This window comes from Marmota flaviventris, chromosome 2, assembly GCF_047511675.1.
Source record: "Marmota flaviventris isolate mMarFla1 chromosome 2, mMarFla1.hap1, whole genome shotgun sequence".
NCBI classification, from domain to species: Eukaryota; Metazoa; Chordata; class Mammalia; order Rodentia; family Sciuridae; genus Marmota; species Marmota flaviventris.
Window position 1 is genome coordinate 202,484,263 of NC_092499.1, and position 69,731 is coordinate 202,553,993.

The 69,731-nt window shown below is 49.5% G+C and overlaps 3 protein-coding genes across 14 annotated transcripts in view; 2 read left to right on the forward strand and 1 right to left on the reverse strand.

The window, feature by feature from the left end:
* Positions 1-502: 502 nt before the first annotated feature.
* Dido1 (death inducer-obliterator 1) lies at positions 503-51,561 on the reverse strand. Of its 8 annotated transcripts, XM_071609076.1 has the most exons (18): positions 51,437-51,561; positions 50,906-51,061; positions 33,132-33,345; positions 32,116-32,223; positions 30,655-31,489; positions 29,461-29,782; positions 27,424-27,636; positions 26,323-26,536; positions 17,830-18,298; positions 17,526-17,685; positions 16,573-16,689; positions 16,324-16,428; positions 15,923-16,058; positions 15,159-15,687; positions 14,636-14,789; positions 13,581-13,670; positions 12,606-12,801; positions 503-5,243 (listed from the first exon to the last, which is right to left on the reverse strand). In XM_071609076.1, exons 5-18 carry the CDS (start codon positions 31,485-31,487, stop codon positions 1,999-2,001), a joined length of 6,783 nt encoding a protein of 2,260 aa, XP_071465177.1. In that variant the 5' UTR covers positions 31,488-31,489; positions 32,116-32,223; positions 33,132-33,345; positions 50,906-51,061; positions 51,437-51,561; the 3' UTR covers positions 503-1,998. The 8 variants fall into 8 exon arrangements, with proteins under 8 accessions (XP_071465177.1, XP_027810117.2, XP_071465176.1 ...); XM_027954316.2 differs by lacking the exon at positions 50,906-51,061 and having other exon boundaries at positions 51,463-51,561; XM_071609075.1 differs by lacking the exon at positions 50,906-51,061 and having other exon boundaries at positions 51,439-51,561.
* A 157-nt stretch (positions 51,562-51,718) lies between these two features.
* Positions 51,719-58,372, forward strand: Gid8 (GID complex subunit 8 homolog). Its single transcript, XM_027954328.2, has 5 exons — positions 51,719-51,901; positions 54,351-54,480; positions 55,886-56,082; positions 56,485-56,682; positions 57,480-58,372. The coding sequence occupies exons 2-5, from the start codon at positions 54,363-54,365 to the stop codon at positions 57,651-57,653; spliced, it is 687 nt and encodes a 228-aa protein (XP_027810129.1). The 5' UTR covers positions 51,719-51,901; positions 54,351-54,362; the 3' UTR covers positions 57,654-58,372.
* A 6,372-nt stretch (positions 58,373-64,744) lies between these two features.
* Slc17a9 (solute carrier family 17 member 9) overlaps positions 64,745-69,731 on the forward strand; it is a 16,334-nt gene continuing 11,347 nt past the window's right edge. For 4 of the 5 annotated variants that reach the window (XM_027954323.2, XM_027954324.2, XM_027954326.3 and 1 more), the window contains exon 1: positions 64,919-65,057. In XM_027954323.2, coding sequence (XP_027810124.1) covers positions 65,002-65,057 — 56 coding nt within the window. In that variant the 5' untranslated portion in view covers positions 64,919-65,001. Of the gene's footprint in view, positions 65,058-69,731 lie in introns of all 5 variants that reach the window. The other variant, XM_027954327.2, reaches the window with a different exon arrangement.

A 69,731-nucleotide genomic window follows, 5' to 3' on the forward strand; every position in this document is an offset into this window, starting at 1 on the left:
CCAACACAGATGCCCTGGATTGCCCCTCCTTTTTGAGTCTGTTTTCAGATTTGCTGTTAGCACAGGGTACCACCAAATGCCCCACCAAGCAGGTGCTACAGGTGCTGCCTGCACTTTGGGTCTTGCCCTGGAACGTCCCCAGGGTGCTTAGCCGAGCTGTTGGATGCCCGTGCCTGCTGAGCACGTTACCAGCAGATGACATCTGTGGGCAGGGCCATGGGCAAGCACTCAGGCCAACTGCCCAGCCAGCTGTTTTTTGGCCATTGTGGAGGCCATAGCTGCTTTAACAGGGAGCCATGGGCCAGGACTGGGCTTGGGGGGAAACTCCTACCCAAGCAGTACCCGCTCCGACAGACCACGGGCCTTAAGCCCTTGCAGAGGCCTCAACTAACTCCAGTAACTGCCTGCTTTATGAGCAGGGCCAGCAACAGGCGGAGGGAGGGCCCAGATCCGCTGAGGGGGCCTGGGGGCCAAGGCCAAGTGAAGACCCCGAGACAAGAACTTTCCGTAGATGTTTATTCTACTTCAAGTAACAAAACCTATGAAGTCCTGTGTTTTAATATACAGTGATATAACACTCTGCAATACAAAATACAATTTACAGAAATTTCTATCAAGTAAACCTAAAGAAACACACTTGATTTTTACATTTGTGTATTTAAATTAGAAAAATTTGCTTTGTATGTAAAAAAACCCCTTCACATCCTATTAGATGTTGGAACTTGACATCTACTTCAATGTAATTTAACCTACCGACACTTGGTTCATAAACATCTCAGACTGCTAAGTTCTTGATGTTTTCTCAACTTAAAAATTTGTGCTATAAAGTGAAAAATCTGTAGTGATGTACAATGGAATAAAAGACTCCAAAGAACAAATGGAAGTCTCTAATTTTATATCTGCAAAAGTAAGCTTATGAAAATATAAAAAGAATTATCAAAGTGTATCTGTACAGTCGAACAGGCTGCCAGGCTCCTCCACTGCCCACTGAGCGCTGCCCAGAAGCGCCTGACGAGCAGCACCACACTGCGTTCTGGGGCGGAAACCCTGTCTTGCTTGACGAAGAGCCATTCTTCTGCTCCCTTCATGCAAAGACCCTCCATTCCAGTAACAAACTTCCAAACTGACACCCGACTCATGGCAGCTGGGCCCCAGCGCACGTTCCTGGGATCTTGGGATATGAGAGTGCTGCTCAGAGGCAGAATTTGATACCGCATTCCTGATTGTGCATATCCAAGGGACCCCCACCCCCTTACGTATACTTAATTGGTTTATTTTTTCTTTCTTTAGGCTGGTAAAACGTAAACATTTTTCATTAAATTGTTATTTAAAATGCAACAATTTCTGCTAGGATAGATGCTGCTTTTAATTACGTTTTTTGAAAAAAAAAAACTTAAAAGGTGATATATAAAAACTGAGAAAAACTAAGAAACATGTTTGGCTTCTGGGTTTAAACTTGAAACTCAATCCCTTTATGACTAAAGAAAGATGTATTTGCAAGTTCTGGGCTTCTCGACTCCCCAGGGGAGCTGATAAGACTGTCCTCCACAACCCACCCTCAGCTGCCAGACAGCAGCGGAGGGCCCTGGGCACAGCCTGGGAAATGGAGACCGACGAGACGCCAGCTAAGGTATGGCTCTAAGGTCCACTGAAATTCCCTTAAAATTTACAAGTCGAGTTATTGGAAAAGATAACTTTATAATCTGAAAAAGCAATATGCTTTTGTAGACACCTTCCCATTTATTTAAGTTAAATGGAAATATTAAGAGTTCTTAGGTTTTTTAAAAAAGCATCAGAATTGTAAAGATGTGAAATCTTGTTAAGAAACCATTATACACAAAATTACAGTAATTTTTGAAGTCCAGAATATTCTATCCTGCATCAAGTTCATAGCTATTTCAAAAACTGTTTGATCGATACATTTTATGAACTTGGCTTTTAAAAAGGATTTCTGCCAGGCCCACATGTGCCTGTGCTGCGCAGCCTGGGGGCAGGGCCCTAGGCCTGAGCAGAAGTGCCATCTGTGTCGGGGGCCCTGGTGGCCTCGGGCTTTGCGTCCCGGGAGCTCTCTGTGCTCTTGCTGCGATCTTTGCGGTCCCGGCCTCGCTCACGCAGCTCCCGGTCTTTGTCACGGGCCCTGTCTCGGTCGCGGTCCCTGCTCCGGGACCTGTCTCGGTCCCGCCTGCGGTCCCGGTCCCGGTTGCGGCTCCTCTCCCGGCTCCGGTCCCACTCCCTGGCCCGCTCGGCCTCTCTCTCCTTGTCCCTGTTGGTGGCCCTCTCGCGGCTCTTGTCCCACTCCCGGCTGCAGTCTTTCTCCCGGTGTCTCTCCCACTCGCGGCTCCTCTCCCAGTCTCTCTCCCGACTCCAGTTTCTGCCTCGCTCCCGCTCCCGCCTGCGGTCCTCAAAGACGCGGCCCGGCCGACTCTCGTGCACTTGGGCTTCTGGCTCATCTGGTGCTTTTTCTTTGGGCCCAGATTCAAACCGCTCTCTCTGCCTCGCTTCAAAAGTCTGGTTCCTATACTCATGGCCTTGGCCCTCGCGGAACTCAGACACCCACTGGCCCTCGGCCTCAGGGCCCGGTCCTGATGCTGTACTGGAGGGCACAGCTGTGGTGGGACCTGCCTCGTCCCACCTGTCCTTCCTGAGCTGCGGGGGGTGGCTCGGGAGCTCCAGCAAGGGTCTGGGGGGTGGCTTCATCGCTTGCGGGGACGGGCCTTGGAAGTGAAACCGGGTAGGTGTCTGTTCATTTTTTTCAGTAAAGGGAGCAGAGCCCCTTGGTCCCCCAAATGGCAGAGGTGCTGGTGCCCTCTGATTTGCAAACCTGGGTGGGGAGTTCACCCTCTGCTCTTCAAACTGCTGAGGCTGAATGCCTCTGGGGCCTGGCATGAAACTCGGTGCCTGGCCTCTGGGGCCTTCAAACTGACTGGGGTGGGGGCCCCGGGCAGTTTCAAACTGGCTGGGATGGGGCCCTCTTGGGCCCACAAAGTGGCCAGGGGGTGGTCCCCTCTGACCTCCAAACTGAGCAGGTGGGGGGCCTCCTCGGGGTCCTTTCAGCTGAGTCAGTAGAGGCCGCCTCTGACCTCCAAACTGGAAAGGCGGGGCACCCCTGCCCCCCATGAACTGGGCCTGCTCGGGTCCTTCACACTGGGCAGGGGCGCCAGCTGTGTCACTGTACGGGGCCTCCTGGAACTCTCTTTTCTCCCCAGGGAGGTCTTTGCGCTCTTCAAATTGTACTGGGGCTCCTCCTCTGGGCCCACCAAGGTAGGAGGGTGGGGGGCCCCTGGTGTCCCCGTAAGGAGGTGGCCCATGCTGCCCTGAGAATAAGGAAGGGATGGGCCCCTTCTGGACTCCAAATCTGGTGGGTGGAGGTCCCCTTGGACCATCACTGTTAGGAACTACATTCTCCTCTGAAAATGGAGGGACTAGCCCCCTTGGTCCTGGGAAGCTTGGGCCATGAAGTCCTGACATCCCAAAAGTGCGAGGTGCAGGTTCGCGCTGTCCAGGAAACTGGGGCGGAGGGGCCCCTGCTTTCTGCCCAGGTGGGGGGAATAGGGCACTGGGCTGTGACTCTCTGCCTGCCTCCGAGTCACCCGCTGGGGTGTCGCTCTTCCCAGCAGGTTGGGCGTTTCTTGGGTCCTCAAAAGGGGAGGAGCCGAGAGGCTTTTCCTGAGGCGTAAACACTGGCCCTGAGAAAGGCTCTCTCCCTCCTGAGGGGTTAAAACTCTGCAGCTCGTTCTGTGGAGGGAAGCCAGGCTGAAAGGCTGTGCTCGGGGGTGTGGGCAGCAGCACTCTCCGGGCAGGTCTGGCCACGCTGTCTCCAGCTGCCTGGGGATGGACACTCTCTAGGGCCTGCTGGACAGAGTTTCCAGGGTGCTCACACCTCTGGCCATCCTGCTCAGATAACAGAGCAGCGTTTTTTTCCCCCACCGCCCATGAAGCAGCTGATGACTCCTTAGCTTCCTGGGTGGGCACAGGCACCTGGCCAGCTGGAGGCGCTTCCCTGGGGGGCAGGGTGCCCGGTGGGACTCGCAGGCCTCCCGCTGGGGCCCTGGGGAGGGCTTCACTCTCACAGTTCTCAGCAGCCAGCCGCCTGGCCTGCCGCGGATCTCGGCTCTGCCTGGCCTCTGAGCTCTGGCTTGCCCCAGAGGCTCCCTGACTCTGGTCTGGGACCTGCTGCTCCTGTGGGAACAGCTCGGCCTTGCCCAGGGAAGACTTGGGAGGTGGCGACATCAGTGCATCTGAAACAGAGAAGTGGGCCATGGAGACCCCGACGGCCGCCCTCTGCTGCCTCAGCGCCTCTTCCTGCTCCTCCAGCTGCCTCTTCTGCTCCTCAATTTGTTTGTTCAGTTCTTCCAACATCCGCTGTTGTTCAACCAAGGAGGGAGCGGGGCCGGCGGTGGAGAACTCCACAGGCCTCTCTGCAGAGCTGCTTCTCACATCCATGCACATTCTGTTGGGAAGGTCGTCAATGGTCACTTTGGCTTCTTCCAAAATTGTTTCATCTTCGGGGTCATAGGCCACCTCTTCCCTCTCTGCTGTGTCAGGAGCTTTTTCCCCGTCATGGTGACCCCCTCGCTCGGCCAGGGGGACGTCAAAGGCTCGCTCTGGGTCGTACTCTTCCTCCGGGTCATAGGGCCTGTCGTCTTCTTCCTCCTCCAAGGCCTTATCTTTTGAGAACTGACCAAACTGCTGAACAATTGGATCTAACAAAGGAGCTGCTGACACTCCGTCCTCGCCTTTGGCTCTGGGATCCTGCTGGACAGCCTGAGATGGCCCAGCAGACTCTTTCACTGGGGGCTCAAATGATTTCTTCTTTCCAAAGAGAGTCTGCAGGATGTGCTCCAGGGGCGAAGCTGTTTTTGCAGTGGATGAAGTGACAGGGGAGGCTGCCCTGGGAGCTGCCGCCGCTGCTGCAGGTGCTGAGGTGCTGCTGGTGGCTCCTGGCTTGAGGGATGACAATATTTTCAACACTGGGGGTTCAGGAAGAGGGGGTGGGGGTGGAGGGGACCCAGGGGGTGTGGTGCTGATAGCCATGTCTGCAGAGTAGAGTTGGTACTTGGGGGCTTTCTTCTCGGGTTGTGGGGCTGCAGTTACCCTGGGGTAGATGGAAACATCCATTTCTTCTTGCTGAAGTCGGGCTCGCTTCTCATCCATCTTGTCTAGCTCTCCAGCATTTGAAGGACGTTTTATTTTTTGACAGATTACTAACCCAAGGATCATATTTGGACGTGGGGACTCAAGACCTGAAAAACAAAATATTCGTATAAACTTTAGAATCTAAATCCAGCTTTCATCCTTCAATGACAAAGTGTATTAAGGTTTTTTTGGGGGGCATGTTTATTAGCTAGAAGAGCTTCTGTGACAAAATAAAACCAAGATTTTTTGATTATTATGGCAAAATACCAGCAGCTTTAGTCCCTGAACACACCAGTGTGCCTGCCTGGTCCTGACAGCTGCTGTCCTAAAGGGAAGAGCGATTAACTCACTAGTCACAAATTACAGACCCAGAGCCCAACTCCTGAGCACATTCACCCCATTTTCAGAACTCAGCTCCATTTTAAAAAGTCTGATGCTCTAGCATCCAGAGGGAGGTGGTGGAAAGGCCCCCTGCAAGCTTCTGCTGGCTGAGGCACAGGGACCCAGAGGTCCCTGGGTGAACACCAAAGCTTTGCTGTGCTTCTGCTTGCCCCTGCTGCATGTCAGAATCACCCTTTGTCTTTAGTGTATGAGGTGAACTCAAAGGCTACACATGCTAGCAGTAAATGTCAGGGGACCAATTCAACTCCATTAATAATGACCAGCGAAGCACAAGCTCTCAATGAGATCCTTAGTCTCTGGTGTCAGGTTTGCAATTAGTGAGAAAAATGAAGTTACATGAAATGGCTGATTACCTTAGAGTTAGAACAGAACCCAGTGAGCATCAGTGTGTCAAGGAGTACCTGGTGCTCAAGAGAAGCACCCAAGCAGCCAGCTCTGGGCTCCGTGGGGAGAAAACAAGTCCATGGCACAGTGTTTCTAAAAAGAGTTATTTCTTGAAAAGGGGTCATTCCAAAAATTAAGTTGTGGTAACTTAACTTAGATCAGAAATGCTAAGGGCTGGGGCTGTAGCTCAGTGGTAGATGCTTGCTTAGCATGTGTGAGGCACTGGGTTCATTTATCAGCACCATATAAGAATAAATAAAATAAAGGTATTGTGTTCATCTACAACTGAAAAAAAAAAAAAAAGAAATGCTGGGCTGAGGTTGTGGTTCAGTGGCAGAGCACTTGCTTAGCACATGCGGGGCCCTGGGTTCGATCCTCAGCACCACATAAAAATAAATAAACAAAACAAAGGTATTTGGCCATCTACAACTGAAAAAAAAAAAAAAAAAAAAAAAAGCTAATATTCTAGTAAACACCCCTCCCTGACATAAAAAGTCAAGAATAACAAAAAGAGGAACAAAAAGTCCAAGTCATAAGACAGTAACTTATGAGGGAAATAACACACAAAGGGCAAAATGTTGTTTCATAAACATATTTAAAATTAATCTATTTGTATATTTGATTTATCTATCTAATATTACTGAGGTACACGAGAGGTATTCATTGTATTTTTCTTATAATTAAAACCAGTACCAAAGATTCTTATTTTTGTGATTTTACAGACAACCATAAATCATTTCAAGTAGCTGTTTTTGAATACATAATATGCTGTTCTCATGGGAGTTAGCAGCTTTCTAAGTCCCAGGAAGGAGGTCCACCAGCAGGCTGAGCACAAGGGGATGCCTCTCCCTCCTCCCAGGCCAAGAGCCTCCTGCCTCCCTGGCTGGTGTGCAAGAGCTGGGGGCCACAACTGAAACCAGTCCTGGACCTTTCCACCATCCTTTCACCAGAGAAATGGCCCAGTGGGCATCAGAAGAGACAGGCAGAAGGGACAGAAACCGGAAAGTCAGGAAGGACACAATGAACATCACACTCAATTTTCTACAGTCAGCAAATGTGAAGGGCAATCTTCACATTTCCTATGAAAATGAAGTAAAGATACCTTAACTTGAAATAGTACTATTTTCACCATAATTGCCATTAATTTACTGAATATAACATACTGGAATCCATGGTGTTGGGACAGGTTCAACTGTTAAACTGACTATCACGGCCTTTCTGTATCTTGTTGAGGCTGGGGGTATAGCTCCGGAGTAGTGATTGCCTAGCACATGCAAGATGCTAGGTTCAATCCCCAGCACCCTGGTGTCAGGGGAGGGTTGCCTGCTGAGCACCTGCGGAGCATTTCCCTGGAGCAGCTCTGCAAGGCGGGCTCACTCTGGAACCTGACACCAAGAGCACAGGTGGGAACGGGATCTGCAAGCTGTGAGGGTGAGGGTCCTTTGTGCGGAGAAGTGGAGGAGGTCAGCTCAGTGCTGACCCCTTGTCCTCAACATGGAGGGGCTACGCTACCTCACCGTGGGAAAGTCCAAGTTCTAAAAAAGGGCCTGTAGTACAGATCAAGTCTCAGGTCAATAAAGGGTGTGTGATGGGCACATCACCACTCCGACTAAAGCCTGGAGGGCTCAACAGACTTGCACCAGATTGACCTCTGCTGCCACAGTCCTCCCAGTGAACTGAGTACTATTTGTGCTGGTCGTGCGCAGCAGGCATCTCCAGGTTGCTATTGACCAGCTACCAGTACTCTAAAACACTGTCAACTCCTGACCATCCTATTTGCCCACCATCGAGGCCAATCAAGCTTCACACAGGTCAGTGTGCACTCTCATCTCCTCCAGGAATCAATTTAAATCCAAACGGGGCTGTCCCAAGATGCTGACTCCTCTTCTGAAACAGACCACCTCACCACCTGCCTTGTGTCTGGCTGCTGCTACAGACACATGGACATCTGACATTCAGCTAGCCCTGGGAAGCAGCTCCTGCCTGGGTAAGAATGCATGCATTCACTTTGGGCCTGGAAACAGGCTCACTGATGGAGAAAAGGCACACCCCTAATTTGAATTTAACTGTGCTCTACTGATAAAGTAAAAGGGTCCCAAGTGCCTCCAGCTGTGCCCCATGCACGAGGACCAGCTCTCTTCAGCCTGCCCCACCCTAGTAGCTGCCATGTTAAGGGGTGGGGTGTGTCCAGAGAAGCAGTGGCCACCAAGATGCTTACCCACCCACCTCCCCCAGGAGGGCTATTGTGGGATATGCAATTCATACGGTAGGTAATTAATAACAAGCAGTTAGGTGGTGGGATGCTGATACCAGCTGCAGTTGAAACATGCTGTCTTCCATTTCTACAAAGGTCAAGGGTGCTAATGCACCGGGGCCAACGTTTTCTTTCACAGTGTAGCACATTGAAATCAAGCACTTTGTGTGTCTCCAGTGTATTGTCAAGGTGCAAGGGTCTAGCCTCAGATACAGTGGTATCAGACCTCACCGACAGGAGAGAAAGGCAAACCAAGGACAAGTGTGTGGTTGAAAAGTGTGTGCCAATTAATCTCCTTAGACAAGACCAAAACCAGGACCCGCCTCCAGGTGTGTCAGCAATGGGGACTGTGAGATGATGTGGCTGTGCCTCCACAGGTGCTGGGCAGCAGCACTTCTGTGACTGCCCCCACGTTGTCCCTGATGTGTCACGGGTTGGTGCTGTTTTATTATAGAAAACTACCTGAAAGCTGACTCCTGCTAACCCCACAGCTATCAAAATGACAGTCATCCTTAATCTACCTGGCACGTTCAACTATTCATTACTTACAATGAAAACCCTGTCATGGGTCTGAATCTGCCAAAACACATGTTGGAATAGCAATTGTGTGGAAGTTAATAAACGACAGTTCTCAGACATGGCTTGGATAGAGACCTGGCGGACTTCGGGGAAACACTGCACTCTTCCTGACCGAGAGTGTGCATGCACACTCAGAACCTCCCCCTCTTTTCCACTCTGAATCCCTAAAGCTGATAGGAAGCCTCTGGGCCATGCGTGTTTCAGGCAAGAGGAGGTGCTGCTGTCCATCTTCTTCCAGGTGCTTGGGTGTGGGGGCGCCCTGGAGCAGCACTAGCCCACGTGCCCTCTGCTGCTCAACTAACTGCCTGGTAAGCCCCTGGGAGCTGCCTGCATGGACAAGTAGCAAAGGTGGACCTACATCAGGTGGCCAGGAGCTACCAAACAGTTCCAAGTCAAACAAACAATGACCAGTTTCCATGAAATATTTTTATTGATTTAGAAAGAGAAAGCAGTACATTCCATTCAATACTGCACATGACTTTGATTACAATTTCTGTGCAAAGCCACTGATACAAACACATGAAAACTAAAGAACTGCTTACCTGCCAATGTTTCAAGGCATAGAACTTCCCTGCTAAATGAGACGCAGTAAATTACAAAAAAGATATGGTGGAGTTTGCTGCTCCTCCAATGCTTCCCTGTGGACAGGGAAGGTGGCTCAGGGAGGACTGTACCAGCCTATGGTGGGCTGGGCTACACAGCAGGCACCGCATCAAGACCAAGCCAGGTTCTCTGACCTGGTGGTGGCCCTGGTGAGTACCATGGGGACATCCTGGTTTCAGGCCCAGCACTGCCAGGGCCACACAGATGAGCAAGATGAACTTCCCCTGACTAGTTTTGCTCCTGTTACTGAGACCCAGACCTGCACTGTGACTCCAAGTCCTCCCAAAAAGTCCTGCAGAGCTAATGTCCAAGTGGAGAGGGCGCACAGATGGATTAAGTGTCCTGGGCATTCCAGCTGTTCTTGACACTACAAGACCACCCATATCTTTGTGGAGAGGATCATTAAAATGCACCAGGACAAAAGTGTCCTACAGAAAGCGAGCGGGCTCTGGGCATGCACTGAGCTCCCATGGTCTGTATGTGGTTAAGCCCCATGAGAGCAGCTCCATAGGGGACCAAATGCTGGATGGCGGGCCAGCCGGAGCCTTGGTACCTCTGGGGTCTCAGCTTGCTTTCCAAGTGTGAAAAGCAGAGCTTGTGAGGGACCTCCAGTGATTCTCTGTGGTGTAAACTGGGGCAGAGGGACAAGTGGGTCACTTTCCTGCAATCAACTCACTTCCCCACCCACTTCATGCCATCTGAGCATACTGGGCACAGGACCGACCATCTGCTCACACTACCCCTGCTGCAGAGAGCAGCTCAATGCTGGGGTGCCACAGTCTCCTTCAGGCCTAGGCTTCATATGCTGCACAGATCGTGGAAGGGCGGCAACCATGATACTGAGCAAGGATCTGGGGCAAGGGGGCCTGTGGAGACCCCAGCCTCAACACTTCCTAGGCAAGGGATGGCAGGAAGTGCAGGGACCACTGTTTGCCATATGGCAGATGTTCAGACGGGACTGTGGGTCTGCTGGGGAGACACTGTCACCAGATTCACATGGGGTCTGAACTTTCAAAGGCTTCTGCAGAGACTAGACTTGGTGAGGACAGGGACACTGAGGCCAGAGTCGTCCTCCTGCTAGGCCTTCCACACAGACCAGGACACACACACACACACACACACACACACACACACCTACTTCTAGAAAATGCCAAGCCAAGCCGTCTGCATAGGGCCAGGTCCAACAAGCCCAGCCCAGGCCAAGGTGCTGCTGCCCATGTGCAGACGCCACACACACGCAGACACACACGCGTGCTGACAGTGGGCCAGAGAATGGAGAGCAGATTGTCAAAGCCCGTGGGCTAAAGTCTTCACAAGTTAACAGGCAACACTTCATTGGTTACTTTTCTAAAACTCTCCTTTCTATTTCAATAGAACACAGTTGTTCTTTATTGTGGATGGACATCTGCCTATCTTTTCGAGTGTCCCCTCCAGGCAATGTCATGCAGTGGTGAGTGTGATATCCACTGAGTCACTGAGCGGAGAGGCTGGGTGCTCGGCACCCAGTCACATTCAGTGGAGGACCCCTCCTGCCCCTATGTTGTGGAAGTGCTCTCCTACAGCACTGCACCATGTGAGTGGCTGCTGCAGCTCACGATGGAGGCGCTGCTTGCTTTTCTGGTGGCCTCCCTTGACCCTTTCACTGTCTGCTATTGGACCCTCCTTTAATTCCTGTGCTTGGTAGGGACTATTGAGAGCCCCATGTATCCCAGCCCACACTAACTCCAGGTGGCTCCACATCCCTGGTAATCAGTCCTCATCTGGCACTGCCAAGCTGGAGATGAGGCAGAGTGCAAATAAAGGTGGAACCTTCATTTTTTAGCAAAGGATCCAACTCACATTTCTCTAATAAAAAAGGCTTGTGGCAGCACAGCTCTGCATCACAGAGAGTCACATGGACTCCAACTCCCACACTTGCAACTGACTGGATGCTCTCCATAGGTGTCTGAGGGTCAGCTTCTGGATCTTCACTCCCAGGAGGACTGGACACCTCTTCCCCCTGGTCACGATGGCACTGGCCAGTGCTCTTCACATGGCTGCCACCAATCACCTTCAGGGCTCTTTCTGCCACCCAGGTCATATTTCTTTACCCAAGTAGGATTTGACAGGACATGCTAAAGCACTCAGCTTTTAAAACATGCTTGGCATTAAAATGACTTCATGTACTCTGCCAGTTAAATTTTACTCTGGAATTACTGATACTAATCAATACCTTTATGGGCATATAATTCCAGAAAGCAGGTCCAGGCTGAGCCCAAGCTGGGACTAGGGGAAGCTCACTGGGAAGAGCCGTGCTTGGGCAATGACTCTGGCCCCAGGACCCAGCTACCTCGGGCACATGGGTTGAGTGTGCCACCTGGATTGAGCAGCAGGAGCACTGTTCCAAGGCCTGGATGGCACAAGGAGGCAGGGTCTAGACTGCAGCTGGAAGTGCTCGTGGCATCCAGTGGCTGCCTCTTCAACAAAGCACTCAAAGAGCCATTGAGCATGCGACAGGCACATCAGATTTTAGGTAAGACCAGCCTCAGGGACTTTGTAGTCCAAATGTGGGCACCTGGTAACACTCCCCTTCTTCAAAGGGACTAAGAAGAACTGGACACTACTGGACCAGCCCCCCTTTAGAATAAACCTCATCTTGGAACAAACCTGGAACACTTTCCAGGTTAATTTATAAATAATCCTTTAGATACCACATTTTCTAAGGAAGGAGTAAGCACAAAGCAGTTCACCAAGGATGAAAGGACTTATTCAAATTACAGGAGTATTCACTGGGAGGAATGTTCTTGCACATCAATGCTAACTGCTACACCCCAGGAATCATCCCTTTGGAGAATCCATACTGATTACTCCAGAGGTGAGCAGCAGTGACGAGCCTCCCGGGGGGGGGCGGGGGGGGAGGGCACAGGAGCGCTGCCTTTAACTCCCCCAAGGCTGGCCCTTGGTGTCACTGACCCGAGACTCCGAGACTCCAACAGGCAGTTGGAAGTGGTGGGTTTCTCCCTCTTCTTGAACCTCTGAGACAATGTCTACACTAATGGGGTCCTTCCAGGGCCATGTCTATGTCACAGAGGATGGGCTCCCAGGCCAGACAATGCTTTGTTTGCTCCTCTAACTCCTGCTCCTTGGAAGACCCAGTGTGGGGGAAGTGGCAGGTCCACCATGTCACAACTCTGTGGGACTGTGTGTTGGGGGAAAGGGTGTGTGGGGACTGGACATGCCTAATGACCTCCCAGAAGGCAGTGCTTACCTGGTCCCTCAAAAGGCAAGAGTTTGGGTGGCACTGGGTCCTTAGCACTCAGTGGGATCAAGTAGAGGTCCTTGACATGCCTGTTGTTATTTGCTACAACACCAAAGCGGCCACGGCTGCTAAAATAGGAGTAGAGAGAAATGTAGGCAACCTCTTCCTCCTCTGTTGCAGGGTGAAAGCGGATCAGACAAAGCTCCTGCAAAGCAAATAGCACAGGGCAAAACAGTCACTTGTGGCTGCCCTCAAACAAGCATGCCCTTTATATCTGAAGTCTGAGCCTAAGTCTCACAGATTCCAAAACAGAGGGTTAGGAATTCTTTTTTTCACAGTCCTGTGGTCCACATAAAGAAAATAAAGGTTCGAGTTTTAGCCTACTGGACTGAACTCTTCAGCACAAAATCCTTTAAACCACTGCACTCGGCCTTGACCTCTCAGTGAACCACTCTGGGTGCAGGTCAGTTCAGCCGTGTCCTACACAGCAGGCTTGCCCACGGATGACAGAGGTCATGCTGAACAGGGTGTAGGAGTTGCAAGAGTTGCCTAGTCATCTCCCCCTAGGAGGGTTGCCTGGATCAGAGGGTTTAGCCTTTCTGTGAGTCTGGTGACATACAGACCCACCCCCCCCGCCCCCCGAGGAAGCTGCACAGAGGACAAGAAATTGCAGATAAATCTCAGGGGCTCTCAGGAAATTGAAGCCGACTCGAGTTTAGGCTAAGTGTATGGAACAGGCCAGGCCACCTCCAGTTCCCGCCTCTTCTTCTCCTTCAGCCATGAAAACACGAGAAAACAAAATTCACACATTTCTTACTAAAATCTAAGTGCACATACAACAAATCAGAAACCCCTATTACCATACAACTTAAATACATCTTCACATAATAATATAACTATAAATTTAGACATGTTAAATAGCTAGGAAGAAAACAGACAACACCTTCTCCACCACCAGAGATCATACTATATATAAATGGATACCTTAGACACGGAAGACTTGAGCTTGCCGACATAATCCCAGACCGTCTTTGGAGCGATTCTCCCACCAATGTGAATTGTATCAGGCAAGTCCTAAACAGGAAGTGCTGGGAGTCAACAGCTAGTGCGGCTGTGGTACTCAGAGGCTAAGACAGGGGTCAAGTACCCAACCACCCAGGGTGCAAAAACAGCAGGACCAAGGACTCAAGGGAAATGCTAGTGGCTAAAAGGTGACTGAGAACCACTGATCCCACCAGTGGTATCTATCTCCGCCCAAAGAGACTTCACTGTTCCATGCTTCGAGCTTCAGCTTTTTGGTGCTGGGGGCTGCATCCAGGGTCTCACGCCTCCTAAGTGAGCTATATTCCACTCCTTTTTTATGGTGGTGGTGGTGTGTGTGTGTGGGGGGGCACCAGGGATAGAACTCAGGGGCACTCGACCACTGAGCCACATCACCGGCCCTATTTGGTATTTTTTATTTAGAGACAGGGTCTCACTGAGTTGTTTAGTGCCTCGCCATTGCTGACGCTAGCTTTAAACTCGGCAATCCTCCTGCCTCAGCCTCCCAAGCTACTGGGATTACAGGCATGTGCCACAGTGCCCGCCTCCAGTCCTTTTTGAGACAGGATCTCCATAAGTTGCCCAGGCTAGCCTTGTGATGGATTCTCCTGCCTCAGCCTCCTGAGTAGCTAGGACACAAGAGTGGTCACAATACAGGTGGTTCCAAGTTTTTATGACTCTTTCACATACAGTTAAATTATAAACACTAGTCAGGAAGACTGACTGGCGACTCCTTATTAAGGTCGTAATTGCCAACCAATGCTGTGTGTTCAACTGCACCAACAGAAGACCTACTACAGGGTCATTCATGCCACCCACCCATGCTGAGTCTGGGCACCTCATACCCTTGGCACTGCTCTGGGTTACAAGTCAACCACTTGCTCATCTCTGTCCGAGCACAGTGGTTGACCTGCTGCCCTGTCAGGACAGTCTGGTAGAAGACAGACAGACAGACACACACACACACATACACACTCTCTCTCTCTCTCGGTTCTAACCTCGCTGAGATAATCGAAACATCCAGAGACAGGATACGCCTTGGTGACAAATTTTGCCACACTCTGCATGTTAATAAATCCTTTCCAAATGGTGCTGAGCCGAGACAAAAAGAGAGTTGTGTCTCCTTCTGGAGGAGACCGTGATTCTGAGACGCTGTAAAACAAAACCATAAGGAATATGTAAATCTTTTTGCACAGTGGAACACTTTGAGAAGTAAAAGTGGACTTTCCAAGGTTGGCAGCTTACTTTGGCCGATTAACCACATTAATTGTAATGATTTAAACAGACATTTTGGCCAAAGAAAATAAGGTGAATAGACAATAAATCTGAATGATTTTAAGTTCAAATTTCACCTTTCAAGATCTGTACCTCCCAAAATGACAATCAGGCATCCTAAGAAATTGGGACATGAAGGTACAAAGCTGATTCCTGGGTAAATTTTGGAGTTTAAGTATTTGATTCCTTTTTAATGTAAAAGAAACAAGTGTCTTGGCTTGTTCAGGCCCTAGCTTGAGTACGCACCTGGTGTTTGGTGATGGTGGAACTGACAAGTACCTTGGGTCTGGAGAAGAGGATGGCTTAGCCAATATGGACTTGGGCACCGTCACAGAGGTTAAAGCAGGCTTCAGCATGTCTGGTCTGGCTTCCACTGTGTGCGTGCTGTCCAGGTGGACTGTGGTGGACGCTGTGGCCATGCATGAACCACTCAGAGCAGTCCTCGGGTCCCGACCAGACACTGTGACTGTGGTGACCACCCCACCCCCACAGGGGGCTGGGCAGGGGGACAGGTCTTCCAACAGGGAGGGCTCAGGGCGGCCCTCTCCTGGAGGCCCAGGGAGGTGCCTTCTCTCCAGGTTTGCACGAGGAGCACTTTCTGGCTCTGGCTCCAAGTTGTTTTCGGGCAGAGTCTCTGTAGTCCCTTCATCAGCTGAGTTGGGAAGCGGGTCGGGGGGAGAACTGTCATACTTGGGTTTTAAGTCTTCTTTCTTGGCAGAAGCCGACAGCTTCTGTTTTTTAGGGGCTGGTTCGTCTTCCGAGGATGGAAGCTGACCTGAGGAATGTAAGGACAGACATTCAAGAGCACAGCTTGCTCCTGGGCAGGCAACAGCTTCCTGGGAGAACAGAGATGACGAAGGTGGCTCTTCTGTGAAGGCCAGAAAAGCACTACAATCTTTCTGTTCGTACAGACTTTGGGCAAATACAACTGCCTCTAAAGAATAAGTGATTCCAAACAAAATCCAGGTTTCTCCTTTCCAAGGCTTCACCCCACCACAAGATATACTCACCAGTACAAATTTTACAGTTTAGATCAAAAAGATGGGCCCTGTGTTGACTCGTGGTGTCCTTTAGCATGCTGCTGAAGACATCGAGAAGGGGTGCTGCACTCTTCTCAGGGGCTGCCCGTACTGACTCTTGCTGTTCCTAAGAGTGAAAGAAAAAGAAAAATGAGGTCACTTCTTTTCCAATCCACCCCACAGTATCAACACACAGGGAAGAAAGGTACACCATCAAGAGCCTGCAAGAAGGGCCATTGAATGCTGAAAATGTATGCACATGTCACACACTCACTCTCTCTCTCTACACACACACACACACACACACACACACACACACGGAGGCTACAAGCCCGAGAGCACTGGAAGGGGTTAATTTCAGCCTCTGCAACACGGAAACCTCGAATGCTCACATCCGAATCTGACACAGGTGGAGAATCCTCCATGTCAGGAATGGCTTCTGGCTTGACAGTGGTCTTCTTGCTTTCATTATGCAATTTAGTTCTGGAATCCATGACCTGATGTGAAGAAGACAGAAACGAGGCCTTAAAGGTGAACCCTGTTCTCTGGGCAGAAACCACATTCTCTATAAACAGCATGTGTGTTAACTTCTGGAGAAGGGAGGCCTCCAGGGCCTCAAGCACTGCCCCGTTCACACTCACAGACTTCGCCGGCCTCTCTTTCCACATGGAAAGCTCTTTAGATACAAGTTCCTCTGGCTTCATTCGCACAAGTTTTGACAGAGAGATTTCTTCACGTAGAACACGATGGAAGAGTCCCTACAAACAAACATCTTCCATTCATATTCATTCAAAAAATGTTTTAAGCAACTGCTTACTCGAAGGTATAGAGAAGCAGCAAAGAATCACAAGACACCCTGCAGGGAGCAATAGTCACAGGAGCAGCCCTGAGCAACAGTCACAGGTACTGCACAGCTCCCTGAGGTGGAACCCCACACCAAGCTCCCCAACAGCATCTCAGAGGAAGCACCAGGCCACCCCAGCTGAGCTATGACAGCTCCTCAGGAAGACAAGTCATGTGCAGAGTCAGCAATAAAGACAGGAAAAGCATTTCTACTACTAGAGGGATGCCAACCTTGGAAGATGTACCCAGTGCATGATACTTACTCTAAAAGGCAGACAAGGGTTCAGGAGGGGCCGTGCAAGGCTGGTGGCTAATCCTTACTACCCACAGCTACTCCAAGGACTAAGGTGTGAGAACTGCAGGTGCGGTCCTCTTTGTATCTAACAAAGCCTCAGTAAATGAGGCTTGCTCAGAAAACAAGGGAGAAAAGGCTGCCCAAACCAGAAGATGGATACCCCATCTGCCAGGATATAAACCTCCAACTTTATTTTGGAACAATAGTGACAATCACATGATTTTACAGAAATGTTTTGGAGACTATAATCTAGCGGAGTGGTGATGGTGAGGGCAGCAAGTGAGATCCCAGCAGGACACCAGTTCAGACAGGGCAGGGCAGGGCCCATGAAGGGGGAGGGGATGCCAGTGTCTCAGAATGTGGCATTTGCTGTGGACTTTGAAACCTGGCTAATGGAAACTAGAGGGCATCTCCTGGTCAGGAGTGTTCCAACACCTAGGTGGAACGCACACACACCTGATTCTTAGGATCCTTGAGGTTGAACATGATGCTGCGGTATTTGCTCTTATAGCGATTATCTGTAACTTGGAACAAGTTAAACATCTCCTTCTCAATGTGGAGGGCAATTTTTCCTACTTCATTCTCTGTCATGATTAAGTCATCACTGTCATTGACTCTGAACAGAATGAAGAAAGAATGACATAAACCACTTGCATTTGTATATACTTTTTAAACAGGAGGCGATCTTGAAATGAAATGATCATGTTATAAACAAACAACCTCCCATTCAACAGATTAGACATGAAATAGAATAGCCCACCTTTTCCACAAAATCTCTTTCAAAGAACGTCTTATATTTTGCCGAATTTGTGAATTTGGCTGGGATGGGGCAGGGTTTGCAACTCCAATGCGTCCTGGGGCTGGTGAGGCTGTAGGGACAGAAGTTGCCACTGGCTTCCGGATGGCTCCCACCATAGTAGCAGAGCCGGGTGACTTCTTGGAAGCAGCTGCCACAGTAATAGGTGTTGGTCCTGCAGGCCTGGCAGCTGAAGCACCCGACTGGGCGACTGAGAGCCACGGCCTCTTGGGAATGGTGCCCTTGAAGCCCGAGGGTGACTTTTTAAAGGCTGGTTTGGCTCCTGCCACATTAGTGAAAGGAGGTGGCTTCTTTGGGACTAGACTTCTAGGCGAAGCTTGCCTGCCCACCGAGGTGCCTGGATGGGCTGTTTTCCTTGGGGCCGCCGCTGCTGCCACTGCTCTGTCCTCTGCTCTCCTGTCATCCTTCACAGCTGCAAAGCAGAGCAAAGGCACGTTGAGTGAGACAGCGGGTAGCATGTGCGCCACCTGACACTCTCCCCTGGATCAGCTTCACTTCCTGGGCCCTTCCTTGAGAAGCAAGACACAGAGAAAAGGGTCTTTTAAATCTTAAAACTCAGAAAGGCAATTAAGAGCTGCCAGGTAGTGTAGTGACCACACTTTACTAAAGAAAAATGCTTTATTATTACATTAAGCCTTTCAGTTCTACCAACATGCTTATTACTAGAGGCTCCACTTAATCACCAAGCTGTAAAACTGAAAGAACAAATTTCACATTATCAAAAACAGGTAGATTTACAGTAGTGCCTTCAGTAAGAATTCCAGCACAATTCTTTTTTTTTGGAAATTTGATCCTATCAGTAAGGTGAAAATGGACAAGTTCTTCCATGTATGTGCACCCCGTGAGGCTGGCCCCTCCTGTTAGTGTGAGGTCCTACAGAGGAATCCATTGGGTGACAAATCTGCAGCATGGGGAAGATGGATCTTATTTTCATACCAAGAATCAGGTGGTAAGAACAGGTATGCTCTCTACAGACATCCCCACGTACAACCCTTGAGTTAGTAATTCTATTTGTGATTGACAGGACAACTTAGTTGACAGCTGAAATCCCTCAACCTGCAAAGTTGGTCAAAGGTTGGTACCTAATCAACTACATTGAAACCCTGTATCAGAGCACCTCAATCAGAGCTCAGCACTGCAGCCTGGCTGGGCACACACCACGTACCAGGTAGGAGCCCAAGTGCTGAGACCCAGGAGGGAGATGCCTGGAGACACAGCCAGCGAGGACACCAGGAGCAGCGAGCCCCAAACCATTTATGGAGTCAACAGCTGCAGACATCCTGAAGCAGGACCCAGGGACTGCAGGTTAGTAACTGATTGCTCCCAGTGACCATCTAACATGGTTAGATGGGTGGGAAACTCAGGAAAGGGAAGAGGCCCCAACTACAAGCAAGGCCTGATTCAACAAACTGCTCCTGAAGCCTTTGGGCCCAGGGCTCCTGTGTGGCCCTTTCATAGACCTGGTCATAATGCCAGGAAGTTGGGATCACCAATACTGGAGCAGACCATAATGCTGCATTATGACCGATTCACCAAGAGGCACTAATGGCCTCGGGATACGTCACTTCACAGGGGGTAAAAATCTCTTTTGATTTTATAGAACCTGCAGCAGAACCACGTGGACCTCCAGCTGAGGACGGCGTGTTCATAACCGTCAGTCCCTCTGCAGGGTCCACATCCCTAGCCACTGCACCACCACACTCCTCGAAGGCAACTCCCTCCCTGACTGAGCTCAGCAGTTGCTCCCAGCTACCACGATGGGCACGTCTAGGACTGCTGCGTTCCTCTCAATCAAACAAAGGCTACAGGGGGAGCAGGATTTCTAAGTGACAGGTACTATAAAGCAATGACAAGTCTGGCAAAACAGGAAACAAGGACACACTAGGAACAAAGGAAAAACTGTTCTTCACTATCCAGAACAGTTAAAAAAAAATGACTGTTCAACTTTCCAGGTGTGGTGGCCATACCTGTACTCCGGTAAAGCACCCCTGGATTCAATTCTCAGTACCCCCTGCCCCCAAAAAGGACTGTACAACTTTTTCCACTTTAAGGCAGGCTTATCAGAACATAACGCCCCTCAAATCAGGAAGCATATGTGTGATCCTGCCAGGTTAAATAAAACCAGTGAAGGCCCGTTCTTGGGGGAAGCAGCGGGGAGGGGCAGGGAAGAAAGCGATGACAGTTCCCAGCACAGTGGGAAAGAAGCGCTGCAGCACAATATCCAAAGGACTGTGACAATGAGCAGGGGCACCAGGAATCCTCTGCTGTCTGCAGAGCTGTGCACCTGACCACCAGCCAGGACGCCTACCACCTGGCAGTCACAAAGAGAACGACCCAGCGTGGTGAAGGGTGAGCTCCCAAACCAGCTGAAAACTTTGCTGAAAAAATCTTAATATCACACTATTAAATAACTCTAAAAATCTGGCCTAAGGCATTTACAGAACCTCAACATAACCCTGATATGCTTGTGTGGAATGACCTGAAATAAATCTGCAGGGACATTTGATGGTTTACCTCGTTTCTGGTTACAAACACCTATGGGCTTCAAAACCATAAATTTTGCCTCTCCAAACCGAGCTTCACAACATGTCTGGATCAAGATCAAACCCTCTACTGCTTTAACTTTTCTCCCCACCAACCCCCTTAAGGGCAAATCTCAAAGAGAATATTTCTAGGATGTTCCTGGCACATGTGATTAAATGCTCAGGAGTGGAGTCCCACCCGAATATTATCTACTACAAAGCAGGGGACAGAACCAGTCACTTCTGCTGTTAAAAAAAAACCCTTATAACCCTTAGTATGTGAAAGGTATCAGGCAAACACAGAAACCATTAAGACATCCCCCAAATGCATATGTGAACAGCTCCAGCTCACCTGCAGGTGTCCTGCCACACCAAACCCTCTTCACTTCAGAGGGAGATGTTTAAAACCTGTCAAGTGTCCAACACAGCAAATGTTCCAGAGCCCTCTACACACTCTGTTCTCTTCAAGTGGGAGTTGCAGGGCTTAGTCAATTACTGCTGAATGGCAGTAAGAACCCCCATTTTTATTCTAGCAAAACTGTAAGATTTACAATTAATAAAATTTTTTTGGAAGAGCTGGGGATGAACCCCGGGCCTGGTGTACACCAAACTCTACCCCTGAGCCACACCCCCATTTCACTTTTAACTGTATTGTGCTGCAAGTTTACAGAAGGGAAAGGAGCATGTGTAACCAGCCAAAGGGAAAGCCCATTCTGGAAGGAAGCAACATACTTCCCAGGTCTGTCCTCCACTGTCATGGGGAGAGAGGCAGTGCCCAGTCCAAACTCATGGGCTCACACTGAGGAGCCATTCTGTCAACACTGCCTCTTTTGACTCCTAACCGTGGTCCTGCTTGGGGGGGAGGAAAACTACCACCCTGTAGCTTAGTAGCCACAAGTCTCCCCATGGGTTGAGCCTGTCCCAGGTCCAACTCTTGCTGCCAGGACGGGCCATTTATTTGTAATGGACATGTATCTGGGGTTCAGCTGACCACAGAACGTGGCAGATCACACTGTGCACTAGGCGCAGCAAACACTTCCACTCAGATGCTTTGTTGCACTGAAGGCTGATAGGGAGCTATAGCATTGCTGGTCACTGGGTGGCACTATTGGGCCTCAAAAGAGAAGGGGAGAAAATCGGGCTTTCAGTGGAGGAAACGTGTTAATGTGTGCCTTTGGAAAAAACGCGTGTAACTGTCCAAATGGAGGCTGTGGCACAAGAGGGTGCAGGAACAGACACAGGGCAGGAGACCATCTGCAGAGCCCCAGCCGCCCAGACACCCAGGGCTGGCGACGGCCCTCTTCTGGGGCTCCTCAGGGAGAGGGACAGGTGGATCACTCGCCTGAGCACCGGGCCTTCCCACCAGCTGCTGCGAGGGAGCTGTTCTCCCTCCCATCCTGTCCGCATCCTCACTGCGAGCCTGTACCTGGAAACCAGGCCTGGCCGTAAAACCCGCTCCTGGACACCACTGCCACCTCAGCTGAGAGCCACGTGGACAACGTGGTTTCCATTTCAACGGTTTCTTCACTTCAAGATCTTTCCTAGTATGAAGACTCAAGTGACAATGACAAGATAAAATGTTTTGCTTTTGCTCCTTTCAGTATGCTTAAATATTTTCAAATGAATTATCCTCTCTAAAGTACAGGATGTTACCAATTGGCTTTAATATGAGAAACAAAATGTGGATAACAAGGAGAGGCCGTACTATGGGTACCTGTCAGGGCAGATGGCCACTGTGACGGCAATGTTTCTGCAGGCCCATGCCCCCTTCACCATTTGGGCTATTAAGTTTCCCTAGGTCACCCCACCCCAACTTATGTCTAAAATTTGAATTTAATCTTAACAGAGACGTTCTAACTCTAAAGGAAACTTGCAAAAACAATTGTACACCTAGAAACAAATTACTCTTCTTTGGTTTAAGTTTCATACAGAGTCACTTAAATTATACTGAAATGTGATTCATGTTGGGTTGGCAATGAAGAATTGGTCAAGTTACACTTCAAAGTGAACCACAACTGGAGTGTGACGAAGGGGCCCCCATGGGCATTTGCTGTCAGCACCAAAGTAAGACAGCCTGTGCCTGGTTACCAACAAGGCACTCACAGGCAGCAGAGCTGGGGGAGCAGGCAGTAAGGTTAAATTTTAGCCAAATGACTGGAGCAGGCTGAAATAACCCACCTACCCTCCCCAGTACCTCTAGACCCAAAGGGTTCTACTCAATGTGTAAAACCCCCGAAGCTGATGGCACTGTGCAGACCCCAGGTGAAGTGAGCCGCCAGTTACCTGATGTTCTTCTTGCAGAGCTCGTCCAGATTTGTGCAAATCAAAGTTGCCCCAACCTTCATAAATTAAAGTAGCAAACATTCTTTACTCCTCTTTTAGAAGCTAAGAATTTAACTATGTGGGTGTTGATGGGTAACAGCAACGATATACTAAGTATGTTACTTTACATAAATATACCTGAAACGTGTGTATCGTACTGAAGTTATAGCAGCCATCTTCAGAGGTGACCTTTGCACTCTATGACATCAGCAATGCCACCAAAGGGCTTTTCCTGGAGTATTAATCTTTAGAGTATTAGAGTAGATCCACAGCTCCCAAAAGTCCCAGAGAGGTGAATTTAGCAGGACCAACCCCACTGAAAACTTCCACCCCTCACTGCCTCCCCAGGGAGGCTGAAGTATGAAGAGGAAGGGGGCAGCTGCAGGACAAACTGGACAATGCTGTAGGACAGTGCTGAGGGGCTCACCTGGCAGGTTCAAGTTTACAGAGTTGTAACCAAGGTTTTCTGAATAGGCTACTAAGTTATAACAATACTTTAAAATACCAAGATTGTCATTTTTGACAACCAAAAAAAAAAAAGGATCATTGGATGGACAATACTACAGCCAGCTATCAAGCTCAGTCTTCACCCTATGAGACTGGGTCACAGGACAGTCAGGCTCCTCCCACTCCCACTTTATTGCCACTGACAACTGTGAAGGGGACAGAAACAACTCAGGAGCTGGTAAAAGAAGACCCACCCCTAGCTTTGGATTTCTATACACCTGGGGTTCTAGAATCCCCCATGTTACAAGGAAATCTGTTCCACTTATGATTTTAATGAAATGTGCTTCTGGAGCCCAGAGCCCAAGTTACCCTGGTAAAAACCTGTGTTCTCCTGGATCCATTTCACCACACCACCTGGCCCGTCTGTGTGGCACGCACGCATCAACGAGGAAACGCTTCTACCTGGGTAAGATGCACAGCAAATCACTGGGATTTGGGTCTGCAGGGGGTTAAGGTTTTCCTTTTCAATTCTCACAGCTAGATGAAATGTTTTCCTGTCAAAATCTATTTGGATCCCCAGTCACTCAGTGAGCCATTTATCAAACCCAATATACTAACAATTGTGTCTATAAATGTAAATACCAAAATTAAATTCTAAAATTCTAATACACCAGGAATGCTGTAGAAAAAAAATGTTTGGCCCATTTCATGCCTTGACGGTAATGGGAGGTGCGCTAATGGTGGAAGTAAAAGGGAGAAACCCATGGAAGGTATGACACAACAGCACCACCATCTCTGGAGAAACAGAGTGCAAACTCTTTTCATAAACTACTACTGTACAGAAATTCTAAAAAACAATTTTAAAATACAGAGGAACTGTGCATGAATCGCGTCACCTGGAGATCATGAAGCAGCAGTAGAGCTTCCCGCACAGCGAGGCCTGCCTGCATCCACCTGGGACAGCACCAGTGCCACAAGGGCAGGAGGCTGAGGCACCTCCAGGAGCAGCTGCAGCGGTGCACGGCTCTGCCACGCAGGTCCTCTCGAGGAGCGATGGTTGAATTGACTCCAAAAAAGTGAACTGGAAGTGTTCCCAGCGTCAGCTTCGCTCAGAGCCTCCCTGCCCACCCCCAGCCCAGGAGTGTGCTCTGCAGCCAGTGGGGAGGCGTGCCCACGGCTGTGCATGGGAATCCTTCCTTCATGCCAACCAGGGACTCGGGACTCATGCCCTGCTACCACGAAGGCAAGGAAATGTTTAGGGGAGAGGCAGAGACACATTGCTGCTGCTCACCAGTGTTGGGTTCAGAGGACTTTACCATGACCCTACTCTCCTCCCAATCATTGTTGGGAAGACATTATTTCTGGAATAACAGTAAAATGATCATCAGTGACCAGCTTGGAAGGATGTTCCTCAGGCACGCTATATTCTGGATGTTCATCAGTTTTAATTTTGAGATGTCGATGTGCTGGGAAGGTTATTCAGGTAATCTGTCCCAACTTTCTGCCACTGGATCACACCCACTCCATTGAGGAGCCAATACAAAAAAGGTCAAAGAAAAACCTGAGAGGAACCAGCTCCTTGTTGATCCCGTGCTCCTGTCCCTCCCTTCCCCTTAGTGAGACAGGAGACAGCACCTTGGTTAGCAGCCCACCATCCCCCACAGTATACCTCACCCCCGCCCCCCTTGTGCAGGGTCTCCTAAAACACTTCTTTGGGGCTTCAGGGGCAGAGTTCCCCTTCTGGATGCAGATGGAGGTTAACTGAACCGAAACCAATCACCCAGCTGTCTGTGGTGTGGTTATACCCTGGGTTTTTCTTTCCTTTATTGTTTAATGTGCCTACAACCGATTTTACTGACATTTTAGCCAGTACTAAAAGTGGCTACCTTCTGCCCATTCACAGATAGGTGTTGCTCATTTTGAAGTATATTCGTTAGCTCAATAAAAGTGCTATTTAGAGCATTATCTTTGATGAGCATTTGAGAGGCATCATCTGCTAGTATAAAATCCACTGCACAATCTAAGGTGTCCTGAGGTCCATCATAATGCACCAGCTGGTGAACTCAATTTACCCGTGATTCCATTTCCTTGCCCTTTTACCTTCTCATTTTCTTAGCCACCTGAGATCTAGCACTTCCTGCAAGGTGCCCTCAACTCAGGGGGGCACTGAAAGCAGACTGAAAGGGAAAGCACCACACATCTCTGCTCTTGCAATTCAGAGATATTTCACCTTTCAGTGCTTTTACAAAGGCACAAAATGCAGAGAAGGCATGATGAAAACTGAATTGAAAAATTTTATATGGATCTAATTTATATGGATCTATATGGATCTAATTTAAATGTCTGAGACTTAGCTTTTGAGTGAGGCTGAGACAAGAATGAGTGCAAGGTGCATGATCTAATCTGAGGTTCCAAAGGTCTACTTGAAGCATCTTCATTTCAACTGATCTGAAATCTGGGGCAAACACTTGAGAGTCAAAAAGTCGCCACCCTGTGACACCAGCCCACAACTGTCCCATTGTGAGGACATTGCTCTGAGTGTGAAGGACACCACGTTCACTTACCGTGGGGTCTGCTCAGCAGCAGCAAATGGCCTTCAAAATCTGGACGTGGATTTATGATTTATACAGATATGTAGTTATGTGAACTGGACATGAGCAAAACATCTGTCTAGACAAAAACGCTAACTACTAAAAATCCTATTTAGCCTGTCCACCAGATCAACGTTTAGAGAAAGAGATGTCACAGCATACAAAACGGAAGTGATTTTATATGCAGAAGGTAATGTGGAAAAACTCAAGTTTTATGCAGGGCTCTGATAAAGCTGATGGGACAGTGGTGAACTGGGAGTCGGGGCAGTGCATTGATATACAACTTGATTTTGCTGGAGATAATACAATACTTACCAGAGCCTGATAATAAAGCAAAAAATTAAAGAACTGCACCCCCAAAGTGAGACACTGAGCAGTGAGGCTCATACAGCTCTTTGGAGAACACTGAGAGGAAGTCCCATAGGCTAGGTATGGACACCTGGTCCAGAGGTGTCCTTGACATGACGGTGAGCCGGTGCCTACCATCAGCACTAAAACACAGCTGCGGTTCCTAGTCCTGGGGGCTGGGAGGCCAGCCCCTGGGTGATACGTACATTTACACAACAGCGGTGGCGAGAGAGCAACCGTCTTCTCTGGCTTCACTGCATTGTAGTTGTGGTCACTTGCCCAGGATGGAGTGCTGCTCTCGCAGGGGGTCTCCTTCCCCAGGGCTTCGCTCCTTGAAGGAGCCACCATCATCTTCTTGGCCAGATTCTCCTTCTTCTCTGGAGCTGGTCTCTTGTGCATAGAAGAGATTTTAATCCCTGCCTGGACAATCAGTGAAACTCAAATCATTAAGGAGACCAAAAATGACACCTTTGTTTTGTTTCACTGGGCAAAGAAGGTCATATCACCATCTCCTTCTTGAGTCACCCTAAGACCCCTTGCCCACCCAGGCTTATATGCCACATTTGCTCAGTGTGGCTATGTCTATATGCCTAGCAGACCCTCAGCATCCCCACGGAGCACTTGGGTTTCGACTGTTTATGTTGACAGAAGGGTCCCTGTTGGAACTGTTGAGGCATGAAGTTCCAAAATGACAGAAGAATGAACCCCTCAAATGAGCCACTGAAATAAGCCAATACAAGGTGGAAAGAATGCAGAGAACAAATGGCATTTCTATGTTCTCTGCTACAGCCTGGAGACGGAAAACTGGCAGGGTCCCGGCACTTTCAGTTCTGACATCCTCTGGGTACAGCAGTCATTGCTTCTTTGGCAGCTCCAGGATTCAAAACTACCAGCTTTAGAAATCATCTAAAGGCTAATAAGCAAGCATTCAAAGGTAATCCCCGCTTCTTCTCAAGTCAGAGAGAATAGAAACGGAACCACTCAATGCCTTAAATGAGACACAGAACCTTGCCCAGAGCCTGCCCCATTCCTAGCCGCTGAGTTGACTCTGTACACTCTTGACTACTGGCTTTGGCAAGACTGGTTTGCATTCTGAGACCTGAGGTTCTCCACAGCAGCCAGCTGCCTGAATTTATGCTACTGTATCCATGCAAACCAGCCCTCAGCCAAGAGAGGACAACAGAAGCAAATGGGACACAATCCGCACTGCACAGATACCCACCATGCCCTATGCTCCCAAGTCCATGGGAAAGCATGTACACACACTTTTGCTTCAAGGGTTCCAAGGGTGATCTTGGTCTGCTTACCTGAAGACTACATTTTGGAAGACTGAGCTTTTCTGGCTTCATCTTGACCTTTTCCTTAGGTTTTGGTTTTTGTTCTTTACCTGAACTTAGAAATTTCATAGTAGCTGCCGCATGTTTGAGAATGCAGTCATTACTGCAATACACTGAGTCAGGCTGCGCCACATTGGAGCACCCAGGGCCGATGCATCTTGAGGCACCTGGAGCCTCTACAACCTGCAGAATGAGACAGGTGACTTCAGATGAAATACACGCCAATGCCAGCGGTTACAGCACTTTGTAATAGCATTACAAAGTGCCAAGGTCACTATTTTTAATTGAGAGATGCAAACAATATTTTTGATATGAACAAAAATTCATTTTTACTTTTATAAAGTACCAAGTGAGGCATTTGCATGTCAGCTCTTCTTCAAGCCTGTGGTGGGCAGGACTCTGTGGGACCCCTAGCACACATGCTTATCTTTAGTCTTCCTTACCCTTGAGGCTGAACAAGGAGAATGGGCCTCTCCTGAAGAGAAGACTTCAGGAGTGCTTTTGGGGTAAGCTGCTGTTTTGAGAGGGGGTTGACCCTAGGCTATGACGTGAGAGTAAGGCTGGCAAATACAGGAAACCCAACTAAACCTGAATTTAGATAAACTATAATTTCTTTAATATGCCAGGCACGACAGTCTCTGATGCCTGGAAACTGCTAGCATTAGTGCAAGAAGGAAGTGGAGCTCGTGGTGACCTATAGGATGACTTCATGCAGAAAGAGGAAATGAAGGGGCTGGGGCTGTAGCTCAGTGGCAGAGCGCTTGCCTTGCCCACGTGAGGCGCTGGGTTCGATCCTCAGCACCACATAAAAATGAATAAACAAAATAAAGACAATGCATCCGTCTAGAACTAAAAAATATTAAAAAAAAAAAAAAATCTGAAAAGAAAGAAAGAAAGAGGGACTGAAGACACCACCAGAGGCACCCATGGCTGCCCTGCTCCAAACCCCTGAAGCACACGTGACTGTCAAGACCAGATTCACCACAGGCACATCATGTTCACTTTAGAAAGATCTTACTTCTCAAATATTTAACATAATTGCTTTGTCTTCCATTCATAAGTTTCATGTCAAACATGGGCTTATTGATGATCCAACTATGTGTTAACAGTTAATGTCCTATTTTCCCGCATTTCCTCAACACTTTAGATCAGCCACACGCTGATCTAAATGGCCTAGTCCTCACATACTCTCAACTTAGAGACAACACAGTGTGAAAATATTGAGATGCTTCCACACATAGCAATCTCAACCCTCTGCAGGACCACCCAAGAGATCCAGATTTTAAAAGGTGCTGAGCTGCACCCCTCGTGGGAAACAGAATAGAGCCTTGTGAGCACAGGAGACAGCTCTCAGCAGCAGAGGCCAACAGTGTTATGGCCCCAGGGGCATCAAGCCAGGCAGACAGAGATGAACCCGAGTGTGCCACACTCACTGGGACAAAAGTGCTAAGGCGTGTCATCAAGATACATAAAGAAAGATTAATTTGGAAGGTGAAAGTACTGGGGACTGAACCCAGGGTGCTCTACCACTAAGCTACATCTCCGGAGCCCTTTTCATTTTGAGACAGGTGATGCTAAGTTCCTGGGATGATATGCATGCACCAGTGTCCAGCAAGAAAGGCTATTTTTTTTTTTTTTAATTTATATTTTAGTTTAGGTGGACACAATATCTTTATTTTACTTTATGTGGTGCTGAGGATGGAACCCAGTGCCTCATGAATGCTAGATAAGCGCTCTACCACTGAGCCACAACCCCAGCCCCAAGAAAGGTTAAATTTTAAAAAGTCAGTACCAGAAAGTAGATAGGGTATTTTTTAAAGGAAAAAAGGACATCCTTGAGACAACCCAAGGTACAAACAGAAGTAGAGTGCTTTCCTGTTAGGGCCCAGGAAGACCCTAACTTATTCCCAAGGAAAGACACCGTCCCAGTTCTCGGTGTTTCTGCCCCCAGCAAGTCTGTCATCTGTAAGGTCAAGCCCTCCTGTTTCCCTGGAGAGACATACTTACAGGCTGGAATATCTTGAGTTTTTTCTTGCCACTGGGATTTGCAGCCTTCTCAATTCTACCCTTTATGCCCTGGTCTTCACTAGACTTCTGCTCTATTGTCCCTATACTTGTGCAGTCCATGCCATCCACACTTCCAGGTCCACATCTGGCTTCTGGCTCTTCTGCGGCGTCAGAATTTGTTTCATCCTGCACTTGCAGAATGGTGCAGTTCGGGCAGATGTAATCCTCCCCATTCCTTTCAAGGAGTCGCCCTCGAGCCTCAGAAATGCCCACACAGTCGCCATGGAACCACTCCTCACATCGGTCACAGCAGATCATAAACCTGAAAGGACAGGACATGGCATCAATCACTGGAAGTCAGTGATGTACTTTCTGATATATTGCGAGGTCAAACTGGCTTTAATGTCCTATTATTTTTAAAAGAGTGCAAATAGTTTGGTTTTTTCCTTTTGTCTAGAACTTTTTTTGGGGGGTACCAGGGTTTGAACCCAAGGGCACTTAACCACTGAGCTATATCCACAGCCCTTTTTATTTTGGGTCTTGCTAAGCTACTGAGGCTGGCTTTGAACTTGTGATCCTCCTGCCTTTAACTATAGCCTTTTTTGGGGGCCGGGGGGGGGGGGGTGCGCAGGCATTTACTAGGGATCGAATTCAGGGGCACTCAGCCACTGAGCCACATCCCCAGCCCCAATTTTGTATTTTACTTAGACAAGGTCTCATTGAGTTGCTTAGCACCTTGCTTTTTCTGAGGCTGGCTTTGAACTTGTGATCCTCTTGTCTCAGCCTCCTGAGCCACTGGGATTAGAGGTGTGTGCCATCGTGCCTGGCTTGACTGTAGCTTTTAAAGAGTAAACTAGAGGCTTCAGGGTGATCTCTACATGACAGCAGCACCTTTATTCCCAACTAGGCCACAGGGACACCTTACCACCACCCAGCACAGGCCCACACTGGGTGCACTTATAGTCTCCACAGCAGCCAGGGCTGAGAGGGAGCTCTGGGTAGCCCCTCCCCACTGCCTCTGTTGGTTCTTTTCACAGTGACTTGATCAGACTCACTCATCTTTCCAACACTCTGATGTCAACACATGGCAGATCCCCTGCTGTTCCCACCCCTGGTGCGTCCTGAAGGCCCACAGCTCCTGGCCCATATGCTGTTGTCAACTCATGGCCACCCCTGCTGCGCTCTGGGACCCACCTGTTGTTGTGAGGCTGGCGACAGATGCAGTACAGTGCGTTGGGGTCATAACCCTCACACTCAGGCTTAGGCCTGCCCAGGTCTCCTGGGTCTTCATCTAGAGTCCTCTGAGCCGCTGTCCCCTCAGATTGACTCTCTCTCTCATCTTTCGCTGCCTGGGACACAGCAGTCTGACCAGTGTCAGGCTCCTGCTTGCAGGAAGGCGTGTCCTCGCCAGCACTGCCGGCCTGCACGTCCACGGTTTCTGTAGGGGCCTCCTCCCGACGTTTCTTCCGCAGGCGGTTCTGGATGCCTCTTGGAGGCCTCTCCACTGGTTCCTGTTCACGCTTTCTCCGAAGGCGATTCTGAAGTTCTTTCAAAGTGAGGCCATCGCTGTCGCTGTCCGAGGTATCATCCTCATCATCGCCTTCTTTTGCCTTTTCAGAAGAGGCAGGGCGCTTCTTTGCCCCTGTGGAACCAGGTGTAGGGCCACCCTTCACCTCAGAGCTGCTCTCGACGCTCCCTTCTGAGGTGGTCTCCACATCTGTGACTGGACAGGAGGCTGGCTCACTGGAATCCTCCAGGGACACAGGCACATTCCTTCTTCCTCGGCGACGGACTGTGGTAAGGAACTCTTCTACCCGCTCGGTGCGCTTCGGCTGCCTCCCACTGCGGCGCAGGGAGAGGTTGTGCTGCTGTGGCTGTTGCTCAGCAGGATCCACCTCGGCATCTCCTGTGCCCTCACGCTTTGCAATGGTGGTTCTCCGAAACCCCCAGGTTTTCCTGAATTCTTTGCTGGTGGGTTTGATAGCCTTCGGCGCATCTTCATTGCCTGGGTCCCCTTTATCATCCATATCTAGTGATGAGAGAGAATCATACTGTGACCAACAGCCCAGGTTCACATACAGGGGCGTGCACCAGCAGGAGCAGTGGAACAGGGCAAGTGGCTGCTCACAAAGGCAGAGCTGTACACACACTGCCTGCTTCTGACCAGTGTCCCGGGAGTCATGAGGACAACTTGGGATTTGTGAAGATTAAGCCGCAGAGCAAATGCTTAGTATAAGAAAATCTGGGTAATAGAGTGAATGTGTGACTGCTCTTTACCACTTAAGACACAGCTTCACACAGGGCAGGAAACCATGAGCAAGAAGCCCCCACAGGATACAAGGACTTGGCAGGAACAGTGAAGTCCAGAGACACTCAGCTGGTGCCCAGAAGTGTACCAGTCCCATGGCACTTTGCATGGAGTCTGGCTAGACACAGGGTACACAATACTGTGACACTTCTGTCCAGGTCTATCCTGGGCTCCTGAGCCTTAGCTTGGGTCATCCCCATGGATGCTTGCGGAATTTTTATTTTTGTTTAAAAATGACAAAACTGGAAAAACAGGGCTGGGGTGTAGTTCAGTGGTACAGCACTTGTCTAGCACAGGATGGGGGGATGACACACACATGACAACACTTAGAAAAAGACAGAATATACCTTGAGAATTATTTTCCAATTTGTCCAGGTTTTAATCACATTTAAGTTTAAATGACAACTCTGAATTTATGCCATGCTCCATCCTAGGACTGGTATAAAATGAAGACCCTAAAAAATGCAAAATATACAAAATTTGAAAATCACCAGCAACCTTTTTCTTCTTAACAGATGTAGTCCCTCAGCTATGGACACTGCCTCACAGGGACTGCACCACTCTGCAACCCTGACCCACACCACTCCTTGGTCACCCGAGGTGACCCCAACTGCCCAGGAACACAACTCTCCCATCAGGTGCCAACTGCAATTCCAAGTCAGAGCACAAACTCCTGAGGATGCCTCAGGAGGACCTGCTGAGTGGGCACCATGCTGACTGTAACTGCCTGTTCATTCTCATCACAACATTTTTTAAGAACAATTTCCTGCTTACAAAAACCAACAAGTTTGTACCAAGTTTTAACGATCAAACCTAGTGCCCTGAGCACCAATCAGCAAGCACTCTTTAAGCCACTAAACAGGCAGCCCACCACTGAGCCACACCTAGCACCCAGGGTATAGCAAACCTGATTTTTAGAAAGGCTGGGTCCTAATTTCCATAGAGTTCTTGGAATTTTTACTCAAAAAGCAGTTTGAGGGGCCAGTACCAGCCTTCCCCAAGAAGCCTTCCCCCTGGGACCCCAGGAAACTCACTTGGGGCATGAGACACTCTGGTGCCTGCCTCTAAGGGGATGGCTCTCTGCAGGAAGAATTCTCCTCTACAAAATTTGGCTCTTATCAGAGAACATACAATATAAAAGCATACTCTCACTAAGAACACAAAAGTAGAGAAACGCTGTATTAAATTCTCAACAGATGCTTAAATATTCACCTAAAAACCTTGGGATAAATTCTAGAATGTTTCAAATAAATACAAATGGTACATTACATCTCTTTACAGACAAGAGCACTTTGCAAATAAGAAATATAAACTTATTAAGTGAACATTTTGTTGGTACTGTTTAATATGGTTGATGCTTTACCTGCCCCAGTGAAGACTTTTTTTCTCTGAAATCCTGAATGTGACGCAAGTCCTGGCCAGCAAAGACACTTGGTCTAGTGGATGGCCAGGCCTCGCCAGGCCTCGCCAGGCCTCGCCAGGCCACAGCCTGGTCACTGCTCGCTCGCTCGCTCTCTATAGAGAATTCGAATTTTCAACAATCCAGACGGTCAAGAGATGGCTACCGAAGTACACTCCTAGAGGAAAGTACAGTACAGGTTATAGCTCTTCAGTAACTGTAACTAAACAACATATTAGTAATTAAGAAACAAGCAGACACCAAACTTTCCAAGTTATCTTGTTATGTGATCAAAAAGTGGAGAGGCTGAACTACAAAATTGTTAATTATTCAAGATCCCCAATATTAAAGCTGTATTATTTAATTAAAAAAGCTAAGAAAGTCAGAAGGCTAGTGTTTCTGTTTACTGAACTTCAAAGTAGAAGTCTATGGATGAGTATTAAAAACAAACATCACGCCTTCCATGTCCATTTCAGGTAACCATCACCTCAGCACTCACTCAGATGCTGTTCTAGACAGACCCTCAAGAGCTGCCTTTCCTCCCTGTGGCCCAGAGCCTGCTCTGAGAGCAGAGCCCACATCTTACCTCCTCCTCCGCCTGGATCCAACTGCCTTCCCTCTAACTGTGGTCTCCCTGGTGACCCAGAACAAAGGACAAACATTCTACCTCCTTTAAAGGGACAGTGACACTTGACCCTCTATTCACATGACACCATCACAGCCACAGTTCTCCTCCCATCCTTTAGTGTGAGAAACCCATCCTCCAAATGATGGCTTCAAGAGTTCAGAAACCACTTCTCAAGAGGAAAACATGAATATTTACAAAGGCAAAGACATCAAGATATTCTTAGGAATGAAAGACCATTTAAGAAACTTCAATTCAGGGTTGGAGTGCAGCTCAGTGGCATAGCACCTGCCTAGTACACCCGAGGCCCTGGATTCAACCCCCAGTACCATAAAAAATAAGTAAACATAAAAGTAAACAAGCTGTGAGCGGTAGCGCACACCTGTAATCTCAGCAGCCTGGGAGGCTGAGGCAGGAGGATTGCAAGTTCAAACCCAGCCTCAGCAATGGTGAGGCCCTAAGCAACTCAGTGAGACCCTGTTTCTAAATAATATACAAAATAGGGCTAGGGGTGTGGCTCAGTGGTTGAGTGCCCCTGAGTTCAACCCTCCCACCAAAAAAGTAAATAAAGGACATTTGAAAGACCTGATCACTTTATATCCAAACTGTTTTTACAATTTTACCAACACAGAGAACCAAATGTAAAAGTTCAGTTAACCTGTAAGATAGAAACAGATATATCAAGGCAAAAGTGAAAACAAAATAAAACACTTGCCTAAGGTAAAAGTTAAAAAAAGTATTAAGTTTCTATGGCGACTTATTGTGCAGTGTGTAGAGCTGTATAGCACAGCACATGGGAAATATGGCCACAAAACTGCAGGCACATACTAGTGACAACTTCCTACCAGAAAGGAGAAAACTAGGCATCTCTCCAAGTGAGAAAGGGACACTGCAGGTGAACACCGATGTAATGAATTTACAATCACCTTTCTACATTTCTAAGTACATTTTTTTTCCTCAGTTAAAAACTGCTCCATTCACACTAAACAGTAATAGGAAGATGCTATGAAATATTGGCATTAAATCTGTTTATGCCAGCCAACATTCCTCACCAGTTCTGCTAACAAGAGCCTGTTGGGAGCTACCAAGAGTGGGCCGTGTGGTTGTGCTCCAGCATAGCTCCCAAATTGCTGGGTCTCAGCTGATGACTCCAAAGAGCTTATTTATTAATGTGGGATTATTTACTGATATTTCCAAAGTTTTAGGCATTTACTGAAAAAAAAATAAATCCATTACACATTAAAACTTTATTAATGAGGGGCTGGGGTAGTGGCTCAGTGGTAGTGTGCTTGCCTAGCATGTGTGAGGCACTGGGTTTGATTCTCAGCATCCCATACAAATAAATAAAATAAAGGTCCATCAGCAACTAAAAAATATTAAAAAAAAAAAAAACCTTTATTAATGAAAAAGTAATGTTATTTCCAAAACAATCACAAAGAAATTAGTGTTGAATGGTGTTTTATGTTTTTGCAAATCTCTGGCTTTTAAGAAGATAGCTGGACTTTTAAAAAACATTCTTACAGTGCTGAGGATGGAGCCCAGGCATGCTCTCCACTGAGCTGCACCCCCAGCCCTCTTCACCTTTTGAGACAGGTCTTACTAAATTGCCTCTGCTGGCCTAGAACTGTGGTCTTCCTGCACAGCCCTCCCAGTACACACTTATATGCTCTGCATTCTATTTACTGTGCAGAGTTTTAGCTGAAATACCTGAAGAAAGCCTTGCCTTATGCAGTTTGTCATTAGAAAATGGAGAAGTGTTTTAACAATCTTTTCACTTAATTGTGGATGTTCTTTGACACTACACAAAATCTGGACAAGTAGCAGTTTCATAAAAGTAGCTGCAACCAGGAATCTGGAACCAGATCAACGAATGTTTCACTGTTTTACATTGAAAGCCGCTGGTCTGTCTTGCACTTGAGCGCATTTTTATTGGGGAGCTGTTTTCTTAGAAAACACTAGCATGAGTTTCAGGTAGAGGATATAAAAGAAATGCATTTGTTAATGTCAGCTGGCATCTCCTAGAAGTCTGTCAGGTAGGGATCATGCTCACATTGGCAAAAGTTTAGTTTTCCAGAAGACAAACTTTCTCTTAAAAGTGCAAATTTTATCTTTACCAACAAATATTGTTAACTGCTTTGAGACGCGTATCATTGGATTTGGGGAAAACACCTGCCAAAACCCCAGTGTGGCAGCTGCCTGTGTCTGCCTGGCTGGCTGAGCTCATAGTCCAGGCCCCCAAAGCTGCTCCTGGACTCAGCCCACTTGTGGGGATGCAGAGGCGCAGCAGGTGCATTTGCCCTCTTGTCACAGGCAAGGATAAACTGGTGAACGCTGGATGCTGAGTTTATGAAATCGATACTTTCACTGCTTCATCAAGGACATTCACCCTTAAAGAAAACTGGCATACTTCAAAGGTGCTGTGCATGGTAGAAACATTGGAGCTTTGCACATGGGTCCAAATGTCAACTTGGAGGAAAAGGCTCATCATTATTGTGGGAAGTTTTGACCTTAGCTCTAGGGAGGGCTGAGGACCCCCAAAGATCCGGGAACATATGTGGATGTAGCTACATGTCACTTCTATTAGTTTAAGAACACACGGGGTTATGTGCAAAGCAGTAACAGCACATTGATGATGCACAAACATTTCCTTCACAAAGGCTCAGCAATGATCTCACAACCCCTTTCAGATTCCCTGACTTGGCCAAACGCTAGCTGTCAGAGCAAATTTCTTAAGAACTAAAAACACCCTCTCAAAATTTTATTTTTATATTATTACAAAAAAATAAGCTTAAGTATTAATAGTAATGCATGACTTTAAAACCCCTGTACAGGGTTGTGGCTCAGTGACAGAGTGCTTGCCTAGCACGTCAGGGCCCTGAGTTCAATCCTCAGCACCACATAAAAGTAAACAAAGGTATTATGTCCAATTACAACTAAAAAATAAATATCTAAAAAATTTAAAAATAAACAAATAAAACCCCTGTACATCTAAATGTGCAACTGTTGCTATTCTAACTCTGCTTTAAGTGAATAAGGAAAGCAAGCCCGTTTACAAGTATCTAGTTCCACACACTTGAGAATACCTTCTTGGTGATCAATTGCTAAGACACCTTAAAATAAGATACACAACCATGATGAACTTATATTCATTCTAGACAAAAAGATAATATACAAGTATAAATTTTGCCCCGTTTGGTGGCAAAACATGTTTTTCAAACTTCATTTTCCCCTAAAACAATACTCAAATTAACAATTTTAATTTTGAAGCAATTCTATCCTGTTAGCCAGAAATCACACTCAATGCTATTAACAAAACCTCATTATTTTGTATTCTAGTCAGAACTTGTTAACTGTGGCAGATTAGGCCAAAGTTCACTTACTTATAATTTCTATTAAGGGTCTATTGTGTCAGCAATCCTTTGTAACGTGGAAGAAGAGGGATTGAGAATATATTAGCTTTAAGTTCTTTATTAAAAACAAAAAGAAAGTCACCTAAGAAAGGGCTCTTCTACAACTCAGTGTTGCTTGTGGTACTAGGGATTGATCGCAGGGGCACTTTATCGCTGAGCACATCCACAGCAGCCCCCACCCCTTTTGTGGTGCTGGGGATTGAACCCAGGGCCTTGTACATGTGAAGCAAGCACTCTACCAACTGAGCTACATCCCCAGCACCCCCAGCCCTTTTTATTCTGAGAAAGGGTCACCAAGGTACCCAGGCTGGCCTCCCCGTTGTGATCCTCCTGAGTAGCTGAGATTATAGGCCTGTGTCACTGCACCCAGCTGCAACTCAGTTTTTACTAATGGAATCGTCAACTCATACAGACATGTCTAGAAATTTCAGAAACGCAAAAGCTTCATGTCCTCTTGCCTCAGTAGCATCTGCTTACAGTCCATAGGATACCTGCCCAGAGCCTGCTCTTCGGCTTTCTTCTTCTGGGGCCCCAAGTTTGCAGCAGCAAAGGTTATGCTTGTCCATCATTTGCTCAGTCCAGGTTTGGGTCCACAAGGGAAACCAAGAGAAAAAGGCTTGAAGACTGATGCCTAGGCCAGGCCCCTGCCCCAGGATCCCCTCTTTTCTGGTTTCTGGTGCAAGCAAAGTCTTGAGACCTCAGTGGCAACTCAGGTGGGAATTTTAAGCATCCAAGTGATTGCCAGGAACCAGAAACAGCCAGTAAGCTGTCAAGGCAAAGAGAAAAATGCGAGGGTCTCACTGCTTTCTATTCATTGGAAGGCTACAGAGTCTCCTAAGTGGCCATTTGTCTGGGCTCCCCTCTTGTCTCTTCCACACTGTTCCAGAGACACCCAGTCCCAGTACCAGGTGAATGTTGCTCTTAATGAAAGGTCACAACCAAGCCTCAGGGGTCACTGCAGTATACAGGTTCTGAGGTTCATCAGGAAATCTGGTATTGATAATGCGTCTTGAGTCAACCACCCAAACTTTAATGCACACAATGGATCCTCCTGTGGGCGTTTCCAGGACAGTTCTGCAGGCTAATGCAAGGGCTCCAGAGACTCTGGATCTGTGGCTCTTGCAACTCTGATCACAGGATCTTCCTCTCCACTGGCCACTGTCCTCCCAACACTCAGGACCAGCCCTTATCCAGACCCTCCACTTTGCACGGCTCTAATAGGATCCACAGGCACACCCACAGTAAGTGCACACATGAAGGTGTGCTCCAGGCAGCAGTGTCCAGAAAAGGCCACAGCAGGAATCCTGGTCCCACCCTGGGCCTGAGACACACCTCAGACTTACTCCACACTTTTTCCAAAAAGCAAGAAATTGGTTGAGCCCATGAGCATACTTCAAAGACACTGCCTACCTTCTTGAAGGTAATGCACTTCAGATGTTTACAGCCAACTGTATTTTACACTCTTACTTCCCAACAATAACAGGATCTCCAAAAGTTAACTCTCAGGAGGTGGCTGGTGACTCCCCAAATCTAAGCCATTTGCACAATACTAAGACATTATGTGCCCTGTCTACCATCACTCACAAGAGGGTGTGGACAGTAATCCGAAGCTTAAGCTGCTGTCAACCAAACAGATTTACAAAAGCATAAATGTCACCTTTCCCATTAAAGGACTTGGGAAGCAGTTCCCCTAAAATGCTATTTATGTTAAAGACTACAAAGGCTTATCATCCTAAGTTTTAAAATGAGTTAAAAAATTAAATGTCTCTTTTCTGGCATCATCATACATAGTCTAAACAAGAACTGCTGCAGTCTTCAGGGCCTTTTTTAGGAGTATGAAGACATCCTGGGTTCATCTGAGAGTGGCTGGTGTGGGGCACAGACCTCCATGGACAAGACTTGAAGGGGCCCAGAGACATCTGTGCCCTATCCATTCTGTCAGGACTCCAAGGACAATGATAAAACTGCTGCAATATTTGAGTTTTTCAGATTCCTCTCACAGTTTCCAGTGATGGCTCACTGCAAGGGCACTGGATGGCTGCCACCTAAATTCAGGCAAGACTTCCCTCCCCACATCTGCTCTGTGAGGTGGAGCTGCATCTGAGGGAAGCATCAGTCTCAGGCCACAGCACTAGGGACCTTGGAAACTAACACCAGAAATGGACTGTGCTGAAGGCTGGACTCTTCCTTCCCCTCCATGGGGCTGCGGAAGGCCAATACCTAATTACTTGTTGCGGGATGAGGGTGGAGGCATAAGGTTGCAAAGGATTTCTGGCATGATTAGATTTCCTGTACCAACTTTACAGATCCATGAAGTGCTGAATTTGAGAGTCAAGCCTAAGAAGCAACTTCCTGTATTTACCGCACGGGTGACAGAGAACCAGAAAGGCTATTTTACTACTTGAGAAGTGCTGTAAAAGAGAAAATACTATGGGGCCTGCTGTTTCCTTCAAGTAATTTTTACTGATTTTGTGTACTTTTAATTGTGTTGATGGGGGTCTGCCTGGTGTATCTGATATGACAGCTCTGTAGTACAAAAGAAAAAGATTTATAACTTTAAAAAAAAATTTAATAACGTTACAATCTAACAAATCCAGAGTCCATGGCCAGGACCTACTTGGCAAGGATCTTAGTACTTCTCAAGAGAATGGCCCTCTTGGTATAGAATTCAAGTTCCTGGTCTTGCCCCTGCTGCCAACAGTCTCCAGTGCCCAGCACCACAGCAAGACTCTCCCCAACCCAGACATGTGTGGAGTGGGAGCTCAAGGAACAGCCCATGAGTGAAGAAGCAGGCCCCCAGACCTTAGTTCTAGCTGAAAGCACAACCTCTGGCAGTGGGCCACACTTCCCCATGTGTGAAATGGGGACAATGCAGATGCTTTCCAAAAAGTTTTCTGAACCAATACCATATCAAGCACCATATCAGTACTGCATTTGGCAAGTGTGCAACAAATGGCCAACGTCTCCCATCAAAAGGACAGCACAAGTGTTGGTGAGGGTTTGCAAAACAAGCTCTCTAAGGTTAAGTTTCTTCAAGTATTTACCAAAACCTCCTATGTGCTGGGCACAAGGGGACAAGGCGTCATCCCTGTTCTCACAGAGAGGGGGGCCACTTTCCCTTTGACAAAGAGAACTCACAAGGGCATGCACTGGTTAGGTTTTCCCAAGAGATGACAAACTGAACACAAACTAACATTTATCATAAGATAACTAGAGTGAAAAAATCATGAAACACCCAGAGGGTGTTTAACTCCTAAATTAAAAAAATCAAGAGTCCTAGGATTCAGTGCCATGGGAGTTTCACAACTCGGGAGTGCAACAGCAGGGACAACCAGCCCAGGCAGCAACCACATTCTCTGAACACCCTTGGCCACCCACACACATCCATGATCACCAACAGGTCATAGCTATAGTATGCGGCTCCTTTCTGGTTTTATTTTCACATATTGTTTACATTTTCTGTATGTATGTTATCTTTGTAACCAAATCACACAAAATCCAATTTTATTTTGGAAAAAACTGACTTATGCCACCCCTACCCTTTCTGAGACAGGGTCTGGCTAAGTTGCCCAGTCCAGTCTAGAATTGGTGGGATAGAAGGACCCTCCCACCTTAGCCTCTCCTTAGCTGGGACTACAGGGGCAGCTACTTTACCTTTTTATAAATGTATGTGTGGTGATTCACCTTTTTATAAAAATATGCACATAGGGTGTGACTCTACATCATGAGCAACCAGAGAAATGAAAAGTTGCGCTGCAATTGTGTACAATGAATCAAAATGCATCTTGCTGTCATATATACCTAATTAAAATAAATTTTTAAAGTTAATTAAAAAAAATGAGAAGGGATTGGCTGGTTGTCTGATAGTACTCGCTATTTCTGCGATAAAATGAAACAAATACAACATGTTTAGCATATCATTCACTGAATATTAAAAAGCTACAAGTGGGGGGAAAATAGAGATATTTAAGTGGTAGTTAGCCTATCAGCATATGAAAAACAATCCGGAGTACCTAAGTTTGATGCTTTGGGAGAAAATGTCTGCCTTATAAATTGCCACACAACACAATTACCACCTACTGATAAGTTTGATAGTCACAGCTAGAGAATTCTTAAAAAATAAGTGCGACTACCAATTTAACTTCCCCTATTAACTAATCCTCAAATTTACTAATCAAGAGGACGGAACAGAGCCGGGCAACAGACGGGGAGAAGCAAGCATGTGCCCTGGGCCCGGCGGGCTCGCTCCGACTTGGCGCTCGGACCCTCCTCCTGAGGCTGGCCCGCTGCGGCCGGCTGGTAGCACACACTCCGGTGCCTGATTAACCTTAGCCTCGGACACCGGCCGGCCTCCGCCGCTTCAACCAGAGACTCAGGAGGGAGTCCTGTGCGCGGACGCCTTCCTAACGGACTCGGGCGCCCGCCGGCCCGGGGACCCCGGGGCAGCGGCAGGCGTCCGGTGAGCGCCGCCCACCGGGAAGCACCTGGCACCTACCCCCTGCGGCCTGCAAGGCCGCCCGGCCGCCACCACTGCCCGGGCGCCCGCGGCGCGGCCTCGCCCAGCACGGCCCGCGCCGCCCGTGATTCAGCTAATCGCGCCGCCGCCCCTTGGGGTGCCGCGCCAGGGCCGAGACCGACCGCCATCTTCTCGGCTGCAGCGGCGCCCCGCAGGGCCGGCTCCGCCCTGCTCCCGAGTGCGGCCCGCGCGGCGCCCGTCCCTTCGCCGCGCCCCGGAGCACTCACCGCGGCCGCCAGACTCCCGCGGCCATTTTCTGCGTCGCGGCGGGGCTGGCGCGCGCGACGGGCGGGGGCCGGCGAGACGCGGCGGGGCAGAGCGGCGCCCCCGCGCGGCGGGCGGGGAGGCCGGCCACCGAGACGCCGAGCGGGTAGAGCGGCCGGCCGCGCAGCCACGCCATGCCCCGCCCCGCGCTGCTCTCCGGCGCGCCCTCGGGGTCTGCGCAGTTTTGCTAATGATTGCTTCCGTGTCTCGGCCTGGGGTTCCGGACCCTAGGTGGCAGCCCCCCGGGACTGCCTGAGCAAGGAGCCCGCAGCCTCGGGGCTGCACTTCACTCCTCAACACTTGGGGCCAGCAGGGACCGGTGCTCCGTGGCGCCTGCGTCAGCAGCGGGGAAGAGAGGATCAGGAAAGGTCCAGTGTTCCCTTCCGCAGGCCGCACTTCCCACCCTGGAGCACCAAGGGGTGTGCTGCCGACGCGTTTTCCCCCGGACCCGAACCGCGCCCCACTCGATGCCAGCACGCAGTGCCTGGGCGTGTGCGCCCCCAGGGTTGGGGGTGGACCAGCGGACGTTTACTGTGGATAAGGCATTGAGGTCTTGCGGGTGTTCAACTTTCCACCTGGCTTTCCTTCATTTCGCTCACTGCTAACTACTTATACCCCATCATTTCTATCCCTAAGTGTCTCAGGAGTGGGCGCACTGGTCACTTGCCTTGAGCAAGCCCCCTGCCTCTACCTCGCTATGAACAGCCATGCAAGTCTTGGCAGGTACACACCCCACCTCCCACCCTCAGCGCGGAGATGTAAAGTGTCCAGCAACCCTATGCTTCCATCCATCTATGAGCCGGGGCCCGGGAAGATGTGCTTTCTAATAAACATCTCCCAAGATTACAAGACCCGCCCGTTCCTGAGTGCCTTTTTTCCAAAAGAAAACTTAGCTATGGATGGGGAGTGATAGAGCGCTTGCCTATCAGGAACAAGGCCCTGGGTTCAATCCCCAGTATGGGGCGGAGAGAAACAAAACTTTGCTGTACAATCAAAGCTGTTTCTGCTGGTGTGAACCCTTAGGATCAGAGGAATATGGCAGGGAAGTACTCACCCCCGCCCCCCAGAGTGCCCTAGTAGAGGAGGGTGGGTTTTTGCCCCCAAGGTGTAGTGGGAATACAGCAACCACAGTGGGGGCTGGGAGTGTAGCTCAGTGACAGAGGGCAAGCCTAGCATGGCAAGGCTGAGTTTCATCTCCAGCACACACAAGGCCGGTAGTGTGACCTTGGGCAAGCAGATAGTAGAAAGGGGACTCACTGAAGGAAGGAGGAGGAAGAAGGCCACAGGGGGTCTCCCTAACAAAGAGAGAGCCCCTGAGGAGTGGCTCTGGGAGAGCCTCTGGCAGGCTACTAGCTGAGGATCTTTACAGCAATTTTTTTACACAAGTGTGAGATTTTAAAACATTTTAACTCTGGGGTGCAGTTTTAGGAGGGGCATTTGGAGAGGAGATAAAAGAGGACAAAGAGGCAGCACAGAAGACGGCAGGACTGAGAGAAGGGTAAGGGGGGGGGGCGCATTGTTGCAGCCCCTGGGTCCACCCACGGGGTTCCCCAGATGCCTGCAAGGGAACTGACTACACTCCTCCCCTTTTACCTGTGCTCACTACTCTTGGGAGTTGCTCTCCCAGGTGAAAAGAGTAGTTGGAGAATTTAGTTTTGGTTTAGTGGTACTGGGGATTGCACCAAGAGGCACTCCACCACTGAGCCACACTCCCAGCCCCTTTTACTTTTTGAGACAGGCTAAGTTGCCCAGGCTGGCCTGGGACTTGCCTTCCTCCTGCCCCTGCCTCAGAAGCCTCTAGGATGACAGTGCAGCCATCAGGAGTGGCTAGTTTGGGTATTTTAAAATGAATACTTCCTCCTAACCATATTTCAAAGTAAAACCCAGAGAGCAAAATGAATAAACAATCTCCAGTGGTCTCCCGAAATTCTTCCCCAAATGCCCTGAAGTAGCAAGAAAACCCCAAAGCTGAGCGAATGCGCAACAGAGCACTTTGCCCAGCCAGGAGCTTCAGAGAGGCCCCAGGAGTCACTTGCTCCTGGAAACACCGGTTTGTGGTGGTCGAAACCGGTGGAGCGGATGGCTGGAGCCGGGCCCAAACCTCTCCACCCTTAATGCAGGGGGGTGGGGGGTGAGGAGAAGAAAGGGAGGGGGGAGTTGGGACCAGCTGCCCTCTGGCCCTGTTGGCCCCTTCTCCCTGGCCTGCCCCCCAGTTTGGAGGTATCTGGCAGGGCTCCCCAGTACTGAGGCAAGCAGGGGCAGCGTTTGATCACGCTGCTCAGGCCATGTCCACTTGCTGCAAGTCCTTCACGCACTGCAACCCAGGGTCCTGGCACTCAGGCTGTGCCCAATTCTTGAGGACTCAGAGGTGCATGGCAGAAGCCCATTCCCCAGGGACAGAAGGCAACCCCCCCCCCCGCCCCCCAGGAAAAGAGAAACCTAGCACACTGTCCAGGTATCCTCAGGGTATGGAGGAGGCTGGGTCCAGGATGCAGGACACCGAAATTGAAATGCTCACATCCTTACATAAAATGATGCAGTATTTGCCATAACCTGTGCACACACCCCCATACACCTTAGATGGTTTCCAGATGGCTTACAATACCTGATCAACGTAAGTGCTCTGTGAACAGGTGTTGCTCGCTACTATTTGGGGGAATAATGACAAGAAAAAAGTCTGTACATGTTCAGTATTGAGCAATTTTTTTTCCTGATATTTTTTGGTCCGCTTGGTTGAGTGTGTGGGTGCGGAACATGTGGAATCAGAAAGCCACGTCTATTTTCTTACAGCCCATGAAAGCTTAGACCACTATGTTTTGTTTTACTTTTAAAGAAACTGGTGAATTTTTATTACTTTTACACATATAAGACCTACTAACTTAAGGACTTTTCCCCACTTGGTCATGGGCATGAACCCAGAGCCTTGCCTATGCTAGGTAAGGCTCCACCTGAGCTACATCCTCAGCTCCAACAGTTAACTTTACAAAAGCCTACTTGCACAAGCAATCAATTCACCATCAAATCCACTGCTTCTTCCCCCAAAGCAAAACATATAAACACTAGTCTTTGGTTCCAATAGTGCCAGATCTTTGTCCTTTGGATATTGCATTTGTGCATTACTGAGGAAGAGTGTCATGAAAAGGGGCAACTTCACAGCAAGCACTGGTTCAATGCTGCTGACACAATGAGCAAACTGTCACAGTAGCAGATTGCAGAGGCGGTGGGTAAAGTAAGGAGATTGAAAAGAGGAGAAAACCAGACTAAGAAATCCAAGGTAAAACTTGCTGCCACCCCAGGGGCGTATAAAAAGCCAGCTGTGGCAATGTGATGGCTCTACAGGGTACAAGGAACAGTTGAGAATCCCAACTTTGTCTAATTAAACTTTTATTTTAATTAGAAGAATAAAAGGTAAATATTTCACCCCTTATCCTCTGGAGGTTACTCAGGACAAGGGAACTGTGGCCTCAAGACATTATCTACAAAAGAGGCAAAAAGAACTACAGGTAAGGCAGAGAACTGAATCCAGATGTGCTATTCCCAGTTGTATCACTTCCCGGGGATTCTTACACAGTGTGTCAAAAAGTGTCTTCATATCTCCTGCTATAGTAAACCTGGTTACTTAAATGAGTGAACACATTAATGCAAAACCACAATGACTGCTCCTACCTCCTAGGGTGTTTCATAAGGTTACCTAGATGCCCGTTTTTCTTTTTTGAGTTCAGTGAAAAGTAAATACAGCCAACTTCAGAAGAAAGTGATGTTTTAATAAGTATAAAGCATGAAAAAACTATTTCCTATTTAGTTTTATCAACAGTCTTTAAAGGTGTACATCAAGTAAGAAAACCAAAACTATAACGCCTTTCTTGGAGTGGGACAGGAAAGCAGTCTAGGAGCACAGCAACTGTGCCTGAGTAGGCAGGCCCTTTGCCCTCACAGCTCACCCACCAGCAGGAAGGAGAGAGAGAGGTGGCCACCGGCACCTGCCCCAAAGCCCCAGCAGGGGAGAACAGACAGAAAGAGGTGGGACCAGCCAAAAGAAGGCGATCAATTTACATTTAAATTCTAGACATGCAGAAGCCAAAAGCCACCAGGTGCCTTCCCCCAGCCTGAAGCATCGCTCTGGGATAGGGTGGACCACATTTGCACTGGTGACAATTAATGATCTTTGTTCCTCAAATGAAAACACTTAAAAAGCAAGAAAACAGTGACCTTTTGGAATAGGAATACAGGTTGAGCATTCCTAATCCAAAAATCTGAAATACAGAATGTTCCAAAATCTGAAACTTTTGAGCTCTGACAAGATTCCACAAGTAGAAAATCCCACACCTGACCTCACATGATAGGTCCAAGTCAAAACGCAGACACACTGTAATTGTCACATAAAATTACCTTCTGGCTATGTGTATAAAGTGTGTGTGTGTATATATATATATGTAAAATATAAATAAATTTTGGGTTTGACTTGGTCCCATCCCCAGGATATCTTAGTGTGCACACACGTGTATGCAAATATTCCAAAATCTGAAAATATCCAAATTCCAAAATACTTTTGGTCCCTAGCATTTTGGATAAGGGACACTCAACCTGTGCTGTATAAATTAACTGTTCTTGCTAAGCTCAAGAAACAGAAGGGGGACTGGGGTTATGGCTCAGTGGTAGCGCCTTGCTTAGCTCCTGTGAGGAACTGGATTCATTCTCAGCACCACATACAAATAAATAAAGAGGCTGAGCTGTGGAGCGTCCTCAGGAATCTAAAAGGGGACTCTAGTTTTATTCTGAATCTAAACAAAAATCACCTTCCTGTATCAGAATCCTTTTTTGTGTCCCAACTGAACCAACTACTTCTAAAATTCAGAAACTGGTGTGTCCACAGGAGAAATAAGACCTACACAAATCTGCTTATGGAAGGGGGAGGCCAGTGACACTGCCTGTGTGGTTGTGCAGAGAAATGAAGAACTAGATATACCAAAGTTTTTCTCCACCCCATAGAAAATGACCATTTAAAGAGTAAATGTGGGGGCTGGGCTGTGGCTCAGTGGCAGAGCGCTTGCACTGGGTTCCATCCTCAGCACCACATAAAAATAAATAAATTAAACAAAGGTAGCGTGTCCATCTACAACTAAAAAAATAAAAACAAAGAGAATACATAAGAATATTCTTTAAAAAACAGAGAGCGAGTAAATGTGTGGCTGGGGTATATAACTCAGTGGTAGAGCGCTTGCCTAGCATGCAAGACCCAAGGTTTGATCCCCAGCACAAAAAGAAAAAGAAGAAAGTAAATGTGAGAGGATAAAAAAGACGACTAAAAGCAAACTGAACACAAGGCTGCCCATCTCTGCTCAGTGCTCCGACCTCCCAGACATCTGATCACAGCAGCTGTGGCCATGCCAAAGCATGTGCACCATGCACAGGTGTGCAGACACACTTATATGCTGTGAATTAAAAAAAAAAAAAAAAAAAAAAAAAATCACATCCAAAGCCAGTGAGTGTATGTCAAATCCCTGACCGGCCAGGGCATTCTCTCAAGCTCAATATGCAACTGTACATAGAAGTATGCTGACTAGGTAAATTAGGGGACTGCCACTCAAAATGGTATGTTTGGACTTTTCCATAGGACTGCAATCTAGGACTACCACTCCCTCAGGTGACTGCACCCTGGACCCAGTGTGTGTCCCAACCCCAGCAAGCACTAAAGAGGACCCTCTTTTATTTTTTTGCAGTGCTGGTGACTAAACACAGTGCCTCCATGTTAAGAAAGTGCTCTACCACCCTGAGCTACATCTCCAGCCTTAGGAGTTAAAGGTTTTAAAAAAGGAGGAAGAAAGAAGGGAGGGAGGGAGGGAGGGAGGGAAGGAGTAAATTACTGCTGGGCACAGTAGCAAGTGCCTGCCATCCCAGCAACTTAGGAGGCTGAGGCAGAAGGATCACAAGTTCAAGGCTAGCCTGGACAACTTAGCAGGACCCTGTCTAAAATAAAAATAAAAAGGACTGGGTATGCAGCTCAGAGGTAGAGAACCCCTGGGTTCAATCCTCAGAATGAGGTCGGGGGAACTACCCTTACCAACCAATAAAACATGATCAGTGCTTCAGGGAGAAGGGAGACCATCCCTCCCTCTAAACTGCTGTGGTTTTACACACCTGGTGCCAGGATATGTGCAGCAGAACCAAGTAACAGCAAACCCTCTCCTCCTCCTTCCACATCTTCATAAGAAGAAACCACAGATACAGTGGAAAGCTGTCTGTGGAAATGGGCACCTAGGTACTCACTACCTATGGTGTGAATGACCTTGAACAGCAAAGTTCATAAATTATCCTGAAAATTCAGAAGGTCTGTTTTGCCAAATCTCTTTGAAAGTCGGGACACCAGAGTATAAGATTTATGCTTTTGGGTTTTGAGAGTAAAATAAAAACATCTGTTGAAATAATGTGGTTATATAAAACATGGCTTTGGGACATTTTATGATTTGAGTAATGGAAGCACTCAGTATTTTATTCTCAAGAGACTTTTCTCTTTAAAAAAAAAAAAAAACCCACAAAACCACTTCATTAATGTTCTTGTAAGAAATATACCTTTAGGAGGTCAGTCAAATAGAGGAAAGTGATCAGAGGTAAGAAGCAGGGGAGTGGTGGGAAGGAATACTGGCCATGTTGTTATACTGTGTGTATGTATTAACATATAACAACAAATCCCACATTATATACAACTATAAAGCACCATTTAAAAACGTGGAGGGAAAAAATATATATACCTTTAACACTGCTCTTTTTAAAGAACTGTTGATCTCTTTCAAAATGAGACAACTTCTCAGATTCAAAGTCTCACCTTGGCTTGCAGAACAGGGGCACCCTGAATGCCCAGGGGCCTCTCCCAGTCACTGGCCAGGTCCTGTGGCTTCCCTCTTCCACAGGCCATCCCTTCCACATCAGAAAGCTCAGCCAGTTGATGAAACCACTAGGCTGACATCTCGGTCAAGTTGGTGCCTGCCACAGATGGGAACCGAGGTGGGCCTCTGTCCTTGGCCATTCTCTCCCTCACCCCTGGTGCCACTGTAGCTCTGTGTGTCTCCAGGGCTCTGGTCCAGGCTCTCCTATCTGCTCCAGATACTCTGGACAGACACCTCTGCACACCTGGCTGTGCTGTCCGTCACTCCACCTGAATCAAACCTACCCATTCACCTGTTCCCCAGCAACTCCACTTTAGGCCTCACACACAGCACTGCAAAACCTACACATGCAGAAAGGAGCTCCTACCTTCTGTCCCTATGTCCAACCCGGGACTTCTCTGGTGTTCCCTATTCAACCAATGGTCTCACCCTTTAAGTCCAGAGGCGCCAGCCAAAAGCCCAGCAATGGACCCGCCCAGCCACACCACCTGCTGTTGTCCCTTGTGTGGTGTTTCTCCCCACACCTGCTGCCTGTCCCTAGCCACCTTCAGCTTCCCCTACTCATCACATTTGACTCCTTGCTCTGCCACCAGTACCACAAGTGGTCAGTTCTGATGACTGTTGCCTACATCTCCCTGCTACATGGACACCACTGCTCTCAGTTTCTTAAAACAACACCTAACAGCTTTGGGAAAAGCCCTCTGGCCAATGTGCTACTGCCTCAACAGGCTCCTCTTCCTTAGTGAGAAAGAATATGTTGCCTTTCTCCTGGATTCTGGGATTAATCATCCCTCATCTGTAGGTCTCTCTCTGAATGCATCTATCAACTCTCAGTTGCAGCCCTGATCTTCCCAGGGAGGTTTAGATGTGTCTGACAGGCACCAAATCCAACACAGCCCACACTGAGCACGCCCTCTTCCCCTCCTGCTCCATCCACATCCTTCATCAAGATTGTTCCCTCAGTGCTGGTACCCCAAAGCAGCCAGGCTGCACATGTGTGCCCCACTCTCAGCTTCTCTCCCTGAGCTCCCACAAATTGCCCATCACTAGGGACTGTCCATTTCCACCTCCCCGAAGGTCTCCCTCCACTTTCCATTTTTGCTCCTGTCGCTTCTGATACAGGTCCGCAATGCTCTTCACTGATTCATTCCTTCATCTACTCAGCAAGTTCATACCAAGCTCCTACTAGATGTTTTAGCTGTAGTCAGTACACCCTATACCTTGTGGTTTTTTGATGGTAAATCATGATTTACTACTAGAACAGGAACATGGGATATGGTGTTGAGAGCCAGAGGGAATGGTTTAGAGTCTCATGTGGGAACAAGGGAGAGGACCAAATCCAGCTTTGTTGGGGAAGACTTCCCAAGGAAGCCCCATGGCTGTTGAGAAGTCAAGGGAAGCCTTTTCCACCGGCCCATCTTGTCAGCCAGGGACAAGCAGCCTTGATGAACAGAGAACCACAAAAGGTCAGGATGGTTGGAGCAGGCAGGGTGAGAGCAGGAAGGGTGGGACTTTTAGCTGCAATCACTTTAAGTGGGCAACTGGGGAGTCCAAAGGGTGTTTAGAGGAGAGTGACCCGGTGAGATAGTGTTGGAAAGATCAACCATGGTCTTGGGAGGGGAGCTGGCAGGACCTCTGTGAAGGTCATGGGTTAGGAAGATCCTGTGGTAATCCAAAGAGCAAAGACCATGGTCTCAATGTTGAGGCTAGGAAACACTAAACCAGGGACGGTTTCTAGGAAGGAGTAAGAAGGAAAAGTAAGACTTGACACTGGTTGGCTGCTGGGGCTAACCCACCACCCAAAGACGGTACCAGTGAAGCCTCAAAATGACCACTCTCTTCTCCTTGGGCTTCCCCCACGCTTTTCCCTGGGCACCCCTTGCACACTTTTGAGTTGACACAGAGCTAAACTTAGGGTTATGCACGGCAAAAGACGTCTGCACTGCATATGCATTTAAACAGCTTTGAGTCTGCAGATTTAGCTTATTCGGTTAATGGGAAATGTCTACTATGCAACCTATTTGCCGAACTGGATTTACTTTCAGTGAGGAAAAGTCCGACCTCAATGTCCCACGACTTCGTTCGCTTTTAAGAATCACACCACACCATCTCACCGACTTGTAAAGATTTCTTCCTGAGTCTTTGCTAAGTCTCGGCAACGACACGAGACCCTGCAGTGATGGCTCGGCGTTCTTCTGGAGCAGGCAAACAATAACAAGGGACTAAATACTCCAACGCCCACTTCCACCTCCCGCCGGGCCGCTCTTCAGGCCGCCCCGCGCTCGAGGCGCCCGGGGCGGGGGTCCCCTCCGTCGATCCTCGAGGTCGGCCGAGCCAGACGCCCTAGGCTGGGTCGTTCTAACTACCGCTCTGGCCTCAAATGAGGACGCGCTCGGCAACGTCCGCCTACTAAACCCGGGGGACTCGCTTCCACCCAGAAGGGAGAGCTCCAGCCGGGCGGCCGTGCTGGGCCTCTGGGACGCAAGCCAGGCAGGCCGCCAGCCGCGAGACGTCCTCCTCGTCTCAGGCACCGGCGCCTTCCCACCCCGCCCCATCCCCTCCGGCCTCACACAAACGACGGGAAAGGAGCCGGGACCTTCGCCTCGGAGTCAGTCTAGACGTCGCCATCCCGGCAGTACGACTCCGCACCCAGACGCCTCCGCAGCGGCCATCTTGCGCAAAAGAGGCCGACGCCTTTTGACTCTCGCGCCAACCCGTAGAGCGAGGGCGCCGCCGGCGAGTTACGCGCAAGAACGGAAGCTAAGGCATCAGCTTCCGGGGACCTCTCGTTCCGCCCCCTCGCGGGAGCGCCCCATTGGCTGCTAGCTCTCTGTCTCGTGGTCTCGCGAGAAGTGGCTGAGGGCTAGACGCCGGTGCGTCTGCCCTCCGGTTCCCCGCCCCGCCCCCGTCTCCGCCGCGGCCTCCGCCTCCCTCTGCTGGGCGATTGCCGCCGTCGCCCCTCCCCGGCCCCGGGAGCGGCCGCGGAGCCGCCGCCGCCGCCCACACTGCGCTGCGCGGGAGGCGGGATCCACAAGGTAAAATGGCCGCGCGTCTCCGTGGGACCCGGCGAGCTGACCGGGGGTCAGGGCGCGCGAACTGGGGTCTGGGCTGGGCCGCCCAGCAGCGCCTTCCTGCCCCACGGGCCCCCGACGGCCGTCTCTCCCGGAAGGGAGCATGCTGCACGCTGGCCCGCGCTCTGTCCGGGGCAGGGTTCGGGAGCGTGCGTCCGGCTCTGCCCAGGACGACTTTCGTAGTAGCACCGCGTTGGAGCCGCAGCGGAGCTGTTGCGTGCAGAGCCGGCCCTGGTCGTGCGCGGGGGCCGAGATGCGGGTCTCTGGTGCCTGTGTACCTGCTGGGGTCCAGGGGCTGCTGGTGTGTGGATGACTGCTGGTTACGTGTGGAAACTCACACGAAGGTGTTTCTTCTGGGGGCTTTTTAGATTGCTCCGTAGCTCGCTAGTTTGCGAATAAGAGTTTTTGGTCTGGCTGAGTTCTGCAGTTGACCTGTAAACCACCTGAGAGACCTTAGTGCCGGTGACAGCCCGCCCACTTGACCTCCCTTCTTCCATAGTGCGCCTCTGCAAGTTCCAGCTGCTGGCGCCTTCACGTCTCTGCTTGGTCTCTGGAGTCCGTGCATCCCCTGAGTGTGTACCCCCTTGTTCCCTGTCTACCCTCTCCCTAGGTGGTCTTTGCTGAACTCTTAGCTTAGATGTTTTCCTCTTCACCACAAATGTTTCCCTAATTAATGTTTCCAGCGTGGGGCTCGACCTGTAATCCAGATGCCTGCTAGACTTCTCCAGCTACTTAGTAGTCATCCAGACCTGCCCTGCTCCTCAAACCTGTTCTGCTTACAGTCCTGCCTCCGTGTTTGTGGTGACATTCTCCAAGGTTTTTCTTGCTTGGAAGCTGATCTGAATTCTTCCCTTGCTTTTGTCCCAACACATTCAGTCCAAGAGTAGCCATTAGCTCCATGACCAAAGCCTTGATCTGAGTGTCTCTCGTCTCTGTTGCTGGCCTGCCTGCTCAGTGTCCAGTGTTCACCCCACTTTCACCCTGGAAACCTGTACCATCTTCTAATTTAATTTATTGAAGCAAATTAACATGAACTTGGCTGGGTATAAAGTAATATCTGTACATCCATGTCAGTGGCATTGTATGAAAAGTAGCCGGTCAGGGCACTGTGTCTCTACCTCAAAAGCCAGCTAGTGCTCTGGAGCTAGCACAGCAACCCCTGTGGTCCCCACCATCTCACCCTCCTACACAGGTAACCTCCTCTGAAGTGTCAGTTTTCACACCTTTAGCTACTAATACAAAACAAAAACACCTTTTGCCATGTAGATATTTATTGTCATATATTTGTTCTTTCCAAAACTCATGCCTTACTTGGTTCTCCACTGTAACTTGCTGTTTGCATTCAGCATTGTTTTGTGTCATCCACATGACTCTGTGATTTTATTTATTTTAATTGCTTTATTAAATTTTGTTGTGTGATACATGACCACGGTCCCTTCTCAAATATGAATATTTCTGAAACCAAAAGTTTTGATTTTGTTTTTGTTTTTTTTAATCTGTTTGGTGGCAAAACCTGACTTAGTAAAGTCTAACAATCTCCATTGCATTTAGTGTGAATACGCTTACATTTCAATGAAGAAATAATACCAGATTATGGTGTGGTGCCCCAGGCCCTGGAGAGGCTGTCATAAAATCTATGTTAACTTATACCATGTCATCTGTGCAGAATCTGAAAAGTTTTGAATTCCAGAATATACTACCCAAGGGTTTTTTGGATGTGGGCTCTATATACTACGGTTTGTTTGCCCATACTCCTGTTGAATGACTGTCCAGGTAGGTGGCTTTCATGTTCTTGCTGTTTTGAGTAGTACTTCTGTGAGCAGGGTTGTCTGCACTAGGTACATGCAGATGAGCTTTTCTACAGTATAGATTTAGCAAGAATGGAAATGCTAGGTTCTTAGGGGTACCACATGCAGGTTTACAAATAACCTGATGCATTTCAATGAATCAGTCTTCTGACATTACAGTAAAAGAGGTCAAGAGAAGTGTCTTTGCCAGCACGTGGCATTGTTGGATTTCTTTGCCAGTCTGGTGGGCATAGGTAGGCTTACAGTCTCATTTTACTCACATCATAGCTTATAACCCCCAGTAGTTCCCATTACACTTAGCTGAGACCCTAAATATCTCCCTCAGCTCAGAAGGCCTCTACTCTCTGATGCCACTGACCCTTTGCCTCTGAACTCTCAGGCCTTTGCTGCTTTCTTGCATCCGCTCTGCTTTCAGCACACCTAGCCTTGGTGTTCTCTACATGTGCATTTGGGTCTCAGGTCCTTTGTACTTGCTATGTTCAAGGTTGACAGCACCTTTCCACCCTCCCACCCCCACCTCCTACTGATTTGCTGCATTTGCTTTCTGAGAGGATCCGCTGGGCATAAAATTCTTCACCAATTACCAAAACTTTTTTTTTCTATAGAAATAAACCAGAATGAGTTATGCAGAAAAGCCTGATGAAATCACGAAAGATGAGTGGATGGAAAAGCTCAACAACCTACACGTCCAGCGGGCGGACATGAATCGCCTCATCATGAACTACTTGGTCACTGGTAATGGCCTCTGTGGGGACAGCCACTTGGGCACAGCACTCCCTTTTACTCCCTTGTACTCAGTGGTAATGCCACATCGTGTTCAGGCATTGGGAGATGCAGTGCTCACTTGACATACTGGTAAACTGTGTTAAATACAGCCTTTTCAGGAGACGAGATATGTACTCCAGGTCTTTGAGAGCTAAGGCAAAAATCAGTGTCTTGGCCTTTGACACTTTTGTAGTTAGGTAATCCAGATCATTAAGACCATTCTGAGCCAGGTGTGATGGAGCATGCCTGTCATCCCAGCGACTTGCAAGGCTAAACCAGGAGCATCCAAGTTCAAAGCCAGCCTCAGCAACTTGATGAGACCCAGTCTCAAAAAATAAAAAGGACACTGGGGTTGTAGCTCAGTGGTTAAGCACTTCTGGGTTCAAGCCCAATACCAAAACAAAACAGAACAATTCTGAATTGGACTTAAAGGTCAGATAATTGATGTTTTCTGGCGAGTCTGCTTCTATAAGGAGTGCCCAACTCAAAAAAGAGAGAATGGGAAGCTGGGCACTGTGGCACAGGCCTGTAATCCCTCCTGTTTGGGAGGCTGAGGCAGAAGGATTACAAGTTTGAGGCCAACCTAGGCAATGTAGCAAAATCTGTATGGAAAAGAAAGGAATGGGGACTGGGAATGTAGGCGTCCCTGGGAGATTAATCCCCAGTACCACAAAACAAACAAGCAACAAAAAAAGAGGGAAGGAAGAGAGCAGGAGCCTGCAGAAAGAAATAGCACCAAGACCCCCTCCTCTTGGCAGGAAGAAGATCACTGACAGCTCTAGTGAGAAAAATCAGGGATTTTCAAAAGGCAGGAAATGAAGTTCTCTCCTTCCCTCCTGTTCATCCCTTCAAGTTAAAATCTTCCTCTGTTAATCCCCAGCCATCTCTTTAAGTTGATTTCTTAAAAGCTTCAGAAAGTTGATGAGGAAATCAGCATCTGTCCTTGTGGTGTGGGAGAAGGGGACAAACACTGCGCTGATGGTGAGGGAGCAGTTGGCTCAGGGCAGGTGAAGCTGGCATGGGCACAGCAGCCCCTTGGAGGCACAGCTGGTGTGTCTGCCTCACCAGGAGCCAGGGTGAGCTCTGGCGTGCTAGCCTGCAGTCCCAGCCTTCTTCATCTAGTGGGTCTCACTAACCTCTTGGCTGGGAAGGTGGGCTGTTTGGTTGGGATGGAAGGAATGAAGTGTGCTGTTTTTCAGTTCTGTGTTTGGAGAGCATAGCCTATAAATCACAGAGACAGGAATACCAAGTCCCTAAGAAAGTGTGGTTGGTGTCAGGGCTTATCTAATTGAGGCAGCTGGACGTTCTAGAGGTATGAAGGCTGTGATAGTTCCCTGCTGCCTTTCCTAGTGGTAAACATAGTTTTCATTTCTAGAAGGCTTTAAGGAAGCAGCGGAGAAGTTTCGCATGGAATCTGGAATTGAACCCAGCGTGGATCTGGAAACTCTTGATGAGCGAATCAAGATTCGGGAGATGATTCTGAAGGGTCAGATTCAGGAGGCCATTGCATTGATCAACAGCCTCCATCCAGAACTCTTGGACACAAACCGGTACCTTTACTTTCATTTGCAGGTGAGTGTTATTGGATGTGGATACTTGGTAAATTAAGGTTGTTTGCAAAGACAAGTAAGCAGGCTACTTGGCATTAATAGAATATTGTAGTTTTTTGTGGAAATGGTATTAGAATTATGTGCTTTACTTATTTCAGAAACTCCTTTTTGCTTTTAAAATACAATTTTTTTTTTAATACAAATTTAACAACCTGGAGGTATTAGAAAAGCCTCTTCTTGGAGTTGTACCTTTTTTTTTTTGGTGGTGCTGGGGATGGAATCCAGGCCTTGCACACGTGGTAAGGAGGTGTTCCACCCCTGAGCCCCACCCCAGCCCGTCTACTGTACCTCTGACTGGAGCCCAGTGCTCAGTGTTGCCTGCCTGGGTGGTCTGCTGAGCGTGTCTGTGTTTACCATTGACCAGCAACAGCATCTAATTGAGCTGATCCGCCAGCGAGAGACTGAGGCGGCACTAGAGTTTGCCCAGACGCAGCTGGCAGAGCAGGGTGAGGAGAGCAGAGAGTGCCTCACAGAGATGGAGCGAACACTAGCCCTGTTGGCCTTCGATAGCCCCGAGGAATCACCCTTCGGAGACCTTCTCCACATGATGCAGAGGCAAAAGGTAGTGGTCTATAAGAGGGAAAATCCTTTTACCCTGGTGGATATTAGAGAGGCGGTTCCAAAAGGGTGGCATGTGCACTGCATTTGTGTTCTGGGGTGGGACAGGGCTCTGGCTTGTGGTTCTTTGGGGTGATAGTGGCGACTCCTCCCTGGCGTTTTCTCTTTCATCTTGTTGAAGGAGGAGCAGCAGAGGGGTGATGGCCTGGCGGTGTCCAGACCCCTGTGCTCATTTTTTTTTTTTTTAATTTATCTTAACCTTCCTCCTGTTTATTTGAAAACTTCTAGAAACAGGTGTCCTAAGAGGTTTTAAATTATAATTGTGTTTTTTTCTGGGACTGCTGCTGCTCTCGTGTCCAGCCACAAACTACAGCTCAGTGCTCCCAAACCCAGACCCCTCTCCTCCCAGAGCCCGAATGGTTCAGGGCTCTGACCTCCCTGCACCACATTGGAAGGACTGCCTCCCCCAAAGGTTGCCTGAGGCTCTATAGGAGGGAGCCATGTTGCCACTGTACTGGCCTCTGCTCTCTCAGTCCCTGCGGCACTTTATTTGAGAGGCTTGCAGCACTTAAATGACCTTGAAGCTGGAGGTGACACTTGCTGACCAGATTGTAAAAGCTACTCTGGGCAAGGACTGTGTTTAATGCCTCCAGAGTGGCTCATAATTTTGGGTTTGATGTTCATTTCAATGAATAGCAAACTTCTAATGAAAATGGTTTCCAAGAACATAAAATGCGTGTTGTTAGTAGACGTGGCGATGCTCTGTGTGTGTGACCTTCACTGGATGTGTCTGTTTTCTAGGTTTGGAGCGAAGTTAACCAAGCTGTTCTAGATTATGAAAATCGCGAGTCGACACCCAAACTGGCAAAATTACTGAAACTGCTACTGTGGGCTCAGAATGAGCTGGACCAGAAGAAAGTGAAGTATCCCAAAATGACAGACCTTAGCAAAGGGGTGATCGAGGAGCCCAAGTAGAGCCTGTGCAGGCCCACCGCGCCACTCCCCACAGGACTCGCCTTCCCTGGCACAGCTGTAAGGTTCCCACTGCAGTAGGAAGCTTTTCCCCCTGGTACTTTTTTTTTTTTTTTTTGACTCAGCATCTTTCTTAAAAGGAAAACGGCTCTTTTAAATGTTGGAAGCCCCTCGGTGAAGGGTGCCATCTGGGAAAGCTGTCCGGCTGTGCACTGGTGTGTCCTGAGGACCTCAGCGCCTTGTGTCCCTGTCGGGGTGCTCTTGTGCCTGGCTGCCATCGGGGCTGGGTTCCTAGGGCTGCTGGGTCGACCCCGGCCTCCCTTTGAGGGGCATGAAGAGCACCCGTCACTCTTGCTTTCTGCTGGCTTGTAGGCAGACAATGCCTTTGTTAATTTTCCTAAGTCTTGTCAGGCCTTCATCTTCAAGTTTTTCCTCACCCATGTTTTTCATTTTTTTTTTTTCCCTTCTCTAGGAAACAATATATAAATTTGTAAATCCTAATTCAAAGATGACTTTCGTGTGAGGGTATTGAGTTGGATTTGTTTTTCTCTTTTAGTCTGGGTTATGTGGCTTTCGGGGAGACGTGTGTAAGGGGTGGAGCTGTGTGCATTTTAATTTTTTATATATATATTTTGGTGCTGTATGTGATGAGAGACGAATCAGTGAACCATCTCTTGTAGGCAGTTTTGTTGAAAATAAAGGTTTCTCTTTGATTTCAATAATGACCACAATGGCCACTGAAAAACACTTGTCCTTTCAGCCAGCCTCTTGCTGGCACTCACTTCCCTGTGCTTAAGTGTGAGGCAGCCCTGGTGCTATGGGGATAGGCCTCAGCAGGGTGCCCAAGGCTCTCTGTGGAAGTGCTGCTGCTGTCACGACTGTGTGTCCAGACTGTGTCCATCATGTGACACGTGTGCAGGTCGGCCCTCGGTAATGGGCATGTGCACACACGAGTGCAGACATGAAACCTCTGGTTGCAGAGGGGCCTCTAGGGCCGTGCCAAAAGCCAGTGTTGGGGGTGGTCTCAGCAAGTCTGGCGGGCCATGGAGATGATGCAGGAACTATCCAGGGGTGGGAGTACTCACTTGCCTACAGGGACTGAGACTCTGCTGAGTCTCATCAGTCCCTTGGCTGAGTCCTGATGCTGGAGTAGAGTGTTCAGGGGCCTGGGGCCCGCAGGAGAGTGGTGTATTCTGCTTGTTCCAAGCAGCACTAGGCATCTGGACCAGCAAGGTCCGACTGGGGAGCAGGCGCCAGCTTGCCAGTGCTGGCCAGTCAGGTGATCCCCTGCTGGGGGGCTGCTCTGCACATCTTTCTCCTCCACCTGCAGCCTGGCAAGGTGTTCTCAGCCTCTCTACTTCTGTTTTCACTGGGTAGAAGCTTTTACCTAGATGGTTGGTGAGTAAGTCAAAACAGTAGAGCTGTTGGCAGCCATGATGGAGCCACCGTGGCCCCCAGACTGCCCCTTCCGCTGTGTTGGTTTGGGAGGTGGAGGGAGGGGAGGTCTGCCCCGGCCTCTTAGTCACAGTGAGTTGTCTTCAGGTGCAACCTTTCTTTAGAACTTTCCTTCCTTAGTTTTGAAAATGAAAATAAGAGGGGAAGGGAGCTTTAATCTTCAGGTACTAATAGGTTGGACGTAGCAGAAGGTGGGGAGAGGTAGAAATAAAACTGCATATTTTGAAAAGCCCTAGATGACCAGCACATGATCAACTATCCTTTCTCAGTATAGATGAGATCGCTTCCGTGGACAGTGTTTGCGCGATCTGGCACATGTGTGAAGTGTCGTCAGGTGGTGAGAAGACGAGACGATGGTGTTTTATTTGCCCATTCTGTCAGAGCAGCTTCAGCAGCCATTGCTGCTCTCTCCAAGGCTGGGATGTCAGAGTGCAGGACTTCAGGTGTCCTGCCTTCTGCCAGCGCCCTGGAGAACCCCTCAGGGCTGCTTTGCTCTTAGTCTCTGCAGCAAGCAAGTGAAGTTAGACTGCTCTGGGATGATGGACGCCCAGTATACTTTGGCTTTTCTACTTTGTTTCATCTGGAGCCCACTGATGTGTTCATTAAGATGTAGTGTTATAGCTGGCACTGTGGCACGTGCCCATAATCCCAGGAACATGGGAGGCTGGGGGAGGAGGATGAGTGGCTTGGTGAGATCCTGTCTTGAAATGAAAGTTAATAGAAAAAGTGCTGGGGTGTAGCTCTGTGGCAGGGTGCTTGCCCAGCATGCATAAGCTCTTGTGTTGGATTCCCTGTGCTGGAAGGAAAAAAAATGAATTTCAACTGTTTCACAAAGTAGTTATTTCTTCTTTTTATGCCTTCTAATGGGAAGTGCCTTGAAATAAAGGAAACTTTGATAATATTCTGGTGTTCTGTTCCCATATCATGAAGTCGTGGGAAGAATAACTCTGTTCTGGAACTTTCTCAGTCATTGGGGTTATTGCCAATTAATTGAGGACTTGTGTGTTTGCCACTTGAATTAAGTTTTCAAGTTCTGGGAAAGGCAGGTGTTGACCATGGCCTTGCCTGAGACATGGCTGAAGACCGGTGGCCCTATGCATGCAGAAACCGCAAACCAGAGTCTACCCCCAGGGTGGGGTCGAGGTTGGGGTAGCACACTTTATTTCCTTCTTTCTGTGCACTTTTGGTTTGGAGAATGGAAGAACTCGGAATCCAGGAAGACTCTTAACATGTTTCATGATACAGATGCTGACGCCTTCAGGATAATGGAGCAGGACTCCCTTCCAGGTTGTTGCTTTCCAGTCTCAGTATGAACAAAAGACCAAATTAAAAGCCTCAGGAGAGCAGAGAGGTCTGTCTGCACCTCTGCTGGTGGAAGGTGTCGAGTGGTGTTGTGGGACACCGTGGCATGGGTGAGTCTGTCCCTAGCCTTCACTCGTCACTGCTCTGTTGATGATTTATTCTGATGCCACCACATGGATTCTTGCAATGGGATATGTTTTGGTGTCAGAAATAGGTATTGCTGTGTCAGATGGACAGTCATTCTGTCTGCAGCAGCCATGTAAAATCCTGCAAAATGCCCTCGTCCGCCAGAGCACTGTGTTGTGTGCACATTGGGTTCTGTCATTTCTTGTTCCAGGGAGGCATTTGAGCCCTGCCAAGCCCTGTATCTTCTGAGAAACTCAGAATAATAGCTTTTCACTGCCTGTCCTTAATTTGATAGTAAAGATTTTCACAATTTTCCCAGAATGATCATCTTTTTTTTCTTCCATAAAGATATATTGATAAATACAGAGAAATACTACATTTTGGTGGAAGTCAGTATGTCAGAATTGGAAGAGTAGAAAGAAACTGGATTCCTGTAACTACACTTTGGTTTTAATCTTGCCCCACTCCAGTAGTACTTATCTTTGTACAAGAAAATCTCCAAGGGCTGGGATTGTGGCTCAGCGTTAGAGCACTCGCCTAGCATGGGCGGGACCCAGGTTCGATCCTCAGCACATAAAAATAAAGGCATTGTGTTATATCCATCTATACCTAAAAAAAAAAGAAATTAAAAAAAGAAAGAAAGAAAATCTCCAAGCATATCCAACATAAGAGCCCACCACTCTGCTGGGAGCTGCAGCTGTTGCGCGGGGCTGCTTCCTGTGCTCTCAGCCATCATGGTAAGGGCTCAGGCTGGTGGAGGGCTGTATGAGGAAGACGCCATGGGGTCAGCAGTGGCACCTGGGGTGTGACGTCATGCACTTAGTGCGTGTTGGGTGTTTTAGCATAGGAAAGGAAGACCTTCCTCCCCATCACTGTTCCTGTTGACACGACAGGAACTGGTGTGTGATCCTGATGCTAGCTCAGGTTTGCCTCGTGCTTGCAGAAGGCAATGCAGTGATTCATGACGGTAGGTGTCACTGGACTGCTGGGATGTGTGTGCCAGCATGGCAGTCCAAGAAGCTCCTGGACAAGCTGTGACCCGCTTGTCTGGGATGCTCTGCCTGTGTCAGGGTACCATCATTGCTTGCAACTTTTTACTCATGTAAAAGTAAAATACGGCATTTGCATGGCCCTTGGTGTAGCTCATTGTGCTGGACTTCTGGGGCCTGTGCTCCATCGGGTAGACTGTCCTGACTCAGAGTGGCTCTAGGCAGTGAGGCCTGGGTCACAGACCCATGGACTTGAGGCACTTGATACAACTGCTCACGGGTAGATGTGGTTCATGGGTGATGACTCCACCTGTGTGGGGAAGAGATACCCCATCTCAGGGTGCGTGTGGATACTCAGCAGGAACATGGTGATCCAGTCTATCTGGAGGAGCCACAGGCCTGTTTGCACCCAGAAGGTACCGAGATGTGACTGCTGGAGATGAGTGGGCTCTGTGCACGGTGTCTTTGAAGGAGTGTGTTTTATTTTATTTATTTATTTATTTTTTAATATTTTATTTTTTAGTTATCAGCGGGCACAACATCTTTGTTTTGTTTTATTGGTATGTATGTGGTGCTGAGGATCAAACCCGGGCCGCACGCATGCCAGGCGAGCGCACTACCACTTGAGCCACATCCCCAGCCCCCAGGAGTGTGTTTTAGATGCAGGTCCAGTGCGAGCCTGCCAGCTGCTGTGTGTGCTGGGTGGGAGCCTCCTGGCTGGCATATGGATCTTGGGAGGATGACCACTAGAGTGCAGTTGCTTCCTATGCCGGCAATACGTGGCCTCCAGCCAGCTCTGTCTTCTCCCTTCCTGCAGACACACTGACAGCTTTGCTCACACACGATTTTCTCCCTCCTATGGCTCAGGAGTCTGACAGTTTCCCCACTGGCTTTTGGAAGTGGAATAAGCTGACCCATCAAGAGTTGTGACCTGGAGTGGCGGCAGTCAGCCGTAACCTGCAGGACTGTCAGCTGCTCAGGCCCAGGGTCCCTGTTTGGCTACAGACTCAGGATACCATGGTCTCTGCCCTCTGCGCACTCCAGTTTGAGATCTTGCCCAGCAGTATTTTTAAGATTTAAACTAAAGTCACAGCACCTTGGAAAGCACGAGTGGCCAGAGCTTCAGGGTCTCCACGTATAGTCCCGGCCGCACAGAGCTGTTGGCGTCTCAGAGAGCCTTCCTCTGGCTTCCTGTGGAGTCAGGTGGGCCCTTGTCCCATTTTCTTCTCTGCTGAACGCAGTATGCAGTCCAGAAGGTGGACGCTCCCTCTGCAGTCATCCATGCTAATGTGTCCAGCATTAAGATCTCCTTCATTACATTGCCTGTCAGTAACAGGAAACAGTGTCACGTTTCAGTCCACTGATTTGGATGTCTCATCTTTAGGGCCGTGCTCGAAAGTTGGGCTGGAGGGGTGGAGTTAAGTGGGTATAGGGAGGAGACCCAGGAGGCATGGGTTTGCCTTTGCCATCTGGATCCACACCTGCCTCCCTCCCGTGTGGTGGATGCTGAGGAGCAGGATGGCAGCGCCAGCGCAGAGGTGGGTATTAGTGAGGCTATAGATGCACAGCTGTCTCCCTGCAGCAGCACCTGGAGTGCACAACAGGTAAGGTCGGCTGGCCACCTGAGAGCAGGAAGCCATGCTTCGTGACACCTTTGTCATGAAGGTCACCCTGTGTCCCAAGACCCAGGTGTTCCCCATTCTCATCTTCTCTGTAAGGAATTTCCCATGTGGAAACGACATTTGTTGGTTGGGTGTGAGAAGCTCATAGAATTAGCAGGAAGCTAGAGTGTGTCTGCCCTGGCCACCACCAACACCTGAGGTGTGGCCCTCCACCTGCACCATGCCTCTGCTTTAATGGGCCAGGGCCCTAGGGCCTGGATGAGGCAGCAGCCTTGCTCTCCCTGTCACCATGCTGCCATGGCCTGTACACATGCAGCCAGGGTGGTCTCTGAACCTCTGGGGACTTCCTGACTTCTTTCTGGCCTCTTTCCCCTGCCTCAGCCCCAGCCGTGTGGGCAGCCACCCTGTGTCCTGGCCTTGGTCCTGAGCTGCGTGCCCACCACCGTGGCTCACTCTGCGCAGGTCTCTCCTCACCCAACCTATTTGAAGTAACATCCCTTCTTTCCTTTTGTCTGTTCACCCCAGAGCATCAGCTCCAAGAAGAAATGATAAATGTCCAGTACATTGTGATTCCGGGACTTACATAAAATTATCATCAAAGAACTTCATGCAGTGGATGAAAGTCAGTAGGAAGAGAACAGAGTGTTGATACCACAGTGTAGGAAAAATCCTCAAGCCCCGTGCAGTGGGCTAGGGATACTGAGGGAATCCTCTGCCAACATTTCTATTCTGCTGAGCACTGATATGGAGGAGTAGCCTTGCTTTTAGGTCCTGGGTTTTTTGTTGTTGTTGTTTGTTGTTTTGTTTTTTCTTTAATTCTGGAGATTGAACCATGGGCCTCACACATGCTAAACATGTAATCTACTGAGCTACACCCCCAGCCCAGATCCGATATTGTTTAGACCTCTACTGCCAGTGTGTATGGAGCTGGGCAGTGCACACCAGGAGGCAGACGCTGGGGGCCCTGCAGGGGCTGGGCTGTTTAAAGTGCAGGTGTCTCAAGGGTGCAGGGAAATCCCGCTCTTTCCCGTGAGTGAGCCTTTTGCAGGTTTCAGCATGGAGCTGGTGTGAAGAGAGACCCCTGGATGTCTGCCACCTTTTTCTGCTGGGTGTGCCTTGTGCTGAATTGTCAGCGTAGTGCTGGCACCTCAGCAGCAGGCTTGAGTAAGACTCGACCCATGCCTAGCCTCTGGCACCAGCCCAAAGCCTGACCCACACTGGTGCTCGATACTAGCTGTGCCATGGGCTCAGAGGTGAGTGACCATCTTACTCCTTCAGCACTCTGTGGACACCTGAATCACCCAGCTCTTACCAGCCTAACTTGGGGGAGTTCCACCGCTGGGGCCTGCCCCAATAAATTCATTTTAAAAACTGGTTACCCAGCAGCTTTGCTGTCGTCCCACCTGGCTAAGGATTTATCCGCAAGCTTGATTGAATCAGTACACAGCCTTGTGGGAACTTACTTCATCCCCAGTTTGTAGACAGGAACAGGGGCCCCCACTGTTCCAGAGCCTGCCCAAGGTCACTGCTGGGCTGGTACATCCGGGGCCAGGATCCCCCCCCCAGGATTGGTCTCCTCCACAGCCCGGAAGTCCCAGTGCCAATCCTGGGGGCTGCATTGCGGCCCAGCCCTTCCTGTGGGACTGTAGGGAGGTCCCAGCCAACCTCCCTGGTCTTCGTTGGTGGGGCGGGGACCCAAGCCCCAGGGCTACTGACAAACACCTCCTGGGAGGGCCAGACGGAAGTGCAGCAGCGGCTGGGACTGACACGTGGACTTGGGCGGCGCTGCCTGGGAGGGAGGTGGAGGGCAGGGCACTGGGACACTGCTGTGCCCATGTTGTCCTAGCGCCCAGCCTGATGCAGCCACCCCCAGAGACCCGCAGAGATGCAGCTGAAAACGCCCAGTGGTCCAGGTGGGGCAGGGGCAGCCGTGGGGGAGGGGGTTGCCCAACACTTGGGGAGGGAGCGGAGATACTGCCACAGGACGTCCACTCAGGAGTGGGGAGTGCTGGAGTAGGGAGACTGTCCACCAGCCCTCTCCTGCCCCATTTCATTCCCCCAGCTCTAGCCCCTAGGACAGAGGACACAAGCATCCACCCATCGGGCTGCTCCTTCCCTCCAGTCCCAGAACATGCCAAGTGGCCCCTGAACCCTCCCAGCTGGTTATCCTGGGGGTGTTCCAGACGGGCAGTGTCCTCAGGACTGGATGGGTTGGGACTGCCTCCTGTGGAGGACCCTGGCTGAGGCTAATCCCGAGAATGCCTGTGCTAACTGGGTGCCAGGCTGGGGCAAGCACCCACTGGCCTCTGTACTGCAGAAAAAGCACTGTTCATCCTGTTTCCACTGTCCCTGGGCATATAGCACCCACAGAAACCAGGAGGGAGATGGTGGCAGCTGGCCTTGAGCCAGCTGGCAAGAGAGTCTAAGTGGGAACCCCAAGAGGAACCCCACCCCCTCTGGTTCTGTGGGCTGAGGCCCCTTGGTCAAGGCACCGGACCTGGGGCTCAGCATCAGGCCTGGTATGTTCAAGAGCTGACTGCCACCCAGCACCTCCAGTGTACTTGGAACTTCTGGGAGGCAAGGCTGGGGGCCCAGGAGAGGACACAGCGCCACAGGGTTTGGCCGGAGGAGATGAGGAGTCAGATGAGCTCAGTCCTGTGCAGAGCCCACCCAGTTCCCAGCTTCTAGCTCCCAGGCAGGCTTGTCCACTGTGCTGCCATGAAGCCTGAGGACTAGTGCCACCACTGGACACAGTGAGGGTCAAAAGAAGCCCCCAGACTGGGGCTGTGTGAGAACATAGCTAGCCGGGATGTGGAGACCCCCCGCTGGTCAATGCCAAGTCACAGACCTGCAAGCACCAACTAGAAGGGAAGGGCTGTACTTGGGTGTGCCAGCATTAGGGCTGCGGCCTGCCCCTCGGTCATGGCCTTCCTCCCCACCCTGTGTACCCAGGCGTCTCTGCCCAGTGCACTTGGCTCCTGAGGTGTGACCAGAGCCTGCAGAGTGTGCTGCAAATGTCACTGCAGGGTGTGACTCGATGGCCCTGCCTGGCATTTGCATTGACTGCTTCCCTCCGTGCCTACCATGTTACTTGCTCCTTTAGGCCTTTCTTGACTAGATGGTCGCAGAGAATTTGGAGTGGGGGAACTTCTGGGTCAGGGCCATCCACAACCCATGCGTGGGTTTTAATAATGGCAGTAGGTGCTCCCTTGGTGCACGTGTCCCCTCCAAGAGCCCTCTGCCTGGTTGGGGAGTCAGGCCTCTTCAGCAGATCATGGGGCCAGGAGGGGTGGTGCTGGGGTGCTTGCGGGCCCTTGGCCCCTGGTGTCCACACGTCAAGGGCCACTCTCCCACCCATGTGCTCAGCCACATATGCCTCTGTATAGGCCGTCTGCGGAAGCAGGGCTTTAGAGACTCACAGGAAGCACCTGCCACTCTGGGAGTCTCCACGGAGGCACAGGCCCCAAGGGGTTGGGGTAAGTGGACCTTTTCAGGCAAGTTCTGCCCCAAGCTCCTGTTCCTAACCAGTCCCCAGGCAGGATGGCCGATTCTGGGCCCAGGGTCCTGAATGGCCCTCAAGTCACTGCTGGCCTTGGGGTTGCTACCTTGGTCAGACTTCCTTGTGTCCCCAGCACTCTGGGAGTCCCTTCATCAGCCTGGCCCACACTCCCAGCTCAGGAATGAACAGGCGGGTTCCGGAGAGGAAGCAGACCCCACAGTGCCCGCTGGCCTGCCTATGGGCCCTCCCTCTGGTGCCTCCAGCTGGATATACACTGGAAGCTGATGGGTTTTGTTGGACCTCTTGCGGCCCAGCACTGAGTTCTCAGCCTTCTGGAGGGGGTAGGTCCCAGCTGGTCCCCGCTGTTTCTAAGTGCTCTTCCCCAGAGAGCATCAGGGCCAGACTGCTGCAGTTGCACCCAGGGAGGGACAGTATTGTGCTGGGTGGGCCCTTCCAATGCAGGTGGTGCCTTGGTTGCTGTGACCACCTAGAGGATACAGCTCCTTTATAAAGCCACCTTCAGACTCTGGCTTGTGGTGGGAAATCATGAGTGCTGCTCCCACACCCCTGTGGCTGCCTCCTGCATCCACTCAGTTAGAAATAAACCCCACTTGAATGTGTGCACATAGCTCACCTAGGATGGCTCTGAAGGCCGGGGCGGTGCTGCAGGACAGGACAGGGCAGACTGGCCAGCAGCAGCTCGGACTGTGTCCCCCTGTGTTCTAGTACCCAGTAGTAATGTTTACTCAGGACAACATCTCCAGAAGGGATAGAGGCCAGGGGACTGGGGTGGACCACTAACTAGGAGCCCTGTCAGGGCAAGGCTTTGTCCTCGAGGAGTCTCAGGAGCCCGAGCTGGGCACCTCAGCCCCTCCCAGGGGTTCCATGGTACAAATCCAGACTGGAAGGGAAGGCTCAGAAACCCAATTCCTGGTGAATGACAACCACTCGTCCACACAGCCCAGAGTGGGAGGGTCAGAGCTTTGCTTGGATTAATGAGTTTGCAATTTTCCTAGCAGACCAAGCTCAGACTGACGGAACTCATCTGGGTCCTTGCTGGCCAGAGACCCTCTTCCCACCTAACCAACCCACCTAGCACCTGCCTTGTCCTCTGATTCTATAAAGGATACTATCATTTGATGATACAAACCCCTGGGAGGGGCAATGAGTTCTGGGTCCACTGCCTTCATGGGACAGCTAGGCTTGGCCCCTAAGTGGACACCCACTGAGAAGGTGCAGGGACCCTCCATGCTTGCCATCCTCTCCCAAGGTCCAGGGTCCGTGTCAAAGGAGTCTGATCTCAAACCAGTTGGAGGGGCCATATTTCTGCCTGAGGGACTCAGAGGCCCTGATCCCAGCAGGCGCCATGTCGGGTATCATCAGACCTGGGGCCCCAGGGGCCGCTTGTCACCTTGGGGGGAGCGTGGTGAAGCCTCCTGCTCTTCTGGGAAGGGGTGGCCTCAGCCTGCACTGTCTTTCCCATAGCAGCCCTGTAGATGGCCCCTGGGGAGGCTGGAAAGGTTGGGATGCTGCCCACAGGTCCTCTGCAGTCTCCTCCAGCAGATGCTCGACATCTCATCCAAGGGCTGCTGCTGGTCCCCCAGGGCTCAGACACCTGCCTCTCAGGAGGATGGAGCATGACTCTCCAGCTCCCCACCTCATTCGCCATCTGAACCATCTGGTCATCTGGTCATCTCTATTCTGTTGACAGCTGTTCTCAGAGGCCTGTGCTGCCCTTTCCCAATGGATACCCTGGGGCACTGACTTTGATTCCTAGCATTTCCTTGGTGACTGTGCTGTCCCCATGGGCTTCCATCCAGCATCCTGGTCTTCATCCTTCCCCTCCCTCTGCTGGCCCTGAGGGGCTCTGGTCTCCATCCAGGCTTCCGGCACTTATGCTGGAATTCCAGCTGGGTCCCCACTGCCCCCCATCCTGCAGCAGCTGCTCTGAGTCCTGTCCAACCTCCTACATGCCCCACTCTTAGAGGAAGTGCTTCCTTCTGCTTCCTAGGTGGCCCCAAGGACTCCCCGTTCGCCTCTCCAAGTGCCCCTGCTTATCACAGGTCCCACTGCACGAACCGTACTCAAATTCCTTTATGAGAAAGCCGAGTGTGTGTGTCAGGATCATTCTTAAGATGGTGCACAGAGTTCTCAGCTCCCTGCCACCAGTGTCCCCTTCCAGTACCTCCAGTCCCTCCCCTTCTCGAAGGAGACCTTGTTCACACAGAAGCGTCACCACCAGCCCACTCCACGCTCCTCTGGCTTCCTCAGCTTCTCCTTAGTGTCCCCACCTAGGGAACTGCCATTCAGTCCTCCTGCCTTTCAGTCCTCACGTCTCTGAGGCTGCTCTTGGCTGTGGCTGCTCCTTCCGCCATCGTGACTGTCTCTAGGAGGACTGCGGTGCTCTTGGACTGTTGCTGCTGGTGTTTGGGGATGAATGTCTCTGCTGGCTGAGGGTGTGGGGCCTCAGGAAGAGATGATGGGCTCTTCTTGTCGAGGCCTGTTCTACTGAACCAGGAGCAGTTCCCCCACTGAATCCGTTGTAGAATTTACTCACCAGGCCAGGAGAGGGACAGCAAGTCTCAAGCTCACCTACCCGAGGGGAGGGTTTGGGGCTGTCTGTGGGCTGATCCAGTCCATCAGCTGCTGACCCTCCTGACCTGCTGTCTGTCAGAGGGGTTCTCTCCACCTCTAACACTGCTGATGTCAACCGAAGCAAGGGACAGTGGGCAAAGCAGGTTGAGTGGGGTTTATTTGGGTCCCTGGTTTCACTGTCAGGGTCCCTGCTGTCAGCAGGACTCACCAGGGTGGATGTTAACCTGTCCAACATTGCTTGCCCCCCCCCCCTCGTCCCCTGCCGGTCATCTGAGCCCCGCCTCACCACTCCCTTCAGATCCCTCAGGCTCACCCCAAGCAGGTCACAAAGCTAGGCCTGCAGCCCCTGAGCTGTGACCCTGGGCATCCAAGAATGTCCTCCAACTTTCCTCTGGGCGGGCTGCCTGGCCCCAGGACTGACACACAACCCGCCTCTCTTCTGCCCTGGAGACTCCACCAACGTCCCTAGGCTCTTCGTGCTCACCCCACTGTG

Bases quoted from the DNA above. Each gene is read 5' to 3' on its own strand.
- Dido1 (XM_027954316.2), bottom strand. From the start codon at position 31,487: ATGGATGATAAAGGGGACCCAGGCAATGAAGATGCGCCGAAGGCTATC. The intron at 27,637-29,460 runs GTAAGTATGTCT...CTCATTCTGCAG, and splicing joins AACTCAAGATATTCCAGCCT to GTTGTAGAGGCTCCAGGTGC. The intron at 16,059-16,323 runs GTGAGCATTCGA...TTTCACTCTTAG, and splicing joins CACCTGTGTCAGATTCGGAT to GAACAGCAAGAGTCAGTACG.
- Gid8 (XM_027954328.2), top strand. From the start codon at position 54,363: ATGAGTTATGCAGAAAAGCCTGATGAAATCACGAAAGATGAGTGGATG. The intron at 54,481-55,885 runs GTAATGGCCTCT...TTTCATTTCTAG, and splicing joins CATGAACTACTTGGTCACTG to AAGGCTTTAAGGAAGCAGCG. The intron at 56,683-57,479 runs GTAGTGGTCTAT...TCTGTTTTCTAG, and splicing joins ACATGATGCAGAGGCAAAAG to GTTTGGAGCGAAGTTAACCA.